Genomic DNA, 72089 nt, shown 5'->3' on the forward strand with positions numbered 1-72089 from the left:
TGGGACATTTGAAGAAAGTCTGCTACAGTCTTTCTTCTTCTATCCGATTATAAGTGAGCCATTTTTTCCATTTATATCTTCTGTAAAATGAAACCATTGCTTGTTTGGGTGTATTGCACAGATGAACAATACTGTGGGTGAGTTGCCATTCACACTGATGAAATCAGCAGCATCTGTTAGCCTTTTGTCTAGGCTCTGCCCCACAGTTACCTGGCAACAGCCAGATGTGCCTGACTCACTATAAAAGGGGCTGCTTGCCCTCTCTTCTCTCTCTTGCCTTCTTGCTCTCACTCAGTCCTCTTCTCCCTCTTCCCTTCTCTCCCCATTCCCCTCTCCCCTCTCTGTCCATGTATTCATGGCCGGCCTCTCCCTCTCCCTCTCCCTCTCCCTCTCCCTCTCCCTCTCCCTCTCCCTCTCCCTCTCCCTCTCCCTCTCCCTCCATCTCTTTATAAAACACAACAGTATCCACAGGCCAGGCTGAGATAAGCTTTGCAGAGGCTGCATCCCCACTCACCTTCTTTCCTCAGCCCAGTCCTGTTTTCTTAGCTTTTCCCTATAGGTGTTGTGCTGCCAGTTTGTGTACATCATCTTGACTGGGCTCAGCGATGCCCGTGACCATGACTGTAGAATATATGAGTGACCAGGTTAAGGAAAGAAGATCTTTCCTCAGCAGTGTGAGTGGGTGTCTTCCAATCCACCCAGGTCTGAGTAGAACAACAGTGCAAGGGGAATTGCTTGTCATTTTGTGTCTTCCTGAGCTAAGACATCATCTTCTCCCTGTCCTAAAATATCTATGCCCTTAGTTTCCCAGGCTTTGGCACCAGACTGAGTTATACCACCATCTGCAGGTCCACAATTTGCAGGAGATAGACCATGGGCTGTAATGGCTTCCAACCTGCATACCTCCTATTGCTCCTGTTTCTTTAGGGATGCCTAAGTAGTACCTAGTTTTGATCCTAACAATATTTTCTCATAACATACCGATCCCCAACTTGAAGTCAGCTTACTGAAGGTCTCATTTGGTTAAAACTGGTTACCACACTCCCCTACCAAGAATAACCCCCCACTTGTTCTCATTGTTGACACTGTCGCCAACACAAGCATTTGGTAAAATGACCCCTCACACCTGCTTGACCACTGTTTCTAGGCTGCCAATTCATGCCACAGCTGGTGTGATGGCCGTCTCCTGGTCCTCCCTTCCTAAAACTGCTCTCCAACATGCCTCCCTGCCAAACACACCCAGGAGAAGTGATAAGTTCCAGCTTGAAGGTGCTTACAACCCTACAAAGACTGGCTAATGAGACAGGTGGATTAGTCTTCCCCTAATCCTCCTCGAAGATATGCAAGTAACACAAAGCCCTGACATTAATGCTGCACCGCACATGAATAAATGATGTCTGTCAGTAGGGGAACTGCTCACGTCATTGTCATACTGTAAACAAACAGGATGGTTTAGGAAAGAAGATGATTAAACTTTAGAAACCGTTGTACAGGCAATCCCCAGTTTGTAGATGGGTGTGTTCCCAGAGTCGATTTATAAATTAACTAACTAAGCACTTGGGCTTTATTAACCCAAGAAGCAATGTTATAAACTTTGGGCATCTTCACCAGTATCCAGGAAGCCTTGTATAATCACAACATAATTAAAACGTCACTGTCTGAAAGGATGGATTTTTGTTTATAAGGAACCACCCTGGACCCAGGGTTGTGTGTCTCCCTCTGAGCTCTTCTCATCTGTCGGCTGCATTTGCTGCTATCACTCATTTTCAAGATGCAAACACTCAAACAACCTGCTCTTCTCTAGTTTCTGCTGCAGAGCCAGGACACGAATATAACGCGAGCTTAGTAAACTCGGACTTCTTATAAATAGAAAGTGGGGACAAAACAGAGGCTACAAGACTGACTGTTCTCTGGTTCCAGAAGCCACAGGGAGTGCCTTCCCCAGCATGGCACTCTATTTTTGTGATCTGAGGATACCCACATTTGAAAGAAAAGGGAAACCCACACAAACAGTGATTGTTGGTGTTCTAAAAGAAGAGTGGTTGAAAATTCTCCCAAACTCTACTTTGTTAAACATATACACAAAATAGTCCTCTGAAATCCTATTTTCCTAAGAACTTCTAATGAAAAATATTTATATACTATACTGATACTTTCAAATTACAATCCCTTTATCAGAAGCATCAGCTCAAATGTAACCTATTAGAGAGGTCACTTTAGAATTCTCCCTGAATCTACAGAATCAGAAACTATGCTTGTAGCCAAGTCATCTATGTTATAACATACCGTCTATGTAAGTCTAGGCACACTAGGGTTTGAAAGACATTGAGCTAATGATTTCAAAATACTAGATTAAAAGTCAGGCTTAATTTCATCTTTTAAGAAAAACGACAGAGGGGTTGGGGATTTAGCTCAGTGGTAGAGTACTTGCCTAGCAAGCGCAAGGCCCTGGGTTTGGTCCCCAGCTCTGAAAAAAAAGAAAGAAAGAAAAATGACTAGAAATACTATCTAATTGCTCTCCTGTATATCACATAAAATATGACTTTTATAAAACATGTAGAAATTCAACTATTAAAAGTTGATTCTGTTGTCTATGTATACAAGCTACTATCAAGTCTACTAAAGAAAATTCAAAATGGGTAATCAGAAAGTAACATGCAAATACAAGATTTACCGTGTCTGGAGCAAGAGAGATGGTTCAGTGGGTACCGGCCTTGTCAGGCAAACCTGAGGGCTTGAGTTCACATCCCCTGCTTTGTTTACAAAGCCAGACTCAGAAGCGCACACATGTGATATCCTAGAGTTCTTATAGGAAAATGGGAGGTAGAGACAGCAACATGAAAGCTCGTGTTCCAGCTAGCCTGGCACACGTAGTGGAAAATAACAAGAGAAATGCTCAAGGCATTAACACCTGAGTTTGTCCTAGGCCTCCACTGAGGCTCCGAGGCAGGTGAGTACCCAAATTCACACACACACACACACACACACACACACACACACACACACACACGCACACACACACACACTTTACCAATTAATAATATAGAAATGAGGGAAAGTAACAAAACCAGAAGTGGCATTAGAGTAGTTATTTATAGCTTTACAAAGAAATATATGAATAAAATGATGTAGGGAAAGCAGAAAGAAGTTGGATAAGGTTTGGAGGCTATAATATCAAAGTCAGCTCTTGCAAAGAGACATGCACTTTAATGATAGAAGCAACATGGTGAGAGGGAGCCATATGAAATGGGTGGAGGGCAAGGTAACTACAAAGAAGACTCCATGAGAAAAACCCAAGTGCAGTCATCACAGGTATTTCCTACATAGGTGATGACTACGTTCTCATCTCTGAGGGCATGAAGATGCCAGGAAGCGTAGGACAATTAACCCTGCCATCGCTGCTATATGCAGTGCCACCAGCGTGACTTACAAAGCTATTCCTATGTGTACTGTGACACCAAAGGGCTTGCCCAAGGGGTCAAGACAAACACATGTGTAGAATTTAGGGTAGACACTGGATAAATAACATAAAGAGGCAAGACAATCCTTGGTACCCTGGTTGCTAGACCAGACTTTATTTAGAATGCAATACTGTGGTTGAGGGAGAGAAATATGATCTTCGATGATTATAAAATCATAATCATACAGTATGTAGGTTGGTTTAGAGTTGGAGTCAGGTAAATAACTTAAGATGTGATAAAATGGGACAGATGGGAGAACTTAGACCCTAAACTACTGTGCAATGGGAAAGAAACGGGAAGTGTTGTCACTTTGGTCTACTAACACCAGATCGCCTGCACAATGCAGGGACTCATTGTCACTCTGTAGGAAATAACCACAGCGAAGACTGCACTTTGGTAAAACAAGTTAAAACATATAATTTTACAGAAGTCTACAAAACTTCCTTAAATTGTGAATGGTACAGTAATTGTTATAAGGGAAGATAAAGTACTATAAAAGTTTGTTTATTTTGTATAGAAGAATCCAGAATTATTTTATAAATGATTGGTTTAGCTTCAAATCCTCAAGGATGAAATGCACCCTGTTAAAAAATTGAAACACCAGGCTGTACCCTGGGAGTTTTTCCAAACCACACTCCAACCAAGGCAAGAATCAAGTAAGCAAAAAACGCAAAGGTAGAAGAATTACCCATTTAGAAGTGGGGGAAGTACTATGTTCATCGCAGCCTTATTTATAATAGCCAGAAGCTGGAAAGAACCCAGATGCCCTTCAACAGAGGAATGGATACAGAAAATGTGGTACATCTACACAATGGAATATTACTCAGCTATCAAAAACAACGACTTTATGAAATTCGTAGGCAAATGGTTGGAACTGGAAAATATCATCCTGAGTGAGGTAACCCAATCACAGAAAGACATACATGGTATGCACTCATTGATAAGTGGCTATTAGCCCAAATGCTTGAATTACCCTAGATGCCTAGAACAAATGAAACTCAAGACGGATGATCAAAATGTGAATGCTTCACTCCTTCTTTAAAAGGGGAACAAGAATACCCTTGGCAGGGAAGAGAGAGGCAAAGATTAAAACAGACACAGAAGGAACACCCATTCAGAGCCTGCCCCACATGTGGCCCATACATATACAGTCACCCAATTAGACAAGATGGATGAAGCAAAGAAGTGCAGACCGACAGGAGCCAGATGTAGATCGCTCCTGAGAGACACAGCCAGAATACAGCAAATACAGAGGCGAATGCCAGCAGCAAACCACTGAACTGAGAATAGAACCCCCGTTGAAGGAATCAGAGAAAGAACTGGAAGAGCTTGAAGGGGCTCGAGACCCCATATGTACAACAATGCCAAGCAACCAGAGCTTCCAGGGACTAAGCCACTACCTAAAGACTATACATGGACTGACCCTGGACTCTGACCTCATAGGTAGCAATGAATATCCTAGTAAGAGCACCAGTGGAAGGGGAAGCCCTGGGTCCTGCTAAGACTGAACCCCCAGTGAACTAGACTGTTGGGGGGAGGGCGGCAATGGGGGGAGGGTGGCAATGGGGGGAGGGTTGGGAGGGGAACACCCATAAGAAAGGGGAGGGGGAGGGGGATGTTTGCCCGGAAACTGGGAAAGGGAATAACACTCGAAATGTATATAAGAAATACTCAAGTTAATAAAAAAAAAATAAGGAAAAAAAAGTTAAAAAAAAAGAAGTGGGGGAAGTATTACACAGACTAAAAAGATATACACACTATGACTAATACTGGAAAGTTTTAAAATCATTAGCAAATGAGGAAATGCAAATTAAAGCTACATTAAAATATCATTACATACTTATTAAAGTGGCTTAAATTAAAAAATCAGTCATGACATGAATGCTGGCAGGGATATGGAAAAATTAATCTATACTTTGCTAGTAGGAAGCTCTGGAAAAGAGATGGTGGTTTCTTCAAAATAAATATATAACCTCCCCATAACTACATAATTGGATCATCAAGTATTTATCTCGGATAAATAATAATGTGTATAGTTCACATAAAAATTTCAAAAACATTAGTCATGTCTTATAACAGACCAAATATAAGGTCAGTCCATGTGTCTTTCAACATGCTAACAGTTATACAGATTCTGTTAGATCCATAGATGTCATTAGCTCCTCACAATAGAAAAAAAATGAACCATTGATACACACAACACTGAACATGTTTAGCTATACAACTCCAACAATAGCAAGTCTTTTGAAATGTGTGTGTGTGTGTGTGTGTGTGTGTGTGTGTGTGTGTGTGGTATGATTCTGTTTATTTACTATCTATAGAATGACAGAATTGTATTATCAGAGAACTAGCAAAAGGCTTCCAGGATTGGTCCCCAACATAGGTTGGGAAGGAAGTAATAGGGAGGAGAAATCTTCTCTAGGTAGGAAAACGGTGACATTAAGAATCCTAGGAGGAATAGAATGCTCCGCAAATGCAACATCGTGGTGGGAACATGAAATATGCTCATGTGATAAAATTCCATACACAAGTCAGGTATGATGTGCATGCTGCGATCCCAGCATTTCAGCTGTTGAAGCAGGAAAATCACAAGTTCAAGGCCAGCCTCATCTACATGGTGAATCTTAAGTCTATATAGTAAGACCTGGTTACAAAGCATAATCAATACTCAAATGCCCGGAAATACAACCAAAACTAGGAACCGACATTTAAGGCTGTGTCTCACGTGTGATGATAATGCACCACAGTTTTATAAGAGGAGTGAAGGGTATCTGAGATAATGTTTCTTATCCCGGAATTTAAAAAGTTAATATTTGAAAAATACATATGATATGCAAATTGCTTAACTCCAAGCCTTGGAAAAATATATATTCTAATGTTTTGATCTGCATCTTCAATTGACTAAGAATACCAGGAATAAAACTTTAATTGGTACAACCCACTTAACCTCTGAAAATCATATTAATACTTGGAGATAGGAGAAATTAGAAATGTCTCCCACAGAATATGGAAATGTCAGTCACTATAAGTGCCAAACTAATAGAAAAACGCATATTCCATTAGTTCCAAGTATCATGTCAGAGTGAAGAAATTGTATCCTGGTATGAAAAGTAGACTTTAATGTGTAGGCTGCCCCTTGACTGAAAAGTTACCTTGAAACTTTCACAACAACCTCTACTCGGGTTTATTAGAAGACATACACCAGAAATTGTACAAAATACATTTCTGACCCTGGCCAGTGTTCACCTTTCAGAGAATCTAGAAGGCTCACATGCTCACAGTCAGAATCCAAAGCCTTTAAGGTCACTTCTTATCCTGACTGTAAGGTTCTGCATAACAGCACTAAGCCCCTAGCTACACCAGAGTTGTACTTAAAGTTTTAATGGGAAGGGTGCATAGGGTGAGAAACAAAACTTTTGACAAAAATAAATTATCTTATAAAGTGGCGGTCGGTGACTTTCTACATTATAATTCAACCCAGACTCAAGTGTGTCTATTATGTATTACTGGTGCCGGCCAGATTGGTTCAAATGGTAACTCTTGAGAAGTGAAGAGATACTGAAAGAACAATAAATAAAGACTGGCTATTTAGACCATAAAGGGCTTGAGGTGATCGATTAGTGAGCGACCATGTAGCTTTGAATATTCTTGTAATGAAAGAAGCTATATAGGTACAAATCGCCATTATGACTGACTTCAAACCCCGCAGAATCACATCGGACTGTCTAATGGGCATATTTATTATATACCCACAGCATCTGATGGGATTCTCAGGGGTTTAAAGTCATAATTCAATGCTCAAGCCTCCAAATTCATATCCTAATAATTCGGCACAATGAACTAAGTGGGGATTCTACCTCTTTAAACCATGGAATATTAGAAGCTTTTAATATTTCATACACGTGTGTGTGTGTGTGTGTGTGTGTGTGTGTGTGTGTGTGTGCATTACCAAATCCTAGAGCTAATAAAGATGGCTCTAATGCTTCCAACTAATATTTTCAATATGCGGTAAAATAATCAATTTGTCCAATTTTAAGCAGCGTAGCTCCATGAATGAGGTATTTGGCATGGAACCTGATTTAAAATGCATCCCTTCCCCGAGTGATTGAACCATTGTAATGAGAATTTATAATTTGTAGTATATTACAGAAGGAAATGAATTGAACTTCTCTATCAAAATTATTCATGGACCAAAATCTTTCTTTGCTCGAACACACAGAAACTGGCAGACAAATGCAATTACATTAGATAGGCTGCCATCCAGAACAGCTGAAGAATGCTATTTATCCGATCTTAGCAATTTAAGCTTACCCTGCTCCCATGGCTGAGTACAAACACCGGCCCATGACCAGCACATTAGTACCACAAGGCTATCCCAGATGCCATTGCTGGAAATCAATAGAGAGAGGTTTATTGGGTCCAGGCTGTTTCATTTGAACACAATTGTCAAAATCAATCCGTGTCTAACAATTTGCAATTTGATTTGTACCTACAATGCTTTCGTAGATTAGACAACTGATTATGAAGCACCAATTTATTCCTGGAGGAAAAAAATGGAGCTTTTGAACAAATATCATTATTACCTTCCACAGACACAAGCACCTAGTACCTCCAAAATACATAAATTATTCATTAAAGTAATAAATGAGAGCACTGTTTTGTGAAAAGTGGCTCCGATAAATATATTGCTTATGACAACTTTGTGACATTTAAAAAAACTCCTCAACTTACGAGAATATTCAGGTTATGAATTTAAACCAAACAGTTTCACCTTGCATGTGGGGCTGAGTTTATGTAGAGAGAGGCTGTTCACAAAATGTCACGATAGTTGAACCTTGAAACTGTCTCTAATGTAAATGAAGTTGAATGCTTTCTCTGTAAAGACAAGTACAGCCCATCTCACCTACAGAGACTACCCGTGCACTGCCATTACAAGCCACATGGTCACCTTGATCTTCGTGTGTTCAACCATAAATTATAAAATGCCTCCTGAATTTTAAAACAGGCACTCTGGAATCTACAGAATTTCTAAAAATGAAAATCTGAAAGATGTTGGAGGAAGGAAGTTCTTGCTGATTCAAATTTGAATGTGTACTGGATAGCTATGTGTGTTGATTTCAACTGCATTTGTCATTCAAAAAAAATCAATAGGCATCATTAAAAAGTGAAGTCCTGGAGCTGGGGATTTGGCTCAGTGGTAGAGCGCTTGCCTAGGAAGCGCAAGGTCCTGGGTTCGGTCCCCAGCCCCGAAAAAAAAAAAAAGTGAAGTCCTAGAAAGAGAGGCTACATTTTCAAAACTACTATTCTCAATTCTTCCAACTTGGTCAAACGACAGTTTCTTTTCCTGAATATCAATGTGTGTGTGTGTGTGTGTGTGTGTGTGTGTGTGTGTGTGTGTGTGTGTGTGTGTGTATAGGTATGTATGTACATATACCAGCAGATTAACGACAGGCTGCCATCCCTATACCCAGGACTAGTCTGCTCCTTCCCCAGACCATGAAGTGCTGGTGATGCTTGGCTCATTCATTGGTGGACAGCACCTACATTCTCAGTTGCTTATTTACCAGAACCAAAGTCTTGAGTTCTGTCAACATACCAACCCTTAGCCACTGCCCTCAGAGCTAATAAAGCCTTGTCACAGGTCAGACAACTCTGCTAGCACAGTAAAAGCAAAGTGTGTGTTGTACATTATCAATAAATCGACAGGAAAGGGAGTGGAATTGTTTTACCCATCCTGATAATAGTGAATGGGAGGTTTGGGTAATTTACACAATTGTTTTTAAGTCACAGAGCTACTAAGTGGCAAGATGGAGATTCACCACGTCTTCAGCCTCTGCAGCCCACGTTATTAAGGACACTGCATTCTGTCTCCTTTTATGATCCAGAGCCTCACATCCCCTTCCGACATAACCAACTCTTTCAGAAGTCCTCAACACATACGTATATCTGGAAGGCCTTGTCTCACCTGTAACCTTCTAGAAACTGATGGCCCAGCCACCATAAAAACTCAACATATTATGGTTTACAGATTGGTTTAGAAGGTAACTCTGCAAACATCACAAGGAGCAGTAGGTCTTCTAATGTTTATAGTCTCCAAAGTTGGTGACACTAGAGGACAGCTCATATTTGGCACAAATAGGAAGAGGATGGATTTTTAAATAAGCCTTGGCAATTTATTGCTTATTAAGTAGTTAATAGTTTGGGGCAACATCTTCATCAGAAGGTAACGAGGTAAGTGTATTGCCTCCAAAATGAACACATTTACATTTGTGCTTCCAAGAGTAGGTGCGAGCTAATCTTGGGAACTGTATACATTACAGTGGGAGAACATTGGCTATAGAGTCAGACCTACCTAAATATGCAACTATTCGTATTGCTTAAGAAATATAAATCCTAGGACATGATAGGACTGTCTGTTTCTTTATGTTTAAAACAGGAGGGAAGCAGGGACCTGAGGAGAGGGCTCAGTCAGTAAAGGACTGGCTGAAGTGTGAAGGCCTATGCTAGCTCTCCAGAAGGCCCTTTGAAAACAGCCAGGCGTCTTAGGGGGAATCCCTGGAGATCTGTACCCTTCTAGTTTAGAGAAGTCAGCCAGCTCCTGGCTCAGTGAGAGACCCTGCCTCAAATAATAGAGTAGGCACAGCTAATTCATCCATCCCTAATGTGAATACTGAAGAAACATGGTCTGAACCTGGAACTCTCCTTCAGATTTGCACAGCACTGTCTGTCTCTGGACTCCATGCAAAATGAACACCCAAAACCAACAGCAGCAAAATGACTAGATTTGGGTTTTTTGCCAGATTAAAGAAGAAAAGAAATATGACAATGTAAACATGGGAACGGGGAGAATGACGCCTTCCAAACCCTCCGTCCATCCTTCCTGTGAGTGCTAAGACTCCATTATGGAATCATTAACGAGAGAGGCTTCATGAGGCCATCCAAAGTATTTGTCGCACTCACCGTTTTTGCTCTGACTAACCAGGAACCAATTTTTAAGGAGAAAGTGGCAGGAAACTGAAAAGCACCTATAAACATGGTACATCCCTTATGAAACACTGTCAGAGGTTAACAGCATAACTGACCTATTCATAATCATCTCTAACACTGCTACATAATGCAGATTCCCCTGCTTAGAAGGAAAATTGAGGTTACCCCCAGTGCCCTTTTAGAAAGAACCAGCACAGGGCAGTAGAAAAACATCAGTGTGCCATCCCCAAAGTGCTTCTCTACACAGATCCCCCATGGCGGCCATCTCATAAGGAGGTAATAAAGCTGCCCTTCATAAATTTACAGTACGTAATTGAGAGCGTGAGCCCCATCGTTGCCTCTGAACGTGGACGTAATCCAAGTGGTTAAAAGAGGAGCATTCCTGGCAGAAGGGATGGAGTCCTCTAGAGCTCAGAAACCTTAAATCGAAGCCAGTTGGGCCTGCAGATGCTGCAAGCCCACACATTTAGATTGCTGGCAAGTCCAGTGGAAAGCAGAGCCAGGAACAGTACCAAGTTCCAGTGAAGCCTCTAAACCTGATGGTCCCTCCACATGTTTTAAACGTATGTTTAGCCCAGCAGGGTTTAATGATGACAGCTGAAGAGCCTCTTCAGAACCTGTCAGGGATGGCATTGTAAAAGCCCTTTAAGACTGTCTCACGCCAGTAAGGATGTGTGCCTCATGTTAGTGTGAAACGTGCCTGTGTGGATGCAATGTGGACCTGGAGAATGATGACGCGTCTCTGATGAGGCTGGACCACTTCCCGTCAGCCAATCCTGCAGCCAGGTACCCTAGAGCTGGAGGTTCTTGCCCTATCATCACAGGATTGCACTGTCTCGTTTCCCTGGGAGTTACCTAGGAAATATTCAGCCATCGTTAGAACGTCTTTGTTTACAGGTCTCTAAAGAAAGTGGCATTTACCCAATGGAGTACTACTCAGCTATTAAAACAATGATTTCATGAAATTCATAGACAAATGGATGGAACTAGAAAATATTATCCTGAGTGAGGTAACCCAATCATAAAAAAACACACACAGTATGCACTCACTGATAAGTGATAACAGCTCAAAAGCTTGGATTATCAAAGATACAATCCACAGACCACATAAAGCTCAAGAAGAAGGATGACCAAAGTGCAGATGCTTCAGTCCTTCTTAAAAGGGGGAACAAAAATATTCATAGGAGGGAATATGGAGACAAAGTTTGGAGCAGAGACTGAAGGAAAGACCATCCAGAGACTGCCCTACCTGGGGATCCAGCTTATATACATACAGCCACCAAACCGAGACAATATTGCTAATGCCAAGAAGTGCATGCTGACAGGAACCTGATATAGCTGTTTCCTGAGAGGTTCTGCCAAAGCCTGACAAATACAAAGGTGGATGCTCACACCCAACGTTTGAACTCAGAACAGGGTTCCCAATGGAGCAGTTAGAGAAAGGATTGAAGGAGCTGAAAGGGTTTGCAACCCCATAAGAACAACAATGCCAATGAACCAGAGTCCCAGGAACTAAACCACCATCCAAAGAGTACACATGGGCAGACCCATGACTCCAGCTACATATGTAGCAGAGGATGGCTTTGTTGGGCACAAAGAGAGGAGAAGTCCTTGGTCCTGCCAAGGCTGGACCCCCAGGGTAAGGGAATGTCGGGGTGGGGAGGCAGGAAGAGGTGGGTGGATGGGTGGGGGAACATCCTCATAGAAGAAAGGGGAGGAGAGATGGGATAGGAGGTTTATGGACTGGAAACTGGGAAAGGGGATTACACTTGAAATGTAAATTAAAAAAATATCCAATAAAAAATAAATAAAAGAAAAATAAAAAAATAAAAGAAAGTAGTATGGCAATTGTCTCAATTGGCTGGTCACCATGAAGACTACTCAGAACAGGTAACTTAGTGTTTCTAAATCATATCGTTGAAGATTCCTGTTATTGCCCAAAGAGAAAAACATGTCCTAGAAATGATTCATTGAGAGTCATTAGTTATTAATAATAAGATGTGTCCCACAGTCCAAGACTAAAAGGAAAATCAGTAATTCACTCTAAAATGGGACTGCGACTTTGAGGAGGTCTCCGGAGCGAGTGTTGTGAATTGACATCAGTTTGGTACGCATGACTCAACTCTGGAGATGCAAAATTGAACAACTTTCTCAAACACATTTTCATGTCTGGGCTAAGCAGTGTTTCTTTTGTTAATAATTTCTCTTTATTCTTGAGAATCTCATACATTTTCTCCCCCCTCTTTTGTTTCTGTTTAATAACCCACTAATTACAGTTAGTGCTGTTCACATTGCATGGGTATAGGGCCATCCTCTGCAGCATGGGGAAACTTCCAGTGTCTCCTTCCCTGGGGAACCGCCACCTGCCAAGAACTCCTCGGTAACAAGGAAGGCCTGGGGAGTCCTTCCTTCCCCATCTCTTCAGACATTCTGGCTGGCTTGACATTGTGCAGATCCTGTACAGCTGCTGTGCTGTCATGAAGTGCCCTACTATGTCCAGATGACAGCGTTTCACAGAGCTCTCATCCATCCTCCGGCTCTTTCTCTCTTTCTGCCTCTTCTTCCAAGACATTCCCTGAGTCCTAGAGGGGAGAGATGATGAAGATGTCCTGTTTGACCCTAAGCACTCAATATTTTACCATCAGCATTGTACCTGGGTTCCTTCCTATTCCATATATTCTAAACTTGGGTAGCTAAATATCCCAGAACCTTGATGGGTTAGTTGACTGCCATTTTAGGATTCTCCTGTGAGTCTATAACCCCTAAAATTGGTCCATCCTTGATGATGCAGTGTAGCTCCATATGCAGTCCTGTTCCTGATGAAATGTATCTGTGAAACAGGAGACTCGGCCTCCAGTCCTCACTGAAAATCCAACATTTTTTTAAAAATGAATCTCTTAAGTTAGCATACGAAGTAATGGAGTACATCATGACATTTCGTGCACATATTTCAATATACTTTGTTCTTTTTCATCCCCCTTTCCCGGTATCCCCCCCCCACCATCATCAGAACCATTTCATATCTCATGTATTCTATTACCTTACCTTTCCCCATTCTCCATCCCATAAGATCTATTCATCCTTTTCTCACGGTCAGTGTTATACCTTCATCACACACACACACACACACACACACACACACACACACACACACCCAGAGAGAGAGAGAGAGAGAGAGAATGATATAAATTTGAATCTAGATCCCATGTATGAGAGAATACACAAGGTATTTACCTTTCTGTGTCTGGCTTACTTCTCTTAACAATGATTTCTAGCTCTATCCATTTCTCTTCCTTGCTGAATAAACTCCATTGTGCATATGTGACACATTAAGCTGTCCATGAACATCTAGACTGCCTCTGCTTCCTAGATTTTGTAAGTCATAATACTATAAACATGGGTGCATAGCTGTCTTTGTGGTGCTGTTGACTTAGAGTCCATTGGTTATATGCCAAAGAGTAGTACAGTTGGGTCATACGGTAGTTCTATTTTTAGTTGTCTGAGGAACTTGTTTCCAATGTGGCTGCTCCAGGTTCCATTTCTACCAGTTTCAAACCCTCTGGCTTTCATAATGGTCAGTGGTAGCAAGAAGCCATACAGTCTAGAGAGGTTAAGCTCCTGAAGACATGTCCACCTAAAGAATGACTTGACAGCCACGCCAAATGGCAGTTGCTGCTACTGGTAGTCTCAATCTTTCCCGTCTGGTCTCAGTGAGCTTGACCATATTTTCTGGTGACTGAATCCTTACCACTCACTCACTTTCAGTAATTATTGCCACAGTTTAGCTTAATTAAATTAAAATTAAGAAAACTTAAATATAACCAATCATTTGGAGACCAAAGGAAATAGAAAGCAGAGATCTGTGAGTAGAACCTTCTGCTTCAACTAGACTGCAGGCAGGCAGAAGGGAGAAGCAGAGGCATTAAAAATGACCAGTCAGTTGGAGAGAAGGGCCATGAAATTCTGAAAATGAATAAAAGCAGGTAGGTGGGCATTGAGGAAGACATCTGCTAACTCAGAACTGAAGAGACAGAGGCAGGACGACTGTGAATACAGGGTTATGCAGCTAAGACAAACTCAACAAACTGATTTTTTAAATGTAGGAAAGATCCCTATTTTCTTGCATTCTTACAAATAAGCAACTAAAGTAGGTCATTTTGGGGTTTCCTTCAGTTTTCCCACTTTCAAAAAGAACACGATTCTCTTAGAAAAATGTCACGTCTCACGGTGTTATGACACTGTTTTACTAAGAACGATGTTTCCTAGTGGCTATCTAGATAATACGCTACCCAAACAGAACAAGCCTCTCCCGAGGGCTACAAAATCTTTCTACCACTGTTATGAGCCCAAAACTTTCGGTTATATTTAGGAGATTTTCGTTTTTCTTTTCTCTTTCCCGTGGTCAATAGTTCATCATTTTCTCTGCATCTTCTTGGGTTAATGCAAAGAGCAACCACTGAAAATCTGGCTCAGAAACACTCATGAACATAATAACCTCCATATGCACCCCGTTCCCAGCTGCTAAAGAACCTCCACTTATCTCATATAATCTTTACAACAGCTCATTAGGTTGGGAGATGTAGTACTTCAATAAAAGCGCTGAACCCAGACACCACATAGGACAAAGCTGCTTCTTCTAGTATAATGTATTCTAGTACAATGGGATACCAGGTCTTACTTCCCAACTACACCCACATACTTCAATGTGCTAATACACCTCACATATGTTCAAACATTTTATTTTCATTGGTGAAATATTTTTCTGGCCTGGTTATCTCACTAAACATTAGCTTGGGGCCACAGTTTCAACATACGATTATCAGAAAATGTTTAGCCTCGAGTTTTCTTCCACTTATTGAGACATATATCTATCCAAGAACATTTACACATTTGAGTATTAATCAACCATTAAAAACAATGACATTTTGCAATTGCAAGCAAATTGATGGAACTAGAAAACATCATCCTGAATGAGGTAAATCAGACCCAGAAAGACAAACATGGCACGTACTCATTTATAAGTGGACATTAGTCATAAGATACAGGATAACCATGCTACAAATCATAGACCCAAAAAGCTCGGTAACAAGGAGGGCCCAAGGGGTGATGCTTGAATCACACAGAGAAAGGGAAATATATTAGACATCAGGGGTGGATGGAGGAAGGTTACTGAGTGAGGGAAGAGGTGGGAATGGAAACAAGAGGGATGACATGGGGGTAGACAGAAGGAGAGAATACTGGGAGGGACAACTAGTTTGGGTGGGGCATCTCTGGAACAAGCTGAAAACCTAGGACAATGGAAACTCCCAGGATTCTATGATGTTGACCCTAGCTAAGATTCTTATCAATGAAGTTTATGAAGACTGAACTATCTCCTATAACCAGACAAGACTTCAAGCGGAAGGATTGGGACACCAACCCAGCCACAAAACCCTAGACTCACAATATGTCCTGCCTACATGAAGGGCCAACTTCCCTCAAATTCTTCCAATGACTGTCTCAGCTTGAGACCCATGCCATGACAGGGAGTCCTCCCCTGAAACCATTAATGATATTCTGCTATACTTGCAGACAGGAGCTTAGCATAACTGTCACAGAGAGGCTTCACCTAGCAATTAATGGAAACAGATGCGGAGACCCACAGCCAAACATTAAGAAGAGCTCGAGAAATCTTGTGGAAGAGAGGGAGGAAGAATTGAAGGAGCCAGAGGTCTCAAAGACTCAACAAGAAAACCTACAGAATCAACTAATCTGGGCCTACAGGGACTCACAGGGACTGAACTGCCAACCAGAGAGCAGGCATAGGATGGATCTAGACCCTCTTCTTCTACAGAAGTAATAGTTGTGCAGCTGGGTCTTCATGTGGGACTGTTTCTGAATGACATTGTCAGCCTTTGGATCCCTTTCCTCTAACCGGGCTGCCTCATCTGGCCTCAATAGAAGAAGGTGCCCCTAGTCTTACTACAACTTAATATGCTAAGGCTGGTTGATAACCACAGGAGCCCACCTCTTCTGAGAAGAAGGGAAAGTGAGATGCATGGGAGGGAGATGTGAGGGGGAGACTTGGAAAAGACAAGGGAGGGGAAGCTGTGATTGGGCTAGAAAAGAAATAAATAATTAAAAAATGAAAGTTATGTCTATGTTGAGAACAGAAGGCACAATAACAATAACAGCAAGAATGATACAGTAGACACACACACACACACACACACACACACACAGACACCTTATTGACAAATATGTGCTGAGACCCATAGTGGGTACCCAAAACCTTAGATAGTAACAAATCTTATATGAGCTTAGATACCACCATAACTAGTATGATAAATGAGAAGATACCAGTAAGTGAATAGTGGGGAGGATAATATACACAGAGTAGATACACTGGCTTAAAGGATGATTTCTGTCTTGGGTAGACAAGATTTCATCATGTTACTCTGACTAGTGCAGAATTTAAAACTTAGAAGTTGTTTCTTCCTGGAATCTTGAACTGATTATTTTTTAACTACGATTGACCCAGTTAACTGAAACTGTGGAAAGTTAAAACACATCAAGATGGGACCTTTATAATGACAATTACTCATCAACATAGAAGACCTTTGTCTTAATTAGGGTTTTACTGCTATGAACAGACACCATGACTAAGGCAAGTCTTATAAGGACAACGTTTAATTAGGGCTGGCTTACAGGTTCAGAGTTTCAGCCCATTATCATCAAGGCAGAAACATGGTATGATCCAGGCAGGCATGGTGCAGAAGGAGCTGAGAGTTCTACATCTTCATCTGAAGGCTGCTAAGAGAAGATTACCTTCTAGGGAGCTAGGATGAAGGTCTTAAAGTCCACTCCTACAGTGACACACTTCCTCCAACAAGGCCACACCTCCTAATAGTGCCAATCCCCAGCTCAAGAGTATTCAAATCATCACAACCTTATAATAGGCAGTATATTGTATCCTTATAACAAATCTGTATGTAGTAAGTTATTAGAATTCTTATTTAGTATTAGAAAAGAAAAATGAGGCTCGGCAAAGCTGAGCAACTTTGTAGGGCCCTAGGTCAGGTGACAATGGCGTGGGTGTTGAAGCCGATCCCAGCTGTACTCAAAGCCCATAAGGCCCTAGATCCCCAGTAGCCAGTGTGACATTTCTCTTGTCATTTTCACTCCTTCAGAGTATGGCATTAATTGTTAAAGAGCCAAAAATAGTTGCCTTACACTGTTCATACAGGAAATCTGTTTTCCTATTCAATCCTCACTCCCCTTCTTCCTCCAAAGGAGGTTTCACTACCCTCATTTCTCTTGGTTTAGTGGCTGGGAAGAGTGGACATCATAAACCCCGCTGCTGGCAAGCTATTGTCCCTCACAACAGCATCCTCTTCTGAGGCAACTTGCTCATTCATGCCCTGCCCTGAGATTTTGCTGGCTTCCTGGACACATTCCAAAAGCCCTTAATAACTTTAACTTCCAAGGAGAAACTCTCCCATTTTGACTTGCTCAGGGTGAAAGGCATACAACTGTCATTCATCCCAGCCACTGTCTCCTGTCAGCTCTGAGAAGTGTCTCACTTTCAAAGTGGAAGTGTTCGCTTTATATTTCTCACCTCTCACTCCCCCAATCCTACTTCCACCTCTCCTCTGTCCCTCAAGCAACCTCATCCTTCTCAATGCACCCTTTCTTCACCAAGCTAAAGGCCTCAGAGACAAGCCTCCTGTCTCTTTTGGACTTCCATTTTGTCCCCTCATCCCTGTCCCTCTATGAAAAATAGATTCAATCTTCATAATCTATAAACCCTTTTTCACCAGCTCATTAAAGTTCAAATCGTTTTCCTCCGTTTACTGATCGTTTGCATACTTGAAACTTAAAATTTGATCACATCCTTACTGTAGAACTTTATAAAGACTCACATAAATGCGCAACGTGGGCCAATAACAAACACATATTTAAAATATTTAATTACAGATGTGAGTGCTACATGATGCTGTGACACTGCTTAAATCATCGGGGATAGAGTGAAGTAGAGCACATCTTCGACATCTCCACTTCAGGAAGCCACTGCCTTTGAATTCAGAATGGCTCTAAATTCACTCCCCTCTGTCCTCCAAAGTATCCTGGCCCGGAACTAAGCCATCTTCCATGCTCACCCAAACGAGACAGTATCTCCGTATTATATGAGAGCCTGGCTTTTTACCGTTTCACACAAATATTTCTCTAAGCCATGTTTTAACCCAAAAGTGCGACTCTGTCTCTGATATAATTCAACTTTTAAAATTGGTATAAATCTGTGGGGCCTGGAGAGATGGCGCAGCGGTTAAGAGCACCGGGTGATGTTCGATTCCCAGCACCTACATAGTGGCTCACAACCATATCTGAATCCAGCGTCAGAAGATCTAACAACATCTTCTCACCTCTGTGGGGACTGGGTACACACATGAAGCAAAATATTCATACACTAAATAAAATGTTTAATATTCCCATAAGTTTAAAGCCACTCTGGGTTTTAGACAAAAGCCCTGTCACAAATAAATAAATAAATAAATAAATAAATAAATAAATAAATAAATAAATAAATAAATAAATCAGGGCCCCAAATAGTAGAATAGCAGAGGACATGGAGGTACTTTTTTCTAAGACCTCATTTCCTGGGACCCACATGGTAAAAGGAAAGATTGATTGTATGCACACATACACACAAATACACATACACACACACACGCACATGCACACACATAAACACACACACACGCACACGCACGCATGCACACACACAAAATATCCACATGCATAGATAGTGTACAACAAAACAAAGATTATACATTTATGCCAATAAAAACATGTAGGGGGTTGGGGATTTAGCTCAGTGGTTAGAGCGCTTGCCTAGGAAGCGCGAGGCCCTGGGTTCGGTCCCCAGCTCCGAAAAAAAGAACCAAAAAAAAATATGTAGATGACTGCTATTTTGCATAAAACTTACTCAGGTTTAAGCAAGATTATTTTTTCAAATCAGAAATTCTAATAACATACCTTTGGTGAGAAAAAAAGAGAAAACTTAAAATCATTAAATACTAGAATAAAGTAGGAAGATCCATTTTTAGTCAAATGGGAAAAAAATAGATATTTTTCTGTGAGACACAAAAACTCTCCTTTGGATATACTTTTGTGGATTTATCCACATTGCTTATATCTATTTACATTAAAAAGCATACACATCACTAAGAAAAGTGTGAGTGAGGAAAGCTTATTGTGGAATATCGGCCCTTTCAGAAAAGTATTAAATCTCAAAGAAGATTTAGCTTTCATGAGTCAACATAAAATTCTCCCTCAGTCCATCAACCACCGAATAAGTACCTCGGGCTGAGTGTCTGAGAAAACAGTAAGAAACAAACTTGCAGTCTTTCCAGAGACTGGGTTCCTTTCCTGCTCTCTCTGATCCTCCTCCAGGGGGCAGTACAGTTCTGAGGATCAGTCTGGCCTCTGTCGCCCTGGCTAGAATCCCCTCCCTCTCTGCTTCCCTGTCGTGAACTAGGACACCATTTTAAGCTGAACCTTAGTTTCTCACGTAAAAAAAAAAAATGAACAGAACCAGCAAGATTGTTGTACAGATGAAATGAGAAAATGGACAAGATGCAACATGTTGATCAATACTATACACCCATTCTCTTTATAAACGCTACACTAATTTTCTCCATGCTAGTTTCACTGAGCATAATTCATTGATCTTATATATTTTAAAATATATAATATATTTATACATATTAGGCATGTAGGTAAAGACACTAGAAACACAACACATCTATCCCTTATCTCCATAAATCCAGTCAGCTGTAAGAAATTAGACCAGTAAGACCTTAAGATCCATACATGAAGAATTACTAAAGTACAAGAGAGAGAGGGAAATATCTCCAGTGGATTTGGAGGAGGGGGTCCATCTTGTTATTGTGATGGTAAATAGAGGGATAAAATTAAGTTGGGATTGAAAATACCACCTCCCAGTGTCTTGCTAATCATTTCCCCCACCATGAATACATCCCTAGAGGTTTAAACAAAGCTATATGGTCAGGATTCAGCCACTTAATGCCCCTTCCTAGTCCCGAGTTCTTAAGAGAGAAGTGAATCCCTGAAGAGTCAGAGCATAGCTGGCTCTAGTGGGTGATGAGCCGATCTCAGAGGAGGAGGGAGGTTTACTGATGCTGAGGCTGCTCCCAGCAGGAGACTGGGGGCATCCCCAGCCGGTTACCATCTCTCTGATTCCCCTATCTCCTTCTGAATCTGATTTCTAAAACCCTGGTCAATATCTAAGACCCCTTAGAGCAGTGATTCTCAAGCTTCCTAACACTGCAACTTTATATAGTCCCTCACGGTTGGTGACCACCCAATCATAAAACTGCTACATATATATATATATATATATATATATATATATATATATATATATATATATATATGTGTGTGTGTGTGTGTGTGTATATATACACATATATATATATATATGATATGCAGAATATATGATAGGGGATACCAAAAGAGGTCACAACCCACAGGTTAAGAACCTCTGCCTTAAATGCCTGTCTAGCTACTTATTTTTCTGTATACCTTAGAAGTTTTCTATTCTTGACAACTTTTTAGCCTCACCTGACCCGCGAGTCACAAAGTGACTGTCCCTCTGATTTTCCAACTGACTGTCGTTTGCACTTATGCTATGATAGCCATTTTCTTGCCTTTTTCAGTATGAAGAGTGTCTTGATTGTGACACTACTTTATTGTTGCAAATCACATGTCAAGAAAAAGCACTGTCTAAATTTTAATTTATCAAAAGAATCAATTGTTCCCCCTTCCTCTGTGACTCATTCCTCCCAGACAGGGCTCCCTCATTCTTCATTCTTTTCACTTTATAATACACAACAAGGAATAGGTAAAGCCTACGCTGGGAAGATCAAGAAATAGAGAAATGAGGCATTGTTTTCTAGGTTCCCGAAGGGGTCCACAATCCACTGCTATCCTTATCCTCCTCTTAATAATAGGTCGATCAGGCAGACCTCCTTGGTCAAATATCAGCAATTAGGTACTCGATGTGGTGGCCTGGGACAAGGGCACAGCCTACTCACTCTCATTGTTGAAGGGGCCTGAGGTGAAGATGCCAATCCTCTAACAACCCTTAAGGTCCTAGGGGGGAAAAACCCACCTTGAAAATCACTTACATGAATACAGTAAGAATAGAAGAAGAGGAGGAAAAAAATAACATAAAAATAACCTTCCTATTTAAGCTGTAAGCCAGCCTACGAAAGCTAGACCTTGGCACTTCCGTATTCCCAAATGTCTCCCTGCCACCCCTTATCACTTTCCAGCTGTCTCCAGATTTTATTTTGTATCCACTTTAGTTATGAGGTCACAGTTAATCCTTGAAGAATGTGTTTCGATATAGGCAGAAACCTGATTCTTTCTGGGGACCAAAAGGAAAAAAAAGAAGAAGAAGAAGAACAGTAGACCTTGGGAAAACTGCAGTTGCTTTGGCATGTGCAGAGTGAGCTCTTGGAGTCACTGGACCTAGAATGTTCCGTCTGTGAGACCGTCAAAAGGTTACTGCTCCCTGGAGGGCCGAGCCTGTTCCTCTAAGCCCCTCCCACTGACTCATGTCAGCCTGACTGCAGCTGCTCAAAAGGATGGGAATTTAAAAGCTGCCGCACAAGTGCCGGAGCTGTGGCCAGAACAGCCTCAAGATGGAAAATCGCCTACTGTGGGGAGGAAGGGCCATCAGTGGCAAAACAGTGGAATGCAGGGTTAATAGAGAAGATGGAAAGAAGCAGGAAGGAAATCACAAGCTCTCAGGGCAAACTATTTTGCCCTTTGACCTTGAAAAAGAAAACCTCAGAACTTCAGTTTCCCTCTTTTGGAGGGATTTTCTTGGACCTAAAACTTTCCCTAGAAATCAGGACCAATAAGTTGTCCATCATACCATTGATCTAATATTTTTTATCAATGCTCAAAAGAAACTTCAAAAGGAAGTTTTACTTTTGTTTCATTGTTATTATTTCCACCCTAAAAACATTGCAGAGTTTCCTAGGGAAAGTGCGTTTTAGCTTTCCGGGCTGGAAGTGCTCAGAACAAACAAGGTGAACAGCTGCAGTGAGTGCCACAAGGCAAGCCCCATTTCTGCAGAGATCTTCTCTCTGCCCCTTTCCCCGCTCCCTCTTGGAGTTCTGTAGTTTTCCCATTTAGCTCATCAAACAGGAACAGGAATTCACAAGCAGCCATCCAGTGTATGAAAGGGAACATGGCTATTTTTGTCAGTTATTCTACCCTCAGAGATACAAAGGACAGACGGGGGATGGAGGAGGTAAAGCTGGAGAGATGCTCTCTGGGTGTGAGCTTTGATGCTCAACACTCCCACAGAGGACAGGGGTTCAATCCCCAGTGCTCACTTGAGCTAACCACCGTCTATAATTCTAGAGCCAAGGGGTCTGATACCTTCTTCCGATCACTGCATGCACACACATGGTGCGCAGACATGTATACAGGAAAAAACGCCCTTACACATAAAATTAAATATACAAAGGAAGCCATCTGCACTGCACTGAAATCTCCATGACATGTTTTATGGGGACTTCCTGTTTATGGGGACATCACAGTTCTTCCATGAAACTCATCAAACCTCACAGTGAGACACTGGAGATGGGAATGTATAAAATACTGGAAATTTCCCCAAAGACGCCTTAGTTTACTAGAAAAGTAACTGCAATGGTACTCACTTCACCTGCTTCGCTACGCTGAAGTCCTTAACCCTAGACAGAAACATCTTCCGTGTTTGTGTGAGAATGCCTGCCTTGCTAGAAATGGTGACTTCCAGAACCTTTCTTCTTCTGTGAGGAAAATATGCTGTCCTTCCTTAGAGTTGATCCAGCCTGAGAGCACTTCAGGATGAGTCTCTTTCTCATGCCTGGAACCCCATCACCACCGGCCCTAGACAGGCATCCCCAGACGGCTTCCTGAGGCTTGGCCCCGGGATCTTCCTTAGGTGGGTCTTGTGGAAAGCCGGACTGATTTATTTTCTGCCAGTTCCCCAGTACATTTCCACAATGATCTGAAACTATTTATAACCTCTTTACTTCCTGGAATGTTTTTGCTGCGCCAAGGAAACTTCTGAAGTTTAAGGACGTCACTTTAGAACTGGCTGCTTTGGCGCTGGTCCTGCTTTCTTTTTAAATTCTGGAATAATAATAATAACAACAACAACAACAACAGTGAAGTTTCCAAAACTGATGTTTAAACTGTCTCTATTAAATTGCCCTTCGTTTGTTTATTTATTTTTGATAAAATTGTGCCTCTTCAGCAAGACTCTTAGCTCTTAGAGGACAAAAAACTATGCCAGCTATTTGCTAGTTGGCTTGTTCGTCCCTTGCTTACCACCTCACTCCTTCCTGAGGCCCGCCCATAGCCCCTACACACAGTGGGATGCACGCACAGCAGCACATAGGTATCGGACTCAACTAGGTATTTCGACATTAATGTTTGTGTTTGGGGTGGCCAATGCTTTTAGCTCTATAGACAAATGTAAACGGAGGTGTTTGAAGTTTGGCCAGTGGAATACAAACTGACCTGTTTCTCAAAGCTAAAAACCTGTGAACTGTGTAGGGGTACATTGTCCCCATACGAGAATGCAGGATAATACCACATGGACTTGTCATTGAACAGTCGTACATATCGATCCAACACCTTCATCCAACCAGCCTCATGTTTACATCCTTCTCGGATGTGTGTAGTGTGTCCAGATATTTGACACTGCACCACAAAATCCTCATGTACAAATGTGACAGAGCAAGCCTCATTCTGGGATATAAGCTGACCATTAGGTGGGGGGCAGGGCTGTTGTGGTTTGTCCTGAAGTTATCTGTATGTTGATGCTAATTCCACTGCCCCAAGGACAGGTGCCTAGTCACACACTCAGGAATCAGGTGACTTCACCAGAATCTTCTCCCCATTTTATTTGTAAAATACAGGTGAGGGGCAGGTACAGGACAGAAGGAGGCCTGTCATTGGATGAGAAGGAAGGATGGGCAGGAGAGAAGTTTGAAGGAAGAGGAGGAGACTAGAACAAAAAGGAAGAGAGGAGAGAGGGAGAAGCCGTGGCAGGTGATGTTAAGATTCTGCTCTGTGTCTGCCCCACATGTGGCCCATACATATACAGCCACATTAGACAAGATGGATGAAGCAAAGAAGTGCAGGCTGACAGGAGCCAGATGTAGATCTCTCCTGAGAGACACAGACAGAATACAGCAAATACAGAGGCGAATGTCAGCAGCAAACCACTGAACTAAGAATGGGACCCCCGTTGAAGGAATCAGAGAAAGAATTGGAAGAGCTTTAAGGGGCTCGAGACCCCATATGAACAACAATGCCAAGCAACCAGAGCTTCCAGGGACTAAGCCACTACCTAAAGACTATACATGGACTGACCCTGGACTCTGACCTCATAGGTAGCAATGAATATCCTAGTAAGAGCACCAGTGGAAGGGGAAGCCCTGGGTCCTGCCAAGACTGAACCCCCAGTGAACGTGATTGTTGGGGGGAGGGCGGCAATGGGGGGAAGATGGGGAGGGGAACACCCATAAAGAGGGGGAGGGGGAGGGATTAGGGGGATGTTTGCCCGGAAACCAGGAAAGGGAATAACATTCGAAATAAGAATAATAAATAAGAATAATAAATAAGAAATAAGAAATAAATAAATAAGAAATAAGAAATACTCAAGTTAATAAAAAAAAAAGCCAAAAAAAAAAAAAAAGATTCTGCTCTGTGTATTTACAGGTTGTTATTAATGTTCCTAAGGGATGGATGGTACCGAGCTTTGTATGTTTAAGTGGGCAATTATATCTTACCAATTGGGTCAAAGGTTATTGTGTTTTGTGTTCTTTTATGTGAGGGTTTGAGTGTAGGAAAGTGTGCAGCTGGGATGTGTTTTCGCCAAGATATCTAGCAGATATCTTGGGGCACTGAGGTGCCGGACCTAGTGGGGTAAAAGGCAACCATACTTTTTTATTTTTTATATTTTTACAACAACATGGGGCAGGCTGAACATGCCCACAGGTGTACTCTGCTCTTTTCGTGATATACGTATACACATTTTATTTTGTGCTCTGCTATTACTTCTTGCAATAATATGTATGCTGCACATTGTTCTAACTATTAAACCAAGCTGTCTTTGTACACGTTTGTGGATTTTGAATTTTTTAAAACTAGGCAGATGGCACTAGAGGGTGAAAGCACTCACTGCCAAGCCTGACAACCCAATTCAGTCTCCAAACCCAACAAGGTAGAAGAGAACCTACTCCAGGAAGCTCTCCCTGACTGCCACATGCCGCACAGGTATTCATACAAACACACACTGAATAGGCATAAAACTTGCTTGTTTTTATATTTAACTTTTTTTATTTAAAATTAACCATGGTGGAGGTGAACGCATGGGGTGCACGCACACACACACACACACACACACACACACACACACACACACTAGCAGTCCATAGATATTTATTTGTTTATGAACTTATGACTTTGCTTTATTAAAATAGGAAGCTATCATTAGATAGTGTAGATTGGACGGTTAGACTCAGTTCCTACCTCATGAGCATTCTTGCACCTAGATTGGATTATAAATTTGAGCTGCAATATGTTGAACTCCCTTGGGAACTGTGCGGGGTAATATTGACTGTTGCTTTGAATCTGGAATCAACTGGGAGACAAGGTCTGTGAGGATCTTTCCTAGAAGCATTCCCTCCGTGCCCTTGCATCGGCTGCTGCCTCCAGGTTCCTGCCCTGTTTGAGTGCCTGCCTTGACTTTCCTTCGTGATGGATCTGAAAGCGCAAACTGGAACAGAGCCTTCTGTCCCCGACTTGCCTTGGTCATGGTGCTTCACCATAGCAATAGAAACCTTGACCAAACCACCAATGCAGGAATATGGACAGAGATTATGCAATTGTCTGTGCACGTGTGCGTGAGTGTGTGTGTGTGTGTGCGTGAGTGTGTGTGTGTGTGCGTGCACGCTCACATATGCACGCTTATAGTCAGACTTTTGGTTACTCTACTGTAAAGTATGTGTTTTTCATCTGCATCCCAACCAGAACCTGGTCTCTCTGACTTAAGAACAGTAGAAAGCTTAGGAAACACCGCTTAGAGAAATAAAATAAACATCTGTTGTGCACTCGTAACTAACAATACGCAGCCTTCAATAGCCCCGCCAGGTGGCTGTGATTACTCGTATTTTATAGATGAAGAGACTATTACTGAGGTGGTATCGTCTCCAGCTCTGAGACTAGGGACTGGAAGAACAGCAGCCTAACTACAAGGCCAGGACTCTCCGTGGCTCCAGGCTGACAGAGGGCACAACCACGGCTCACAGCCAAGGGAACTGCTGCTGAGACGCACAACCAAAGCTCGCACATGACATACTTACATATGATGATTTGTGAGAGAACGTCTTCAAAGAGCAGACATCCAGCCCCCCATGAATATAACACCATGTTTCTGACACCAGCTAACACACTAAGTATGTCATAGAAACCCCAAGGTGTTTTTATAATGCAAACTTTAGTATTTATATTACTATTAGCATATATATTCATTTTATTAAATAATAAAATAAATTCATTTCATTAGAAGCCGAGAACTATCGGTGCTCAGTTTTCCCAGGCATTTGAGGGCTCCCAGAATAGAAACTTGAAAGTTCAAAATCAGGGTTGATTATTGTTGTTGCATTTATATAATATATATATATATATATAATTACATCATTTTATATGTAATAATGTATGTTATTCACAGTCACATACTATTAGATTCTCCTGCCGCTCCTTCTGGTTCTCTCCCTCTTTCTGAATAGCCTTCCATCTTCTTTCAAGTCTTTTCATATTAAATCTAAATTTACATATGAGAAAAAATATATTTGTTTTTCTGAGCCTTGCCAGTTTATTCTAGAATATCTGCAATTCTATCCATCTTCTTGCAAATGATATATCTTCCTAATGGTTAACTAATACTCCATTGTATGTGTACATGTAAAGTGTGCCTACATACAGTACGTACATGTAAAGAAAAATAAACGAAAACACCACTTGTAAACTAGAGAACGCCAGTGATCTTTTTATTGACATTGCTTCTGGGTGTCTTAGTCACATCAAAACCTTCAAGCATTCTTCTCCTGATGTGGACTACCAGGGCTCAGTTTCCCCAGGCATTCGAGGGCTCCCAGAAGGTTCAAAATCAGGGTCAAAACTGAGAAAAGACCAGGCAAACCAAAAGCAGTTGGCCTGTCTCCAGACCTCATCCCTAAGCCATTCATTTCACTGCTGAAGACACCAAAAGTCACAGAAAACACACCAAGACAAGCTGCTATTGACCCAAGCCACCTCTCTGCCGGACTAATAAGCCTTTTCATTATGGGTGACAAATACCTGATAGAAACAAGTTTAAAGGAGAAAAAGATTTATTTGAGTCTCCTCGTGTTTAGAGGTTTCAGTCCTTGGCTTACTGCTCATTACTGGAAGCCTACAAGTCGGTGGTGGGACAACAGAACAGCTTGGCAGTGTGAGGGCAAAGTAGATCAGAGGTGGCATTTGGGGACAACCATGAAGAAGAGAGATTGTGGATTTGAACCTTCAGCTTGTTGGACATTTCTATCCACATTCAGGGTAGGTTCACCCCCAGTTGTGGCCAGTTATCTCTGGAACTGTCCACTAACAGACACTCTTCAATGTGTGCTTTAGAAATCTCCTAGGTGTTTCCCAATCAATCAAGTTGCCAGGAAATCAGAATTATCTTCAATGCTGTTCCTTTTCTAGCATCTCTGGCGAGCATCCAGAACTGGGATATGCTGCGACCTCACAAAGTTAATCTGCAGATTCATTGCTCACCCTACCCATGTACTGACAAATTTTGTCAAGGACCACATTCCTGCAGCTCTGTGTTTTCAGTGCTTAGATCATTCTCTGACCAATAAAATTCTAGTGACATGTGTTTTTGTTTGTTTTGCTTACTTCCTTTGAAGAACTAGATGGTGCTATTTGATGAATTGATTAATGTACTTATTCAAATTGTATCATTTTATAGCAAAGATGGCTGTACAAGATTATAACAAATGATCTCATATATTGATTTTTATTGTATCTTAGTACTATTAGGTTACAAGTAAAATAAAATGCACCCTTAAAAAATATGGATCAGTGACTAATATTCTTTTGATCAACGAGAGGAGGCCTGATAGGAGGAGATATCCTACCACAAAAATCAATCAGAAACATAGCTGTCCTGGATGCTGGTTTCAACCAATAGAACAAGATGAGAGCACATTTTCCCCTCCCTCACTGACCCTCACATTTTGTCTTAAATTAGCCTCTGGGGGCACTAGGTATGTTTGTGGTACACAGGCAATATGATGAAGAGATTTTAATCTTTTATTTTTTATACATTCATTTTGGTTTGGTTTGGTTTTTAGTGAGAAAGCGTATGTCTGTGTATCCCTGTTTGTCCTGGCATTCACTCTGTAGATCAGGGTACCCTTAAATGCAAAGAGCCTGGTGCCTCTGCTTCCCAAGTGTTGGGATTAAAAGCCTCCACCACCACACCTAGCCTGTTTTCCTACTTCTTATGGTTTGTATACAGAATGTCTCAAAAGACTGATGTGTTGAAAACTTGGTCCTTACTCAAATAGGATTCAGGGGTGATTGGATTATGGAAGCTCTAATCTAATCAATGGGTTGATCCATTGATGGATTCATAGCTGAACAGATCATTAGGAGGAGGCAAATCACAGGAAATGTGCTATGGATACAAACAGATGCTTTGAAGACGTCTTGGTATCATGACAATTAAGCTAAACAAGAGTAGTAAGTTCCCCGAGGGGCCTAGGCACTGTTTGGGGGCTCCTGGGGATCTCCATGACCGACTACTCATAAGGAAATATCCTAAACCTGACACTGGCATTCTGGTTTTCCTTAATAACACATGGCTGCCAGGAGCTTCAGTATCCAGCCCTATAAAACAGTAGTTCTCAACCTGGGTGTCGCATATCAAATATCTGGCATGTTTTTATGGCCACTATTATTTCCTGTCTCTACTCCCTTATGTATCAGGCCAATACCCTTCTCTACTTTCCTGGATTCTATGGATACTGCAAGGTAGACACACACACCTAAACACTCAATGAGAGGACGTGCATATGAAAAAGAGTAGGATCCGTCTTTCTCTGCCTGTGCTACTTCACTTGGGGTAATCTTTTCCAATTTCACACATTTTCCTGATTAGCTCATAATTTCAGTTTTTAGTATTGGATAAATTCCATTTCTTTTCCCCAGCGTGGCTTTAGCATCTTCATTACGATTCTGAAGCACCCAAGAGTCTCCCGACACATTGATCTGCTAGGGAAATGCCCTAGCTCACAGTGGATGCTGGTGTGTCATTCCTACATTTGCTTTGTTGAGATAGTCTTGTGGCGAGACGTGTTGGGGGTGTTTAGTGACTCTCCGGTCTACTTGACACAGACAACTAACTTCTTCTGGAAGAGCCACTATTCACTTTAATTATATTAATATTATTACTGTTATTGCCGTTCTGTTAATGAAGTCACGTGTCCAACAATGTGTTTTCATATACACGTGTATGCCCTTCCAGAATGGGATTAAGTGAAGTCACGGCTATTGTACGTGCACTTAAGCACATACTATAGCAAGTATGTGGAAATGTGTTATAAGGTCAGAGCAATATGTAACATTGCATCGTGAGAGAGAGACGATTACAACTGTTGCTTTAGAATAACAAATCCTATTGGTGTGAAAAATTAAAGCTATGTACTCACATGCTCACCACAGGCAACGCATTGTGCCAGGTACTTTTATATCAACTTATATAAACTATTTGAGAAATGTTCTTGAGTTCCCAGACAAAAACCCTGGGGAGATTTATTTTAGGGCTGTCTCCACTAGGTGGTGAACTCAACGATTCTGTTTTGCTTTGCTTTGCTTTAAGGTATAGTTATAAGATCATAAACAATTAAAGCACACAGAATCAGCTTCTACCTTCCATACAAAGTATGAACAACATTCAGTGAACAATATTTTAATAACTGCTCTCTGTGGTGTTGATTTTTAAGTACCAAAGCGTTTGGATAACTCAATGACCAATCACAACGTCATCTTCAAAGCACACTAAAGCATAGAAATTATTAATTGTAAAGAATGCTGCATAAAATCTTGAACTGCATCTGCCTACAAATTGGCTACAAAGAAAATCTATTCAATCTCTTAGAACTTGTCACGCTTGCATATAGATTCCTGCCATTGATTTCTTGCTGGCATGAGCTGCTTTGCTCTACTCCACACTCCTGGCTGTGATGCGCAGTCTCTCCAAAAGCCTAAGCTCAATGGTTTCAGCTAACAATGGACTGAAACATCTAATACCTGCCTTCCTTTGTGCTGATCTTTTCTGAACTGGAATGTTTTGTCATAGCAGCAGAAGATTGACACATACACTGAGCCTATGTGTGAAATACTGTAGAATTTGAAGACTTCAAGCAAGAGTAGGGAGCCAAACACTACACATAAGTGCAGTTCAGTTGGGGCTATCATTCAGAACACTGTCTCGGAACCACACCCAACCATGCATTGACTCTCATGGACAGTTCCCAAGGGAAATACTGAGAAGAGAACTATCACTCTTCATTCGTGGACCTATAATCTAATCAAGACAACAAATAAACACATTCAATGACACTTTTTCATCAGAAGCTTGTCAGAAGTCCATCATCTAGGTAATGCATAACAACAGTACAGCATGTGAGCCTGTTTAAAGAGAAAATGAAACAACACCTGTAACACACTTTAGCTAAAGGGCTCAAAAACTATTAGCTGTTGCAATCATGTGTTTGCATGTTAAGCATGAATAACCCTACAGTAAGTACACAGATATTCAAGAGAGCAAGCAACCATTTGCAAACACATTGTTTAAAAGGAGATTTGGCTGAGATGCAGGTGAAGCAGCATGGAAATGTTTACATAGGATGGAGTAAACAGCCATGAGAAAAGTCAAGAAAACTGTGATTTGTTAAGACGATGACAAAAAGAATCTTTACGGGGCAGAGCTGATGTAAGCAAGAGTAGATGGGTCTACAAGGTAAGCCCATGATGTTACAGAAGACCTCGGATGAGACAAACAAGCCTGGGTTAGCTGCATATGTGACAGGGAGTCACCAGAGTTTCTGTTCAGGGATCAAAGCCACATTTGTAAGAGAAATTGGAAAGGAAGCACTAAATCCAATGAAACAGCCAGAACATGAGTTCCACAGTTCCACTGTTCAGCAATGAGGCATACTTCGGAGTCCTGGCAGAGCAGAAATTAGCTCCAGGAAGCATTTCGAGGATAAACAGGACATATTTACTAAATCCCAGTGCTCATGGACTTAATCTAAAAAATGTTGTCAGGCCACATTTTGCTGATGAGTGCTCAAGCCTGAATGCGGGTTATGATATTCCAGAGATTCCTTGAGTCTTATGAGCACTTTTTTTTTTTGAGACAGGGTCTAACTGTGGAACTTAAACTGGCATCAGAGCCTTGGTCTTTTGTATTCAGCCTTCCAAGTGCTGAATTATCAACATATACCACCAAGATCAGCTTTTCGGGTATTTTATTAAAATTTTTAAAAGCTATGTTTTGAAAAGAGTGAGCTCTCAAATCTGAACACACCCATCCCCTACCCTCCAATCCCTCCCTTGTGCCTGACCACCACTTCCCTCCAAAGTTCACTCTTCTTGGGTACTTTGCTTGTGGCCAATATTAAATGGCTGTTCATTATATCACGGCTCTGTATATAGCAATGTTCAAATTGGTGTCATGCATAAGAGCCAAGGGTGAAAATAACTGATGACCTATAGATGAATAGTTAAATAATCACTTCTATAGGGAGAGGTGGGTTATATATGATCCCTTAAAGGGGAGTAGCTTTCTGGCATTTGCCATCATTTGGATAAATGGGGATCATCATGTCAAGTAAAATAAACTAGACTAGAAAGGAAAACACTGTATAATTAATGCATATCAAGGTCCTACACTAGTCAGTTCTCAGAGACAAAGAATACCTTAAGAGAGGGCTAATAGAAAGTTGTTTAAATTGATACAGGGTTTCAAACTGAGATGATAATGAGACACAGATGGTAATGGATTAGTAAAACGTCATGACTCTACTTAACAAATGAGCTCTCTGATGAAGACTGGCTAAGATAGAAACTTTTATTTTGTGTTATGAATATTTTACCACAGTGAAAGACAGTGGTTCTCAACCTTCCTAAGGCTGCGATCCTTTAATACAGTTCCTCATGTTGTGGTGATCCCCAACCATAAAATTATTTCATTGCTACTTCATAACTGTAGTTTTGCTACTGTTACAAATTGTAATGTAAATATCTTGTGTTATCTGTGTTGTAGACTTCGCCTGTAAAAGAATCATTCGACCCTTAAGGGGATTGCAACCCACAAGTTGGGAACCACTGGTGTAAAAACCAAGAACATGTGAATCTGATTCCCTGAGAAACATGTTCACTCAAAAGGAAGGCAAGGCATGCCAACCCATTTAGCCTCGCTGCTCAGCCAAGTGAGGCCCCAGGGGCCGGGCACCGTCAGATGGCTCGCCCAATTGAAGAAATGAAGAGGAAAATGCCAGCCATCATCTACATCAAAGCCATAATGATAGCACAGTGGGCCTTGTCTCGTCCCTCTGTCTGCTGTAGTCTAACACCAAAGAAAAAAGAAAGGAAACCACTTCTTGCAAAGTAATTCCTTGCCTTGGTTTCCCCATGATGACAAACCTTTTGGGTAAATGGGAACATTGCCTCTGTGCCATAAAAGGCACGCCACAAAAAGCGGCAGGACGGGCTTGCTTAATAGAATTTTCTATGAACCTCTCTGACTATCAGTCAGTGCAGCACTAGCTAAGGAGTGTGAAGGCATGGTCGCTGCTATTTAAGATCACATAATCTACCTGAGGGGACAGAGTCTCATAATGACATAATAATGAACAATATGAAACCAAATATAATTAGGTGCTAAATTGTGTAGTACAGATTACAAGTACCCTGGGAGGTCATAACATTATCTGACATCTTGTAGGAATGAATTATAGGTCAGGAAGTGTTCAGTCACCATGCACGTGTAGAAGCAGACAGATAAGCTATACTGCCAAGCAGACAAGAGAATTTTAAAATCATGCATTACACTTTTATAATATTTCTTTTTGAAACCGTAATATAATGACATCATTTCTCCCTTCCTTCCTTCCTACACTCTGCCCCCAACTTTTTGCTCTCTTTCAAACTCATGGCCTTGTTTTCTTTAGTTGTTGTTGGTGGTGGTGGTGGTGGGTGCGTGTGTGTGTGTGTGTGTGTGTGTGTGTGTGTGTTACATGTTAAACAAGTGTGCATGTGTACTCACGTGGTATGCTCATACTGAGAACTCCAGAGAAAGATGTCAGGGGTCTTCCCCTATCGATCTCTGCCTCTCTGCATACAGTGAGAAATTACTGCTATTTCTTAGCATTTAAGTCTATGTAGTTCAGTCCCAGAGTTAGCCACAGATGGTGAGGTAATTTGTTGTAGAAGCCCTAAGAAGGTAACGCACGTTCACCCTGCTTTCCCACACTCATCTTTCAGGATAAACTCTTTTCTCCATTTCCATCTTCTGCTTAATGACTAGACCTGCTCTTGTCTTTTCCTTCCACCATAAGGAACAAAACATAGCAATGTTGCACACTGAAACTGTGACTGCGGTATAACCGGCATGTCATCGTGCTACACGACTCAGTGCTACTGAGCCCAGGTGCTGGCAGTGAGCAGTACGCGGTTTCCTCCAAGCCAACGACAATAAACGAAAACAAAATAAAACATCAGCAGATATATTAAGAGGGGTTTTTGTAAGTGCTTAGCATTATAAGTAGAATAACTCCCTGCCTTATTCTTAGTTTGTCAAAGGGGACAAAATGTTAAGGGAGATCATTTCTACAGACAGAAACACGACGGATGCAAAACAACGCAACCACTTCTGCAGTCACTTGCTTCTGAGCTATTAGAAATCGTGGACATCGCAGTGGTGCAATTAACTGAATCAAGGGTGGCTTTCAGGTAGAAGTCCAATAACCTGGAATTCTGGCAAAGTTCTAGAGTGAGTCCTCCTTATCGTTCCATTTGAGTGCTATACACAGTATATGGGAGGAATTTGATGGTATTAACCGAATCATCTGTTTTTTTTTTTTATTAACTTGAGTATTTCTTATATACATTTCGAGTGTTATTCCCTTTCCCGGTTTCCGGGCAAACATCCCCCTCCCCCCTCCCCTTCCTTATGGGTGTTCCCCTCCCAACCCTCCCCCCATTGCCGCCCTCCCCCCATAGACTAGTTCACTGGGGGTTCAGTCTTAGCAGGACCCAGGGCTTCCCCTTCCACTGGTGCTCTTACTAGGATATTCATTGCTACCTATGGGGTCAGAGTCCAGGGTCAGTCCATGTATAGTCTTTAGGTAGTGGCTTAGTCCCTGGAGAATCATCTGTTCTTAAAGAGGCACTTCTATATATGGTGTCAAGTGCAAGACTAAAGCTTTTGTAGATAATAATAAGAGCTGTATCTTATGATACATACTGATCAGATGATAATGACCCCATTTATGACCCAAATCTGAAGGATATCATCTGGAAGGCAGGAGGTGACGTGCAGCAATATGACAGCTCTACCCCTAGAGCTCTGAACCCCCTGTGGGAATCATACTCTCGATGTAAGGGTGACCTGGCCAGCATGCTGGAGTCAGCAAGACCATGAAGAGCCCAGAGAAATAGCAGCAACATGGAGTGGAATTTAACTTGAAAAATAAAAGAATCAGAACAACATTCAACACCCTAATGTGTAATGAATACTTGTCTACTAAACTTAACAATAATAATTCTACTTTATGTACCAACAAAGAGAAATCTGGATCAATAGATATCAAAGTACAGTACACAGCGGCACGTGGGAGGCCGAAGCAGGAGGATCCTGAGTTTTAGGCCAGCCTGAGCTATTTCTGTCTCAGAAAATAAAATATCTGGTAGTATAACTTAAACATTAATGTACTTTTTTTAGTTACAGATGTCTTTACTTTGTGACAACAGAAACCCAAAACAAGATTACTCAAAAAGAGTTTATTCAGCTCACAGCTGGGGAGTTTGTAAGTCCAAGATCAAGTGACTTCATTGCTTTTATCGTTCTGAGGGGCACCAGCTCATGACAGAAGCTGCCATATCTCCAATGGGAGGGAGGGAGAGAAGGAGGGAGAGCCTAACACATGCAAGAAGAGACCAAACGCGCGCGGGCGAGCACACACACACACACACACACACACACACACACAGAGAGAGAGAGAGAGAGAGAGAGAGAGAGAGAGAGAGAGAGAGAGAGAGAGAGAGAGAGAGAAACGGGAAGAGCCCTTGGAGCTGAAGATACAGGCTACTACACAATGTTATATTAGAAACTGGAACCTCTGGAAGAGCGAGTACATGCTCTGAACTTCTCTCCAGCCCAACACAACTTTTGCATCATCGAGACAAACTTCTACAAGTAAATGTAGAGATCATGAAGTGTTCAGGCAGAGATGGTGGCTTCTCAGAAAGTGTAGTTTGTTTTTCTTTGCAACCTTAATTCACATCACAGTCCCACAAAAGGACAACTAAGTAAGGATTCTATCAGATGGTCACTTAGAAAAGTGGGACCTTCCGCAGGAAGGGGTCTGTGATTTGGGGTCATCACAAGAAGCCCAATTTTTCCCTTCATCGTGCCACCCTCATTTTCTTTAGGCCAGATGGAGAGTTTAATGAAGGGTCCCAAATACTTGATGAGAAACGTTTTACACGAGTGATTCTCTTAGGGTTTCCATTGCTGTGAAGAGGTACCATGACCAACGCAAGTCTTACAAAGAACATTTAATTAGGCCTGGCTTCCAGATTCAGAGGTTCAGTCTGTCACCATCATTGTGGGTGCATGGCAGAGCTCAGATAGACATGGCACTGGAGAGTTCCAAAGACAAATGAGAAGAGTGGCTTTCAGGCGGCCAGGAGAAAGGTCTCAGAGCCCATGCCCACAGTGACACACTTCCTCCAACAAGATCACATCTACTCCAGCAAGGACACATTTCCAAATAGTGCCACTCTTAGGGGTAAGCATATTCAAACCACCACAGCTACATATGACGCGGTTAAGTGTAACATATGAAGCAGCCATTTACGCACGCATCAGTAAGCCCTCTGGAACTCCCCTTATTCAAGACAAGGGTGAGCTGTGCTTACCACCATGCAAAACTGTTTACTGGATGCTGACTATACCCCAGTCATGAACACTTAAACCATTTAACAAGGTGGGTGTTGATAGTGCCACAGGAATGAAGCCTGATGTGGCTTGGGTACTATCTCTCAAAGCCCCTTGTGCAAAGGCTTGGTTCTCGTGGTGTGGTGCTTGGAAAGGCTACGGACTTTTAAGATGTGGGGCTTATGTCCTAAAGTTATGCTTAAGCACTCTCTGGAAAGGACTCGTGGGATGTTGTAAGATCTGAGACTCTCCCTCTCCCTCTTTCCCTCCCTCTTCCCCTCCCCCTCCCTCACCTTTCCTCTCCCTTTTCCTCTCTCCTTCCCCCTCTCCTTGTCTCCTTCTTCCTCTTCCCTCCTCTCCCCCATACCCTCCCCCTTCTCCTCCTCATCCGTCCCTCTACCCCTACCTCGACCCCCTTCTCTCCTTTCCTCCCTCCTTTCCTCCCTCTCTCTTCTCTCTCTTCCATCCGGTTGAAGATGTGAGGGCTCTTGCCATCACCAGCTGCTCACAGAGGCCAAAACAATGGAGCTACTTGAGCTTGAACTCCCCAACTGTAAGCTGAAAAAACTCTTTCGAAGTGGGATGCATTGGGCTTGATGTAGAGATGCAAAGACTTTCCCAAGTGCAGGCCACTGCTAGCCACAGAGGCCTTTTGTCCAGATTCTAAAGCAAGGAACGTCTCTTTTTCCATCAGATATAAAAACATACATATCTTATCAAAGCAAATGTAATGGTTCGTATATGCTTGGGCTAGGGAGTGGCACTATTAGGAGGTGCGTCACTGTAGGCCTGGCCTTTAATATCTTAGTCCTAGATGCCTAGAAGTCAGTCTTAAGAGGCCTGCAGATGAAACTGAAAACCTCTCAGGCTCTCCTGCACCATGCCTTCCAGGAGGCTGCCGTGCTCCCACCTTGATGATAATAGACTGAACCCCTGAACCTGTAAACCAGCCCCAATTAAATGCTGACCTTATAAGAGTTGCCTTGGTCATGGTGTCTGTTCATAGCAGTAAGACCCTAACTAGGACAGCAAGCAAATTCACCATCCATGAAATTATCCAAGTAAATAGTCAAATTATGATGTCTAAGATATTTAAACACTTTAGATGTGTTTCTGTTTGCAACGCCTAACCTACCTTACTGTGTGATTTAGAGCTAATTTTTTTTTTAAAAAAAAGAGAATCTATATTTGCTTTTAACCAAAAGGAGAATGGTCAGGAATTCCCATGAACTAGAAAACCTTCTGGCTACAAAAGAAAAAAGTGCTGTGCGATTTGAGCTGTGTGACTTGAACACTGGTTTACCCTTAAAGCATTCATAAAGCTCATTTACATGGAGAATATTCCAGAGAAGTTATAGCGATTGACGAGTGTTTCACGGCTGCGAAGGGCTTCCCAGAGGGCCCATCCTCAGCTGCCCATAGCTTCATTCTATTACCAGGTGAACGGAAAGATAATCTTAAGAGTAGTGTAAAATAAGTTTTCTCAAAATTATTCACCACCCATGTGGAATTTGAGGATATAATTATCATAAAAATATTACTTGAATTACATCTCATTCTTGCCTTAAGTTGCTTGGATCAACATTCAGTCAAATTGTGGAAGAAAGATACTATAAAACAATAGGGGACATCTCCTATTTCCTATTTATTTATTTATTTATTTATTTACTTACTTACTTACTTACTTACTGCAGTGCTAGGGGTAAAACCCAGGGCCTTGTGTATATAAAGCACAATGTCAGCTACTGAGCTACCTCCCAGACCTATGGGATTTTAAATTTTTTTCAAGAATTTCACCGACGTATGTAATATAATTTGGTCGTATCCATCTCTCATGCCTCACTCCCTACTCCCCCTGGACTCCTCCCCAGCAAACACCCTCCCCATTTCCTGACTTCTTGGGTTTTTTAAAGTAAACCATTGAGTCAAATTAGTGATACTCATACGCTCCAACACGGGGAACGGACGAACAGTCCCATTCCTGAAGAAAGCTCTCTTCCCTTCACCAAGCTGCTATCCATCGCCAACGCTCCTCAGCTTCTCAGCTACAGAAGGAGAAAGCAGGATGTTTTGGTTTTGGTTTTGGTTTTGAGAGAGCTTCTCACATAGCCCTAGCTGGATCTCGGTATATAGACTATATCAGAATTTCTTATTTTTTATTTTTATGTGCCTTGCTGTCTGGCCTGCATGCATGTCTGTGTGAAGGAGTCAGAGCCACTGGAACTGATAGTTTGGAGCTGTCAAGGGGGAACTGGGAATTGAACCCAGATCCTCTTGAAGAGCAGCCAGTGCTCTTAACCACTGAGCCATCTCTGCAACCCATGTTGTCTCTTACTCTTAGGAAAAGATTTTGCTTTGTCACGAGAGGAGGCAGGCTATGGTGCAATACGTCCCTAACAGGCAAAGAACATCTTGATGTCTGAGAGGAGCAGTGCTTGTGCATTTGAGGCTCTCTTCACCCAGTCCTGCCTCTTGCACTTCTTGTAGCAGGCTGCTGAGGACACAGACAAGCAAGCCTGGACCGTGATCACCTTCATTCTATCTAACATAGAGCAATACAGACCTAGGCAAAGTAAGAAAGGCCCAATGATGGAGACCTGATCTGTTCTGCAAGTGGGATTTCCTGGAATTCGAGCAGATGCAACTTGTGACAGTATTAGTAAGCTTTAAAGTTAGCCTTGAACCTAACCCAGTGCTCATAAGGACTCACGTCAAATACGAAATAGATGGGACATGATGAACAGATGACCCTTCAAGTCACAAATTAGATCTGGATTATAAGCAAACCTCTGTATCCATTATAAAAAGCGGTCTCATGAATACAAATTATTTTTAAACACCTAGAACCCTGGGACAAATTGAATTGAGAGGGGATGCTATTTAAAAATAAGCACCCTAAGGATGATTTAAAGATTATTTTCTGGAGTTGGAGAGATGATTCAGTGGTTAAGAGTGTCTATCGCTCTTGCAGAAGACCAGGGTTCAATTCCCAGTACCTACACAAAGATTCACAACCATCCAGGTGGACCCTGATCTTCGAGGGCTCCTGTACACATATGGTGCACATACACACATTCAAGTGTATACGCACAAAATTAGATGATATTTTACATGTGCATGTGGGCATTGTGCAGACATTTCTATGCATGGGGGTTATTTAATGACAGAGTTTCAGCATCTTTATAACACAGTTTTGTTTGATCCTGTGGAGTTGTCCATTGCAACTATATCCATCTGTGGGCCTTCCAAAGCAGGATCAGCTGTCGATGTGAGCCCCGAACCTCAGAAGGAAAAAAAATAGAACATTCAGCTGTGGAGAAGATCCTGCAGGGTGCTTAGAAGATTTGTGGCTCACCAACTTATGGAAATTTTGGGACCATTTAATGCTTACAGTTTTTCTTTCCCCTTTTTCCTGTTCTTAAAGATATGCAATTTACATATGCAATTTACAAATTAAGTAAGACAGTTAATTGGGAACAACTTGGGTTGGAAATAGCAAAAAAGACAGAAGCAAGTGCCAGAAAGCTGTGAACTTTGCACAGTTTAAAAAAAAATGGCAAACTGGGTATTTTTTTCTCTCTCTAAAAATCCTAAGTGTGAGCTCTCTTTTGAACACGGGCTTCACAGCATTGGGTCTGTGGAAAGGAATGAAACCTGCAGGTTCCCACTGAGCCTTCCTTGGGTGTCCTACACAGATGTAATAAGGATGTGAACAGGCCGAAATACAAATGCTCAATTACTGGCAGCCTAAGAAAACCATTAGAAGGCTGGAGAGTTGGCTCTGACCATGTGACTCACAGAGAAAGACAGTGAGCTCTGCTCAAATGCTGAGTAAGGCTATAGCTTCCGCTGAGCCTTGAGCCACTTGTGGGAGGGGGGGGATCCTGGCACCTGTTGCTTCATCCTACAGGGTTTGCAGGAATCCACACAAATCGGAGGGACTAAGCCTGGAACCCATAATGCATAACTCCTAAGCTCGCTCAGGTCCTCACAGTGCTCATGGCTGACTTCCGGGAGACAGAGCCTGCCTGACCTGCTTGGACGTCTAAGAACCACTCAGGAAATGAGCTCCACGTATTGTGTGCCGGGGACCTGCTGTAGAGGCCCCCAGTCCATATCCTAATAGCTTTAAGAAATATCTGTGACCAAATCCAGAAGTAAGCAGCAAAACTGAAGCTCACAAAGGCCCACCCAGGTTCCTCCACAAAGTGTTTCTGCTCGAGCACCGAGGGGAAGGCGACAGGGTTGTACAGGACTGACTGCCTTGTCCTTGCTGCATGGACATCGCTGTTGCCTAGTCCTTTTGCGCTTATATTGCCTCCACCATATTTTTTTAATCTACTCCTAACTGTCTTTACGCTACTTTACTGAACTTGTGTCTTACTTCCCTCACAAACTTGAAAGGGGAACTGAACTCATAAGAAAAACGAAATAAAACCAAAACCCAAAAGCGCCCAAAACCAGACAGAAACTCTGATCGTTTCTGTCTCCGTAATTGGTCTGTTCAAATCTTCATTAACTTTTCGGAGAGCAAGCTGTAAACACAGCGTGTTCTGAAGCCTTCGTTGCTGGAGTCAATGCTGTCACATGAACAGCAGGGGGCAATAGCACACTAAGAATGCAGGAGCCGTCCTAGGCTGTGCGGAAACACTCTTGAAGGCTTTGCGCTGGTCTGTAAGAGCCATGAGCTCAGCTCAAATGAAGTCTTTTGTGTCCTATTTGACAATGCACGGTTCAGTTTTCCACATGAATTGTGACTTAGGCAGATTTCACTGTGACAGCCGGGCTCAAGAAAATGAAACGTAAAGAGGACAGTGGAAAACAGAAAAGAGGAAGCTCAAGTGTTTCAAATAGACTGCGTAGAGAAGGCAGAAGTAATTCCCCCGCAGAGATACAAAGTTTGTCCCTTCGCTGTTACCATCTTTAATTCTACCCTTCTGTTTACAGATTAAACTCATCCTTGCTTTCTCTCACACATACTCTCATTTCCTGCTACTTTCTCTGCCATACACTTTTCCGTTTTGTTTGCTATAGATTCGTGCTTTTAAAAGATAAAGCTGCTTTAAACCAAATAGCTTCCAGAGTACTCAGAAGGTCCTATCCATTTCTGAGAATGGAGAGTGGATGCTTTATGCCTTTTGAATATTTGTTAGTCAAGGTACTTCTCGTTGATGTGTATATTGCAGTAACAAAAATGTCCCCTGTGGCCATAAAGCTTCAGATAAACACCCAAAACTATCTCTGAGACTGTATCTGAGGACTTGGAGGTAGAATACAAAGTTCACACTGAAACATCAGATACCTGAAGACCATTGTAATGAAGGATCATTGCAATGGAATAGGCTTGGAAGGGTAAACGGTGTTTAGGAATTCAAGCGTGGGTATTCCGCTGCTGCAGGGCCTCGACCCATGCCGTTCCAGGAACATCCTCGCCTCATTTATCCAAGCGGCTAATTCCTTCACCCATCTGACGTGTTTGTGCAAAAAAAAAAAAAAAAAATCACATTCTAGGTGACTTTCCTAACTACTTACATAAAGGGCTGAGTCTTTCTTACCTGAACTTTGTCCACTTTTCTCAACAATAATAATGGCTATCAAACCACGTCAGACATTTAATAATTATACATTAGACAACTGTATAATCAGTCAGTTGATGGCGTCACTCTTTAGAAAAGGGGAAAACCAGGATCAATCCCAATAAACCTAACCCTGCCACACATAAAAGTCAACAAGATAGGTAAGAAAGAGTAAGTCGGGAGTGATGAGAATTTCAGGAAAAAAAAAAAGTTGAATGACAGGCAAAATATAGCAAGAAAATGCTTATAAAAAAGAACTGAGATTTTCTTTTAAAATAAACGAAAATTCAGACACCAAAACCATCTAAACAAAGTACATCTTATTTTTCCACAATTTGTGTTTCGTGGTTAAAAAATTATGAAAAATATATAGCCAATACCTGGCAACTATATTCATGACAGAAAGAATTACAATTAAGAGAAAATTTGAAATACATGAATAATAGTGTGTAGCACAATCTCTAAATACAGCTGAAATTTAACAATTATTTATTAAGATTGCCTAGAATTTACATTCATAGGCAAAAATGGTATACCTTGATTAAAGTACATGAAGAAATATAACACAAAAAATATTCTGATTAACAATATTATAAAATCAGAAATCACAGCCATTAAAATGTAATTAAAAAATTCTGGCCTTGAAATTTTTAATTTTTCTATGACATGAAGCTTAGACAAAGGAAAATGTCAGTTGATGTTGAGAATTTCTAGAAAAAAATCCAATAGTCTTTTAGATCCAGCTGAAGGATGTTCAGAATAAAAATGAAGTACGTTTCAGTGGGAGAGGATGAACCTGCAGTGAGTGACTGGAGGTGCCAGGGTAGGTTGACATGAAAGGGGGAATCTCACCCCTCTCAGAGGGGGAGAGGCATGGGGAGGGGGTAGTCATGAGAGGGGGGACTGGAAAGAGGAGGATGAAATCTGGATGCAAAGTGAATAAAAAGTTAATGGAAAAAGTAATAAATATGTTAGATAGTCCACTCAAAAGAATATATTTGAAGATAATAATGGGATTTTACCCACAGCTTGCCTTTAATGTTATTTTTAACTAAGCAAATTTGCTTGTGAAACAAATCCTAATAGATTAACTACATTTGCATTTTACTAGCCAAAGACAAATCATCAATACAATTCAGGAGTTTATCCTTTTCAGCATGAAAGAGAAGAGGTGAAATAAAATAGCAAGGAAGCAAATATCCTATACTCTTTCACTTAGAAGTTCATTATTGCCACAAATCTGGTTTTATTTTTTCTCTCTAAAAAACACATATTTTCTAAATGTTTTGTGGGAGAGTAAGAAGCCATGCTAAACAGTGAACATTCTGAAGCTCACAGATTGGATTCTGCAAACGTAATCTCCTCAGAAGCCGTAAGGACACCCTGGGAAACAGTTGGTTTTTGGTCTGGAGCAGCACGGTAGGGAACCACACCGGAAGGAGCCCGTACCTGACATGGTAGAAAGGAAGGGCACTATCAAGGCCCCTGGAGCTGTGTCAGATGAGCAAACGTGCCAAGGAAGGGCAATTTGAGCTTCAATGAATCATGACTACAATTTCATAAAAGAAAGATGCTTTCGATGAAAAGCTCCTGAGTCAGTAACAAATTAAACAGAGCAGCAAGATATAAAATTATATAAATGACGGTCATTGTTTGGGACACCAAGCAATCATTGGAAAGAAGAGGCGAGATGAGCCTATTTTACAGTGCAGACATAAAAGGAACTGTCCTAGGAATAAATTGAACAAGACATGTAAGCATCCGATGGGGAAAACACTAGAAAGTCTTGCTGAATGTCACAAAACTGGGTTTTTTTTTTTTATGTAAAAGGAAAAATAAACTCTGCTCTTCAATAGGAAAACACATCAAATTATTGTCCATTTCTCTGAAAGTATTTTAATGGAGCTATATTCTATAGTTTATGTGGGAAAAAAATATAGAAGACAGCCATTATGAGGCAGGCCTAACCCTTTCAGACATTGCAATAGACTGTACAGACTATAATTAAAATGGAGAAAATTTAAATATGACAATATTTAACCTGTGCGGAAAAGAAAAAACATAGATCAGGATCCATATACAGTATAGAAATTAACATAGGTGGTGTTTCACATCCCCGGAGGTAAAGAGGACAGGGAATTTTATAAAATTAACTTGTTAGAATAGGTAGACAGCCATTTGAAAACGGCAAAATCATCTAGTTAGAATTTCCACCGGTCTTATCAATATGCAGAAACAGTCAAATAGAGAGAGTGAAGGGCTTTCTGGAAGGACACCCGCCCTAGTCAATGTCACGGAAACAGCAAGAGAGAGTGGAGAACTGAACTAAACAGAAAGAAGCCAGATAATTGACATCTAAATGTGTTAGGTGATCAACTTAATCCTAGATATAAATTGTACCAACAAACAATAAAGTAAAGAAGAATAATTTTGGAACAACTGAAGAAATTAAATCATATTAACTCTATCAGATAGAGGTTAATAAACTTGTTACATTTCCTGACTTCTGCTGTATTTTAAGCCTGTGGGATAGCGGCACATGCTTAGCAGCATTTGAGTACATTTTTGTTTTTCAGAATCAGGGAGATAATCAGGGAGATTGAAGCTGGCACCCAGAGACTAGAAATCAGGGATACTGCAAAATACTAAGTCACTACAGTTTATGGACACAGAGTCTGATCACCTAGTCCAACCACCACCAAGGATGGTCGAGAAACCCCGATGGAGAAAAATCGCGTATTCTGAGACATTAGGTTGAAGCACAGGATCTTGCCGTTTACATGGGTCTAGCATGGATGTTATTTCTGGTGGAAGGTAGACACTGTTTACAGCTAATTCAGAATCCTGTGTGTGTTCTTCCGCCCTCAAGCACCAGCAGCAACCGGTTCTTAGCCACAACTCAGCGAGCCAGCCGCCCAAGCTAAGCGGTGGGTGTGGTCTGCACTGTGGGCGTGGCCTGTGCGATGGGCTGGACATGGCTGGGTACCGCGCGTGCGTAGAGCTGTCAGCCGCACCCACGCCGCGCTTCTACCAAAGTTGCAAAGCCACCAGCAGACCTGTCAGAACCGAGAAGATCCCGGCGACCGAAGAAAGGCAAAACCGTTCCGTGTGGGCTGCCCGGAGTGGCATCGAGTCTTGTTCGAGTCCGAAGAGCTTCCTGCTACTCTAAGCCGGTTTAAGTGATGCGAGTATCCTCCTCTTGTCCCACCCGGTCTGCGTCCTGATACCTAGTGGACTCCGCCCCAGGAGTGCGAGCATCCTGAACGTTCAAGGTGTCCTGCGCGGCGGAAGGCATCCGGCCACACCCGGAACCTCGCTGGTCCCTCGCCGGCCAACGCCAGTCCAGGTAAAAAAAAGAAAAAAAAGAAAAAAAGAAAAAAACTTTGCGTCCCTTAAGATTAGCCTGGAGAGTCGTGGATTAGAGTTACCAGTTCTGTGAACACCCCCACTCCCTGTTGAAGCGCGAAATCTGTCACGTACTCTTCTTTCACAACCTTGTATAGGAGGAGGAAACACCCACTCACGGCCAGGGGGCCTTACACGCTTGCAGATTGCAATGGCCAAGTAAATTCTTCACTTTCTGGGAGCCGGCACTACTTTCCTGGTGCTTGCAGAAATGATCCAGATCCTGTAAGGATGCCCAGGCTTGGTTTGCACAGGTTCTGAACACTCCCCAGGGAATCCCAAACGCCTGTTTGCTCCTCCTCCCAGGACTGGTTACTAGTCAAGACCACCAGGAACCCCTCTGAACAGTGGCCAAACCGACTAGCCTTTTATTCTGAAATAGTCACTTTCCGTGGGTAGTAAACTCCACCGTTTTGGATAAATTAGAGTAAAAAGGTAAACTATTGTATTTTGATAATTTCTCGTTTGTTGTGATATGTCCAGTGTGATCAGTTCAAACATACTGAAAAGAGTATAGTAAACTGTTGAAATTCTACATAATCCGATTAAATTTAGAACAACTTGAAAATCTTTACGTTGCTTTTAGCCCTTTGTTTTTGCTTACTTGGTAAGACTACTTACTGAAAAACAAGGTTGTCGAAGCTGTTTGACATTTGTTGAAAAAAACAGCACAGAAAATAGTACACCAATTACAAATACAGTTTAGCACTTAAACAAACCTACTCTGGCAATAATCTAGATGATATAATCTAGTATAAATCTCCATCATTCCAGTCCGGAAAAAATTAGCACATTCACCCTAAATATAGACATTGCCTTAGCCTTAAGTATTCTAGACTTTGTTCCTTCTGTCATAATAGTTATTCATCAAATAGTCTATAATGCCCTGCTCCTTCGTTCCACACTGTATTTGAGTGTATGCATGTTGTTTAGTGCAATGGGTCTTTGAAAAATACTCTTTTGCGCTTACGTTGTGTGACCTCCGGTGCTTTGGATATACACAAAATATTTTTTTTAAGAATGGTAGTAATGAGATATAGTTCAAGCCATACAATTCATCCATCCAAAGTATGTGATTATTTTTATAATATTCACTTTGTGGGACCATTCCTGCAGTCAAATTTTACATCATTTTCACCACTTGAAAAGAATTACCCTCCAAAGATATCCCCTGTCCCTTCAGCCCCAAACAACCAACAACCTTGCTTACAGACTTCCTTGCCTATGGGATCATTTTCTAAAAGTTCAATCATGTAGTAAGAAAGTAATTTGTGGCTAACCTCCCATAGTGATACTGTACATTTATTTCCAGGTTTAGTGTTCTTACAGATAATGCTCACATGAATAAATGTTAGCCTTATCTGTCGTCCCACGCATAAACCTCTTTTAATATATGTGCCTGAATGTTGAATAGCTCAGACATGCCAATTGCTTACACTTAGAGTTACAATACAAGCTTTTGAAATGTACTCATACTAGCCTTGACTGATAAGAAATTTCAGTATTTCACCCTCATCAACATTCGCTGGTTATATGGTGTTGGTTTACAAAAACCTCTGCTGACTGGTGACAGAAAATGTCTTTCATGCCATTAGTAGCCACTTACATATCCTCTTTGGTAAAGGGCTGTTTGGTTATGTCTGTTTATTATTAGTTACGCTTGACTTCAAACTTATAAATTCTAGCTGGTGTTCCACAACCAAATGTACTTTTCTCCTCTACGGCTTGTATTTTTAACTCTCTCATTGTTAGATTATTATAAATGTGTAGTTTTTTTTCTCCCAGGTAAGCAAGTACCTTGGCCAATCTATAAATAATCATCTCTTACCAACAAGGTCACAAGGATGTTTCCCTGTATCACCATCTTATGTGTGGGTGTTTGATGTACTACCTAAAATTAATTTGGGGGTCTGGTGTAAATTTTTTTTATTCAATTTGATTACCTAACTGACCTAAATATTAATTTAAAAATGCAGACTTCTCTTACAATTCTACACCATCACCTTGATCACAAATCAAAAGAAACAGCTTTTCAGAGGCTGGGATTAGTAGAAAAGGAACGTAGACTAGCATGACAGGTATATCAGACGGTTTTACCAAGGGTTGATTTCACAGGTGCAGACAGAGACTGTCAAAAGAAATGCAAATGGTATAAAAAGAGTAGAATGGAAATCCTAGAACTCAGAAAATAACCGGAACCATTGGAGATTATCATGAAACATGCTTGACTAAACTTGGATTTTTTTTCTGAAGCTAATGTATATTGAGAAAAAGAATGTTGTTGTTGTTGTTATTGTTTGTTTGTTTGTTTGTTTGTTGATAACCAGGTTTTGGTTAACTTACAACATAATATGAGGCAACCTAACACACATGACATTCCCTGAAAGGAAGGAGACCTCGTTAGGAGCTATTTAAGAGGGTAATAGCCAATTTCTGAATTTTACTAAATGCATTTTATCCAGAATGATTACGTGCGTACAACCGAGAACTGATGCAGATACCAACTTTGCCATTAGTGGAGTTGACTGTTGAAATAGATAAGTTAAAGGCTTTATGTCTATTTAAACAAGTAAGAGGTCATTTTAAAGGAACATGGTAGGTGGATAATTGCTTTGCTGAGTTGACTCATACTGTGTGTGTGGCTGTCCTTTAGTGTCAGTACTGCCTACCCACCAGGCCCACACTGTCACACCAATCTGGACAATGTCAAAACGTCTTCCCAGGTCTTCACAGCATCTCCTCTGTGCACACTGTGGGCCTGCATTGACTGCTCTCACACAGTCTGCCTCTGACTCCTATTCACGAACGTTCCTCGTTCAATGCTTAAGCCTCAAACCATGCTGGCATCCTTCCACCTCAGGGCACCCCAGATTGTGTCTCCCTTTCCTGAGTGCTCCTCCCCTAGATATCCTCTGGCTGCCTCTTTTCTTCTTCAGGTTTTTGTTAAACTACTGTTTTCTCTGTGAGGCCAGAGATTGAAAGAAACAAAAACAAATATTGTCTCTGTGTGTGCATTCGTTTGCTGGGCCTGCCACAGCTGATGGACAGACTAAATGGCCTATGTAAGAGAAATGTCTTGGTTGTGGAGGTTAAAAGCTCATGGTCAGGGTGTTTGTAAGTTTAGATTCTCTTTTCGCTGAGTGCTTGAGCAACCCCAGTATCTGAGTTCTGTATCCTTCTTCTTGGCAAGGATATGAAATTAGATTAGGGCCCACCCTACGGTCCTCCTTTTAATCTTTTCTTTAAGTCTCGCCTTCAGGGTCTGGACAGATGGCCCTGGAGTTAAGAGCACCTGTAGCTCCTACAGAGGACCAAGGTCTTATTCCTAGAAGCCTTAGCAGACAACTCACAACTTCTATAACTCTAGCTGTAGGGTGCCTGACACTCTTTTGGCCTCTGTGGGTACCCCAGATACCTACCCACAGACACATGGACATAATTAAAACTTCAAGTAAGTCTCCAGATACACTTAAGTTATGGATCTCCGGTTGTAAGGACTTCTATATGAGACTTCTGTAGAGGGAACATAATTTTGTCCATACTACCCATCCATAGTTAATTTTTGTCCATAGTTCTTATTTCAGATACAGTATGTTTGAGTTACTAATTTATTTGTTTTCTCATTTTCTGTCCCATTGGAAATTTTATGAGGAACAGGTTGGAAGCAGTGTTATCCTCCTTAGTGTCTTTTGAACCTCAGATGAGTTTTAAGAAGCAGCAACAGCAAAAAGAAGTGTTAACACCTTCGCCCATGGTTAGCACACAGGCAGTCTTAAGTTATTCCTAGTAGCTCACTATTATCTCTCTGGGTCTTCTGTAATTTTTTTTCATGAACAAAGAAAACGCTGTAAGAATTCCAGTAAAGGAGACATTTTTTTAACGTTATGTTCGATTTTTCTTAACAGAAAGAATTCTAGCAGTAAAAGATGAAGCTTTTCACCAAGAGTCTTAAGAATGCTGTGTGCTTGTTTCCAGAGCAACCGAGAGCTTTTCACGTTTCATTAGAATGAAGGCTCCTCCGTGCGACACTGGCGTATCCGTCCAAATTGCCAGGGAACCCCTTACTCATGAAGATGCTCAGAGCCAACATCCCAGCGAAAATTGCCCATTCAATCCCAAGTAACCTGTACCACCTTTTTGTTTTTCCTTAGGTGGTCAGGCTCAGGATGGATTGTGAGCTTTCAAAGAGCAAGGAGATGGAAGCCAGCAAGTACGCCACCAGCCGAATGAATTGTTGCTCTATGGCTTGCACAAAGTCAAGCAAATTATCTTCTCATGTTATGTAATATCTCAACAGCCTGCTTACCTTACTCCTTTAATCTAGGTTATTCTTGAAAGTAGCACTTGAAACAAAAAGTCGATACGTTCTACTGGGAATGTGAAAGAAAAGCCAAGGTAATTGGGGAAGCATTGCCAAGAGCTCACTAGCTATGTTAGACAAAAGCATCCCATGAGTCTTAATAAATTTTTTCTGACATATGTCTTTTCAATGGACCAGAGAGGGAGGACGGGCACGCATACACACACACACACACACACACACACACACACACACACACACACACACACACACAGAGAGAGAGAGAGAGAGAGACAGAGACAGAGACAGAGACAGAGACAGAGAGTCAAACAGAGAGAAGCATTTTTCTTCTCTATCAACAGCCATCTCTGTATGAGGATTTCTCCCTTCACATGGCAATTGTGCCATCCCTGTAGGCTGCCAGGGAACCTGCTTGGTACCGCCATATCAGAGACACCTCACGTAAGGAGGCTGGATGCTTGCAATAGTGCTTGAAGCATTGTTAACAAAGAGCAGAGTCCAGTCTTCCAGAGTCATGACCTGCCTGAATCCAAAGTTGAAAAGACCTGAGTGGTGTAAAAGCAGCCTGTCATACTCTGCATAATACCTTGTTAGGCCTGAATAAATCTATTTGCACTTCTTTCTGTAATCATACTTATGTAGATAAGGTTGGCAGGAGGAAGATTAAATATATTAAAAGGTGTGTGTTTATAACAGTTTTAACCTCAAGTCATGTTTATTTATAAGAGAAAAAGACAGTGGAATTTGGGAAATTAAGAAATGATTCTTGCCTGGTGGTGGTGCCACATACCTTTAATCCAGCACTTGGGAGAAAAAGACAGGCAGATCTCTGATTTTGAGGGCAGCCCAGTCTAGAGAGTGAGTACCAAGACAACCACAGGACTACATAGAGAAATTTTGTCTCAAAAGATTGAAAAAAACAAAGTCTCAAATGTTAGAGTAGGGAGAGTGTCAGTTATCTCTTTTTGAGCAGTCTCATGAACAATCATGAATCAGGAGAAGGGCTGAAAGAAGAAAACTATTTCAAATGTGAGCTTTATAAATTATTGCCACAGACTTCCCCTAAGAGACTGTCTCCTGTTCTTATGATGTACCAGTGACAGAAAACGTATGACTAATGGAGAGAAACTAGTAGATATACAAGAAAAAAAGCATTGGGATAATTGTCATCTTATAAAGAGCTGTCATGAACATTTGTCAGAATATGGCGTGGTGAGTCATTCAACTCAGTATATGTTGAGTCCTACAGAGTGCATGATACTATCCTATGCCTGTGAACAAGTCATATGTAAATCAATACATCCAAACCCTTAGGGGGTGTGTCCTTATAAGATGTCCTCCAGAATATTTACACACTTATATCAAAGTTGTCAAAGGATTTCAAATGCTTGCAGTTTAAGAATCAAAATCCCCAATGACTAAGGAGTTGGTAAATTGAATTAGAAATTAGAATATGTTTTGAAATGAATTCCGATTTTAAAATACTACAGGATAGGGGGTTGGGGATTTGGCTCAGTGGTAGAGCGCTTGCCTAGGAAGCGCAAGGCCCTGGGTTCAGTTCCCAGCTCCGAAAAAAAGAACCAAAAAAATACTACAAGATGGGGTGAAATTAAATGTTTATGGGACCCAGATATGGTGGTGCATGTTTGTAATCACAGTGTGTGAAAAGTAGATGCAGGAGCTCATGGTCATCTATGGGCACAAATAGAATTCCAGAGAGGCCGGTCTGGGCTAAAAAAGAGAGAGGGGAAGAGAGAGAGGGAGGAGGGAGGGAGGAATGGAGGAAGAGAGGGAGGGAGGGAGGGAGGAAGGGAGAGAGAGACAGAGAGAGAGAGAGAGAGAGAGAGAGAGAGAGAGAGAGAGAGAGAGAGAGAGAGAGAATATCAATCCTCAATGGAAATGCATAGCTGTAAACATCTAAGCATTTATGTTGAAATTCTGTTGAGAGGTTGTTCATATCTGTAAAAGCCAGGGATGAGCTTGGGGTACAGTGTCCACAGAGGCCAAAAGACAGTGCTGGATTCCCCTATAATTGGAATTAAGGTTATGAAGTACCTTCGTACTTGGTACTACCATAGTATCTTGGTACTATGAGCCAAACCCCTGTCCTCTGCAAGAGCAGCAAGGGCTCTTCAGCCTGTGACATTTCTGTAGGCTAGTTTTCTTGCTGTTCGAGCAGAAGGATTTGCTGAGTGGAGAGAAAGACTGAAGTTAAAATGAGTGGCTGAATTCTCGTGATAAAGTACTAGTGGGGAGGGAAGTTACACAGGCAGAAACGTTCAGAACTCTACAAAGAGATCACTGCTTACCTTTTGTTCAACACTGAACTTCCCGATTCTCAAAGCTGACATGAGATTGGGACCATTTCGCCTCCAGTCAGCCCCAGCTTCAGTCTGCACTGACAACAGGATCCCTGAAAGGTTACGCATCATGCCAGGGGCTCAACTGGCCAAATTAAAACTACCCCACCCAACAAGGAACTCTAGAACAAGCTTGAATAGAGTCCTACTGATTCAATATAAATTCCTCCCAGAACAAAGTGCGAGTTTGTTAGTCCATCCCTCCCAATAAGCTCTTACAAAGACTTGATTATAAAAGTCTCATCTGGGGAAATGCCTGTGAGAGTTGAAAATGAGAGGAATCCAGAGGAGGTAGAGTGCTTAGATCATCGTGTAGCCTACTCAGCCAATGCACTCCTGACTTGGTATTCCTGCCAACTGGACTAGACCTGGTTAAGCATAGTTTCTGGAAATGTCTATAGAGTATTTCTGAAAGGGATTAACATTTGAGCTGACAACTAAGTCAAACAAACTGTGGTCCCCAGTATGGCTAATCTATAGAGGACTTGAATAAAACCAAAACATGAGAGGTTGAGTTCTTTAACTCCCTATTGAAATCAGGCATCCATCTACAGATCTTGGACTACATCTGACATCATCAGTGCTCCTGAGACTCAGGATTTCAGAGAGCAGATTATGGGACTTTGGCTTTATAGTGGTGTAAGGCAATTCTTTCTAATGAATATCTAGGTGGATAGATTGGTTCTATGTCTATGGGAAATCCTACTAGAGAAAGCCAGAATATTAAGATGACTGTACTTCAGCACAATTCCAATCAAGTTTAAAGTTGGCTTATAATTCAAAGTGTTCCAGCAGAGACATACCCTACTTCACAAGAATATGTCTACGTTAATACACCTGCTTTGCTGTTACTGTTCTCACGGAATGAGCCTGTAGGAAATGTCACCATGGCAGGAAAGTAACAGTGGCTTCAGAGCAACGGCAAGGACCACATAAACTCTCCCCAAGCAAAAGGTCCAAGTGGTGCAGTTTCACCTCCAGCTCAGTCCACCCCTTCTGCCCATCCGCTACTTGGTAATGACTTGGTGTGAGTGCCAGAAAGATGGTTAAGTGTCAAAATCAACTCAGATAGGCTAACCAATTCTAGAAGTAGATGGATGTTGTCCTTTCTCAGTGAATAGTCATCCTAAAAATTGACCAGAATTCCATTTGGGGAAAACCTAGAGAATCATCACAATATGCACATGTCATTATATAACAGTCTTTATTTGTTAAGGGTGAGCCACTTTTCCCATCTCTGCAGTCTTTACAATTTTCTTCATGTCTGGTAACCGGAGCAAGAAACTGTAAAGATTCATCGGGGACAGTACCACTAACATCTTGCTTTTCCATTCTTGCCTTAATTAGTTAGAGAAGTTAAGCAACATCCTTGCCACGTGCTCATCTGCTCTGCCTATAGGGGTGTTACTTTCAATTAATCATCTCCCTAACACCCTGTGAGTCAAGCCCACTTAACTGCCCCTCCAATTTCGCCGGTTGTTACAGTAATTACGGCCCCTTGGCTTTTGGTAGCTAAGCACCAGTCCTGCCGGGCCCTTTATTACTTCAGGGTCCATTACCCTGAGTGATATTAACAAGCCCAGCTCCATGACCGCCTCATCTTCAGACCCATCTAAATGCAAGCACCACCACTTATGATTATACTCCTCCCCTCTCATAGTTCTTGGTGGCCTCGGCGAGTCGGGTGTCCTCTGGTTCTTGCCTTGTAACAAGCCTCATGGGTTTTCTACCCTCAGAACATACCAGCTCCAGTATGACCAGTTCCCTCAGGTGGTTTCTATCTTCCCTGTTTACCAGAGCAATGGATACATCACTACTTTGCTCAGGAAGGATCCTTCCTCTTTTCAGGCTTTTAAAAACTGCTCTATCAGGAAAATTGTTTCATTCCCTGGTATTTCTACTGTGGTAATATCTTAGTCCATTCATGCATCTGTAACAAAATACCTGAGGCTGACTAATTCACAGAGAAAATTAATTTATTTCTCACAGATCTTGAGGATGGAAATACAAAATTAAAGTGTCAATAAGTTTGGAGTGTAGTGAGGGCCCAGTATGTGTCTCTTTCTGAATTACATCCTTCAGAGGGAACATAGATTATTTCCACATGGTAGAATGGAGGGCTGAGAGAGAGAGAGAGAGAGAGAGAGAGAGAGAGAGAGAGAGAGAGAGAGAGAGAGCGCCTCCCTGTAAACCTTAGAGGTCATGAATCCCATTCACCTTCCTCAGTTAATCTGTAAAAGGTCCCTATGTTAATATGTTCACACTGGCAATTTAGTTTTATCACACCAGTTTGAGGAGACAGCAGACCACACCAGATGATAAACACTTCACACCAATTAAATACTCCTGAGTAAATAAATTTTTGTATTTCTACCCTCATAATTTAGTCTCCTTTAAAAAAAAAAAAGCACTTAAAAGATTTACTGCCAGGACTATGTCCGGGCTCTTGCAGACATTTCATACTTCTTCTTCAGAATATAGGATTGCCAGTACCAGCGAATCTCAACTGACTTTGTGCGGAATTATTTAACTAGTCACCATCCTAGCAGTCGGGAAAGAAGACAATCTACGGATGCACACTTACAATTTATTTCTCAAGATCTGCCCTTTGGTTCTCGATATACACAGCTTTCCACAAAGTGAATTTGGGGCAAATGCAATCTCATTGTTAAACTCTTCTAAACCCTTAAAGGGAAATTTGTACCAAGCTTGCACAATTTATCAGTTGATTAGGAAAATATCAATGCTTTCAGCCTGATAAAAGAAATAAATACTTGCTCCTTGCTGTAGATATACAGAACTTTGGAACCATGACAAAACGTCATGGAAAAGGGAAATTATAGACCGGACCTCAAAGATTTCCTGAATCAACCTGAAAATTTCATAGAAATAAGGTACTTTGTTCATTATAAATCTGTTAATCTGTTCATTTTAAATATCTAATCAGTTATGGACAAGGACAGCACACAGAAGTCTTGAACAGTTTCTGGATTTCAAGGTCCTTCATTCTTGCCTCAGGTGAACCATTTTACTACACTGTAAAGATGTGAATCTCATCCTCACTCATGATGTAGAGCCTGCTAGGTTACATCTCTCCATATACTTGGATAGTTGTAACATCCATGCAACATTCTCATGGGAAATATCCTCCATCCTTTGATAGTTTCAGACTATTTCATAATCCTAAAATAGATAGCCAGTGGAAGCACATCATAAACTTCACCTCTCCAGATGTCCCATTATTTGCATGAAGTCTGTTGCCACTATGGAAACAAGGAGCTTCACCCCTGTTCTTCGTGCTTCTTTCTGGAAACAATCCCCAAGATGTCTCCAGAGAGAAAGTAATGGAAGCTAGCTGGCCAGTTTTCTGCTTGGGAGCCAGTGAGACTAAACAAAGTATTATCAAATGAAAGTTGCAGTGTAACAAAGAGAACAATGCATCAGGAAACATTTGAGCATTAACATTCGAAAATTAATTGATGCAATTCATCATATAACAGAATAAGACAAACCATATGCCAGTAGCTGCAGAGAAAGCAAACAAATCAACACGCATTAACAATATAAACAAAACTAGGAACAGAAGGGAAATTGATAGTTATCTATTAAGAAAACATACAGTTGGATGCTGCTTAGTAGTAAAACATGGGTTGTCCCCACAATTGTGGTTCGTCCTTGTCATTCAAATCAGGCACACCACGTATGACAGTGCACGTAGAAAACCCCAAATTGTTCTACAGGCTATGAAACTTAATGTCAAAATATCACAAACTATATCCTTACACTGGATCAACTGAACGCATTAAAATATTTAAAATGTGTTAAGAATAGCAAGTTTCAGATATGTAAGGACAAACCAGTTGTAAGATTTACTATTTTCTACACTGGAAACTGGAAAGCGTTACTAAGAAACTAAGCACTTAAATAAGTTAGGGGCATAAACTGTTGAGGCATGAAAGAGCTGATGTTTTAAAGATCGATATTTTGAATGTACTCAATATTTATTGTCTGTGTAATCTCCATCAAGCACCCTGGAGATCCATTTATTTTGATGAAATTGATAAACTGAGTGAAATGTATTTAGATATTGAATGGATTCGTGAAGACTTGTGAAGAATATCTTTTGGGCCATCAATAATCAAGCAAGCTACATAAATTGGGGTCCTTCTGTGTTTGTACAGCAATGACTACTCAACCAGTGGATTAAATACAGAAGTGAAACAATGGGTAATTTTTCCTCTGAAGACAAATGCTTCATTTCTCACCACAGTACACATCCAAACTTATTTCTGCCCTTAAACCATGTTGTAAGTTTAGTGTTCAGGAAGCCATGAAAGGCCCACCTAAATAAAACTTAGTGGCACTTGCTTTTCCCAAGGACTGGTACCATGGTTTCAAATTTAACACACTGGAGCAATACCTAGCCCTCCGTGTCACCCCTACATCTCAAAACTCACTCAGAGAAGGGGATTGAAAAGGGATTATGAGTGAATAATACTTCTCAAGGAGAAAGCAGTAGAGTTTATTGTTACTGAAGGTTTCTGAATAAATCCATGCTACAAATCATAACCTGAATGAGCACCTGATCTAAAAAATGGAGAAACTGGTGTCCTATCTTGTTACCCTGTCTTGTTACCCCGAGACATGATGGGAGGTAGACTTGGTGGAGGTACAATAGTATTGAATTTGCAGGTGCCAAAGTATAGGGGTCTCATACTGGCCTATACAGCCAATATGGTGTCGGGAGATTTAAAAAAATCTCTTTTCAGTTCAGCTGAGAACATTAGAAAAATAATCGTAATAGCCTGCAGACCTAAGGGACTCTCTGGAGAAATACACTGTGAAGTCTGAAAACCCTTTGGATTCCATCAAATATCAACATGGAGATACATGTCAGTGATTACCAAAAAGGCCAGCATTCATCGTTCTTGAAGCTAGTCACAGATAGACATCAATCTAGAGTCAAATGCTATATTATCACCTAACCATCTAGAGCTCGGATGATGCAACCCTGAGTGGAAAGGAAGTACTGTGGACCCAGTATGCCCCCGCCCAGCGAAAGTCATATGATAAAAGCTCACTCCCTCCCAAAGGTGACGATATTAGAAGGCTGGGACGTTAGGGAGTGAACGGAACATATTCCCTTATAACAAAGGCCCAAGGGAGCTCGCTCACCCTTCTGCCAAGTGACAACAGACAGCTGCTGTGAGCAAATAAGTGTGTTCTAGCCACAGACCCTGCCAGCGCCTTGATCTTGAATTTTCTAGCCTGCAGAAGTATGAGACATTTCTGTTATTTATAATCTATCCAATACGTAGTGGGTGTTCTGTTAACTTACTTTTAAAATGCAATGCCTGTATTTATCTTGAAAATAAAGAATTTGAGGGATGTGCGTGTGTTTACATGCATACCATAAACAGAATCTAAGAACTGTGTTCTATTTTGGAAAAAATAAAGCCAGGTTTCCATAAACCTGAGTATGTGACTTAATTAATTAAGGATTCCAGAGTTTCAGGCAGGACTAATAAACCTGGTGTTGAAGGACAAGTGAACCACGAATAGTTGGGTTGTTTTGGTTGATTTGGTTTGGTCTGGTTTGGTTTTTATAGTTGTTGTTTTTATTTTGTTTTGTTTTGGTGGATTTGTTGTTGCTGTTTTTTGTTTTGGTTTGGTTTTTTTGTAGGGCGGGTAGGGTTTTTGTTTTGTTTTGTTTTTTTCACATCCTGCAAGATCCTGTACATTTAAGGAGATATTTATTGAACTATGTTCTATATACCCCTAATTCATATTAAACAATGGATGCTAGGAGAGAAATAAGTTGAAAGGTTTCTTCAGTGCCAGACTCTCAAGGTCATTCTTGTGCAGGTATGTGGGGCATCTTTCCAAAGGGGATAATGTAGTGCACACAGAAGCATTACCAAGTGATACCCTGGTCTCCCTTCAGAGAAGGACTCACTCCCCTTTGCTGTGAGGACAGTTAATAAGCAACCTACAACTGTCAGGACCCTTCTGTCATCAGGTGTCCTTGCCTCCACAGCACAGAAGCACACTAATGTCACACATCTAATGTGTCACACTCCTTCACAGGGTGACACACATCCATAACTGATCCTTGTAGGAATGAGAAGTTGCCCCATGTTTCATCTCCAGTGTTCTCTGTTGTGCTGGCAGAAGCTATTGGTGAGCCCGTGTAGCAACCCAGCCTTCTCTGTCTTTCATGTCTCTGCAAATGTTCATGCGATGCATACTTCTTAATAAACAGCCATGACTTCAATGGTGCTTGAGCTCATCCTGCCGAACACAGAGGCTGAGACCTGCCCTCCCACTCACAGACTATTGGACCAGGAAAGAAAGCCCTGAGGGGTGAACAGCACCGAGTTTAAGAAACACATCTGCCTGCTGCTAAGTACAGATGTGAGAACCGAGAAAGTACACTCATTTTGTCAGACAAATCCAAATATCTTATAGTCCCAGATCCCTTTGGGCATATTTAGTAGGGAAAGTGAGAGAAGTATTATGAAAGTCTGTTTGCAAGAAATAAAAGCCACATAACAGAAACCCCATAAAACTAAAAGAAAACAACAAAATTATAAGAAAGAGAGAGAGAGAGAGAGAAGGAGAGAGAGAGAGAGAGAGAGAGAGAGAGAGAGAGAGAGAGAGAGGATCACAATAGACTTGTTGAAATGTTTGTGGTCAGCAATATAGTGGTTGGTATCATTTCAAGATGTTGACTGTGTTACCACCACCACACCAAAAGAAATTCATACTATAAATATTTTGCATAATTACATTGGTATTTCAGTGCTACCTTGAGGAAAAGGCTTGAAGAACTAACACCTAGATAATCAGTGTCAATGAGCCATCAGACTGCACGGTCAGCATAAGCTGCGGGATCAGCATAGAGCAGTTTCCAAGGAGGGAGAGATGCACGCGGCCTCTACAAAATTTGGCTTGGGGAGGCGTTTGCTTCAGCTCACTTGAATAAGCTACTGTCTATGGCTCACAAGGGTCCCGTTCGTAATGAGGTGGTGCATGGCAGCAGCACACTGTGAGTCCAAATAGCAGATGGCAGCGCTGTTGAGTAGGCTGGCAGGCTGATGTCTAGCCACCAAGTGGCAGCAATCATTATTAAACTGATTCATGTGCCCAGGGAAAATCTTCATAAGAGTCTTAGCAAATGTGAGCAGCAAGAGGCAAATGATCTGCTCCCCATAGCCACAATGGATGCTACCTATGTCTTTAAAATTGCTATCCTCCAGGGCCGTCTACATGACGAATGGCAGGATGTGTGAACTGGAGGCGCCGTTCCTTTCTGTGGGCTCGCGTGCCTTTAAACGTGACGGCTGCAATTTCTGTTTGGTGAATAGCTTTGACTTGAAGGAAATAGCTTCATAGTTCTCGCCCCGTGGACACGTGGCAAACAGATTCGGAGACAGGGGAGCTCTGTGAGGCTCTCCAAACAAAGGTTTTGTATACTGAACATTATCTGTCCCAAATTGTGACGTAATGACCCAGGCCACTCCCGGTCCATCCACATGAGACAGGTAACTTATCCTGAATGCAACTGAGCACATTGCAAAACTATTCTCTTTTAAGGACCCTTCCATGAGGAAATCTTGGAAGCACTCATTCTGAAAGCTGAATCTTTATAAATCAAAATAATGAATGTATTTGTGTTTATAAACAGTAAAGCCTATATTATTTATTTGTATACAAACATTTTATTGAAAAACGAAGTCCTGCTTAACTTAACTTATTTACAAAACACTTTCATTTTAATATTCAAAAGTCCTAGATTTTTTGAATCTCCATTAAATTATCTTCCTAAAATTAAGATAACAACCAATCATGCTTAAAGTTGCAAGAAGAAAAACACTACAGAAAAAATTCATGAACTTCAGTGTGTTTTTATAAGTCATTTTTTGTTCAAAGTAATTTTTTAAATCTTTTAAAAGTGCTAAAGAGCTAACAAGATGACTCAGTGGATATTGGAATCTTGTCAAACCTAGTAACCTGAGTTCAGTTCATGGGAGGAGAGAAGCAATTCACACAAATTGTCCTCCTGTGTCTATGTACACTGCGGCATGTAACTCCCTCACACAAAATAAAAACAAAAATAAGAAATGTTTTTTAGACTCTTAAGTGTTTAAAATCACTTAGATCGTTTTCTCTGTGACTTGTCAGTCTGATAATCTTCCCAGGCTGAGAGAATTTACAAATTCTACAGAGCATGCTCTCCCTCTGTCCTTGTGTCAAACATGAGAATGATTCTCTTTCAAAGACAACCTAGCCTTCCTGACAATGAACTTCAAAAATGAAACTCACACAACCATCACATTTCACCTCTCACCCTACTCCCCAAACAAGGAAATTTCAGAACTGATCACACATGTTTGTATTTGGAAACAAAAAGATCACATCAACAAATTATCTGTACTTCCCTTGGGTCCCAGGTACTGTCAAGAAATAAAACAGTGTCAAAAGGTACGATGTCCATGTCTTGTTCTGCATGAGAAAACAAACGTGTCCTGTTAAAGGGAGTCTGAAAATGGTTAACAGTTCCTCAAAAGGCCAGGGACTGCTTAAAATACTGTACAACCTACCATAACATTAAAGAATGCTTTTCAGCCATCGAAAAATGCTAGTTATTATGTCAGTAAGCAGCAGTGGTGACCATTGGGCCATAAGTACTGAAGACAGCCAGCCATAGCCAGGCTTCTTACATGTTTCTGTGTATTCTAATACAGACATCTGAAGATGGACAGGTCTGCTGCTGTTATGTGGGTGCCAATCGGCCCGTTACCAAGCAATGGTGGTTCTTTTATAGATCAGGTGCATTGCAGGGGAAATTCTTCCTCAGACTGCCTGTTCTACACAGCTGCTTTTTGTCCTCTCGGCTTTCATAAGAAATGCTCTTCTCAAGGCATCAGTGACATCCATCTGGTCAAGATCAAAACTGTATTTGCAGGCTCTCCTTTTCTCTTGCTCTCAGGCATCTGATCAGCTGGGCACCACCGCCACCTTGAAATACTTTCTTGTTTGGTTTCTAGGAGAGCGTGTCTTCTCCATCCTTTCTTCTCATAGTCTCATGACATCCTCACCAGTCTGGACTGACTGGCTGGCTGGCTGGCTGACTGACTGACTGACTGACATTGGAATTCCCTTAGGTATTCTGTACTCTTAGGCATTTGACTGAATGTAGATAATTATGAATATACTATGGGCATGTCTGGCTTACTGAAATGTCCAGAACATAGTCAACCCTCAATTATATTTTTGAATGAATAAAAATGAGAACAATTATGATTGTAGTAATGACCACTTGGAGATTAAATAGTCCTAACATCCCATTGAGGAAGGTGTAAATACCACCATTCTTAACTCTTTAAAATAAGAAACTGAGATTTAGACAAGTCACTTGCTCAATAACACACAGCTACTCAGAGTCATAGCTGGGACTTGTACTGCTTATGCTCTACCTGTAGGCTGACTCTTGACTTAATGTGGAACTTTCATGATCATAATGTAGAGATATGGCATACTGTTTTTCTCACATTTAAGAAGAAAAAGACATGACTTCTCATCTGAAAAACAGAAGTGAAAGTATCATCAGCCTCCTTTCCACAGTCATTCGTTTAGACTAAAATAATAACAAATGTAAAAAATATAAATTACTACCAAACTGTGAGCAATTTCCATTCATTTGTTATTACTACCATGAAATACTAAAAGAAAAAAAACTGAAATGAAAGGACATGAAATCTTTCAGACTGAGTTTGGGAAGAAAAGGACACAGTCAAGACAGATCTAAAGCATGCATCGCTAGCTTGCCTGTTAATTCGGAAAACAGAAGGAACGAGTAGTCATCTAAACAGTAGTGAACACTAACTCCATAATTATAAAATTAAATGCTCATTAATTTTACCATATTTCGTTTTTAAAAGAAAAGCAGCATGACGAAGTCTGGGGATGTTATAATTGGTGGTTTTTCAGTTAATTTGTTCTGTACCTGTGTGGTTTACCTCTCATTGATCCCACAGCCATTACAATTAGCACATGCAAGGGATGACTGGAGACAGAGTAGGCAGGAGAAACTGGGTTAATGGGGAAGCATGAAACAGGCAATGCCAGCGCCTCTTGTTCCTCTGAATGCTTGCCTTTTTACAACTTTATTAGTTAATTAATCCAAGGACGGTTAGTTACTAAGCATATGGTCTGAGTCTAGAATACAGGTACTACAGTTTGGATATGGAATGCCCGTGTATTAGGGGCTAAGTCACCAACCCAAAGTACTATTTGAAGGTAAAACCTCTGGGATGTAGGATCCAGTGGAAACTAATTAGGACTCAGGGGTTTCACCCTTGAAGGTGTCCTAGTCAGTGTGGCTGTTGCTGTGATGAAGCACCATGACCAGAAGCAACTTGGGGAGAGTTTATTTAGCTTGTATATCCTGACTCCATTGACAAAAGTCAAAGCAGGAACTCAAGCTGAGTGTGAACCTGGAGGCAGGAACTGAAGAGCAGGCCATGGAGGAATGCTGCTTACTGGCTTGCTCCTCCTGGCTTGTTCAGCTTACTTTCTTACAGAACCAGAACCACAGGGTTCTGGGACCTCCCCCCCCCCCCATCAATCACTAACTGAGAAAATGCTCCGTAGACCTGCCTATAGCCCAGTTTTATGGATCCACTTTCTTATGCCTCTTAATATAGCTGTGTCAATTTGACATAAGACTAGCCAGCACAGAAGGAGCCCCTTCCTGTGTCTGCCTTGACTTCCTGGCGAAGCAAACAGCCTTCATCTACCATATGCCTTTCCACGGGTCCAAAGCAATAGGGCCCACTGATCATGGTCTGCAGCCTCTGATACCATGAGCCAAGGTAAGTTTTTCTTCCACATCAGTTTCTTTTCAGTCATGGTGTTCATAAACTAATTCATTGAAATCGTTTAAAAAAACAAGTATGATTTAAAGTCCATCCAGAACTGCTTAATACCAAGAATACATTTAAGAAGAAAATAAGCTTTGCAAAAGAGGCATAAATGGGATATTACAGTAATTCAGACCAAATGTTTCAAAGGAGAAGGGGTCGTGTGGTGGAAGGGGTGGAGTTTGGTTTGAGCCCTCAAGTACACACAGAATCTGGACATTAGCGATCCAGGAGGACGAAGTCAAACAAATGGATGGTGCAAGAAAGACTCACACATTCATTCACCTTAGAATCTTGTCACTGCTTTAAAGCCTGTAAATCAGATTCCACGGTGCTGTGAACGAGAAACAGGATGGCTATGGAGAAAGGTATCTGATAAATTTACAGCCAGACCTTGGAGATCTTTAAATGATAGTACAAAATATTTGGACCTTAGGGCCTTTATTCAGGGCTTTTTGGAGAAAAACAAAAACAAAACCACCCATAATTGACATAAAACAAAGCTAGGTGACTTGTTAATACAAGTGACTTGGAGAGAATGCCTAATGTTAAGAATGAGTGAACAGACTCTAAAACTCTTCCCAGGAGTGTTTGAAATTACAGAAAGAAAAAAATTCTGGAATTATGGAAATACAGATAGACCATTATTTTTGTGGTCTGGAGTAAGGCCATTAAATCTACACTGGCACTGAACGACACAACAAGAGATTGTACGACGATGCCCCAGGTCTCTTTGTAACTGTTCCACCTCCCATAAAGAAACTTAATAAAATGTAAAAACAAAGTCCCTCACCTTATCAACTACGCAGCTTAGGTTTTTGTCAAATTGATATGAACTAGGGTTGTCTGGGAAAAGGAAACCTCATCCCAGGTGCTTCCACCCAACTACCCCACAGGAAAGTCTGCGTGGGCGCTTTCTTGGTTCATAATTGATATGGTAGCACCCGGCTCACTGTGGCAGTGGGACCTCTGGGCATTGGCCCTTGGAGGTTTACAAACGTACGAATCTGAACCTGGAGAGTGAGGCAGTTGCAACATCCCTCATTCCTCTCTGGTTTTACTTCAGTTACTTTCTCCAGGCTCCTGCCTTGAGTTCCTGTCCTGACTTCTCTTCCTGACAGACTGTGACATAAAGTGTAAGCCATATGAACCTTGTCCTCCTCAAGCTGCTCCGGGTATGGTCTTTATTACACAAATAGAAAGCAAAGTAAGATAACAACATTTGCACTCACAGAGCTGTAAACATTTTGATTTTAAAACTATGCGAAATAACTGTCAAGATGATTGAAAGCAGCGAATCTGACAGACTCTTGTGCCAATCAAAAATACATGTTAGTAGTCTCCTGTGTTGTTGGCTCTTTTCCAACACTGTCCTGCATGTTTGCTCCAAGGTTGCCTATGTCTTCCTCAAGGATATGCTTCCCTTACACTTTAAATCAGTCACCAAGAACTGAAGTCCCATTCAGAGCTGCAACTGACAAAACATACTCTTCGGATTTTCAGTCAGGCTCAGTTCTGTGTGAGGATGCTCTCTAGACGAGACTGGGATTATCTCTATGACAAACAGCCCTGTGTGCGTGTTTTCATTATAAAAATATCCACCAAGACCATGACATTATTCAAGGAGACACGAAAGCCCACAGAACGAACGACAATGAAAGGGCAGCAAGACAAGACAGATGTTTCCTAATAAAAACATGGGGATGCATTTCACTGTCTGTGAGCAGCAGGGAGGTTAACCGACAAGATACCAAAGGTTAAAACAAATACTTGCTGATGCATTCACACAGACCTCTGGTTAAACAGAGAGAGATAAACACTGTATTTCTCATAGTCACCATCCCCCAAAGCTTTTTGCCATACCCCAGCTCCACCCTGCTATCCATTCACTTATTCACTTATTAAAGTTAGAAACATGTTCAGCTCTTTGTCCTTTCCCTAATACTAAAGATTTTCTGGTTCTATGGCACTAGCTGAATTTCTATGTCTTCTACAGTATCACAAGCCGGTCTCCCTGGTTCTGGTACAAAGCAAAGGGCAGACTCTTTACCATGCAGTTAATTGTTTCCTATTGTCCTTGCCCTTTCTCTCCCTACACCCTTGCATTACGCATTCCCTCTGCTTGGAATGATTCCACTGTGGTGAACTCTGAGACTGAGGGAGGCACACAGAAAATCAGGGTGGCTCACTAGAGGGATGTAATGCTCTCTGGAACCCACCCATCCATTCAGAAAGAAGTTCTTGCTCTTCCCAAACAGTTCCTATAGCTTACTTGTCTCTACCACTAAACGTGGTAACATTATTGGACGTTAGAGACATTATCATATAGCACAGTAGACTCAAAAACCAGCTACCACACAGGCACAGTTACTACCAATAGAAACACTGCTATGCTCTGCAGACCACCTCAAAACGTTATCGTACTAGTAAGTCTTGTCTAGAAAGAGTACATTACAAATCATAATATTGTTTATCCCTGGAATTCTTTTAAAATTCCCAACTCTCTCATAGAGAAGACTACTAACCAATAGCTTATTCTCTAAGCTTCTGATCAATGTATATTAAATGATTCTATTTAAACACAATGTGAATCTAAAATAATAAATAGAATTTCTCTAAAAATCTACTCAACAGCTTATTCTCTAGAGTTCTTATGAATGTTATATAGTAAGTATATTTAAACATATGACTAAAATAGCAAGTAGAAATTTATAATATACAGAATATTCCATATATTGTTTCTCTATATTATCCCACTATTCAAAATAAGGGAAATACATCACCTGTTCAGTGCAGCAGGGATAGTGGAGTGGTTTCTCTTCTAATCTCTATAAAGAAGTATTTTCCAGGCAAACTTGGCTCAAATTGAATGTATGCTCAATAAATATGCCTTAAAATTCTTCACTTGCGTCTAAGCAGTTGCTAGTGACATAGGAATTGTTTCATGGTGATTTCTTTATATGTTGAAATGTTTAAAAGGACAAAAAGTACATATATATTGTTCTGATTAAGACACGACAAGCTACTGTCCCAGCACACAATTATAGTCAAACATGACGGCACCTGGTCTGGCATTGCTCAGGATGCCAGCACTTGGCAGACACAAGTGAGAGGGTTGTAAGCCTGGTCTGTGAAAAGATGCCCTGGCTCAGAGCAAACAACTAAAACAAAACAATACAAAAAAGTGACAAGATTGGTTTTCATTGCAAAGGGGTTAGGGGGGAGGATTGCGACTGAAGAAATGGCTCAGCAGTTCAGACAGCTACGATTACTCCTGTAGAGGACCTGAGCTTGGTTCAAAGCAATAAAGGCAGCTCACAGGCAACCCCAGCTCCAGGGGTCTCCAGTAACCTCTTCTGTTCTCCATGGGCAACCGCACTTATGTGCACACAATACTCATGCATGAGCGTGTGTGTGTGTGTGTGTGTGTGTGTGTGTGTGTGTGTGTGTGTGTGTGTGTGTATGTATGCATCCATGTGAAAGTCTCATTTTCTTAAAAACTAAAAGTAAATCTTAAAAAGAAAACAAATAGTGACAAATGCTAGAAAAAATACAAGGATAAAGGAACTCTTATTCCTGGGCTAGAAGCTTAAGTAGAAAAGAAAATATTATAGAAGCCTACACTGAAAAACATAATTTAAGTGCCTATAAAACAGAATCTTTTCATGATTAATGAAATATGGGTTATGTATGGACTTCTCTCCAGGAATAGGAAAATGTTCACATTCTCAGACATTTCTGTAGATTTGTTTTCAAAATGGCCTGACAAGTGTCACATCTAATACATGTGTGACTACATCAAGCGATAGAGCGTATGCGTAAGGACTGATAAAAATTACCACAAAGTTTTACGGTCTTAATTGTCTTCATTTCCCACCTTAGAGTTGGTGAGCATGTCATGTGTGTAAAATAGAAAGAGTGTCTGGCAGGCTAACCAGAAGGGGTTAGTTTTATAGACAGGAAGCATAGAAAATCAGACACTAAAAGCAAAAATGACATTTGTAATTTCAAAGCAGGAGACGGGGACAGAAATAGAGAGAGAAACAACCGAGTGCTTAACAACTTACTCCAGGGCTCATATACATCATGCATGGCTCGAACGTCATTGCACTCATTAAACTGGCCTGTTTGGAAAATGGCTCCTTTGTCACAGCCCCCCTCATGATTTCCTAGAAGGCCAGACATCAACTTAGCTGGAGCTTGGTGAAATGGGACTTTAGAATGAATGACGTCATTTGATCTGGTTTGTTTGCACCCAGTGCAACAGCTTAGCTCAAAACAATGGCTGTTCTCATTCTTACACAGATGAACTCACCAGGCTTTAACTTCTGGCCTCCTTTTCTCCTTTACCTGCATTGATTTTACCCATGCTTGCCTTTTCCATGAACACTTCTTTGACCTGAGGAAACCATGATGTCCCATCTGCCTTTATCCTTACCTCCTCCTCCAGGCCTTTGGCTTTCACTGGAATGTGATGTTACCCTGAAAACAGAACTTACCTTTGATCCTCTTCTCAAGTGCTGCCTGTGGTCTCTCAAATCCATGTTTGATTCGAGGGAAGTGGAGGAGGCCATTCAACAGAAAGGGCTGAGGATACCAAAGAAGCTGAGACTTTGGATAAAAGACTCAGATGGTAACTTTTAAAAGCACTCAGTAGTTAATGACAGGAACAACATTAAAGAAATATCTAAGACTCATTGAAACACAAGTCTACTAAAACCTGTAAGTTCATAATTGTGCTAGAAGTAGTTACCAAGAAAAAATACAGATGATGCAAGAAAATAATTTTTTATTGTAAAAACATGATTTTGAAAATGATCACACATTTAGGTGAGTTACATTATGGTTGTACCAAATAACAGATGACAGGGAATTTCTGTTTCACAAAATGTTCCAAGGTACTTTCCATGCTAGATAGGTATGATTAAGTAGCTGGTATTGAAATAACCCTTCTGCTGGAAAAGAAAGGAGGAGAAAAGAAAAACTATAAATGCTGGATGAAGTTTATAAATCAGCTGGTTGGAAGTCATTGGCAAGAACCCAGCACAGGCAAGGCCATCCCAGCTCCATGAGAGGCGAGCACATATGGTGCACTCTACCTTCCTGCTGTGGATTCGCTGAGGGCGTTTTTTTCAAACTGTGATGAAAGGGGCTCTATCGGCCCTGAAAGTGATGATATTCCTGGTCTGAGGAAAATCTGGTCTGAGTGCAGAACTGCCAAGACAGCTTGGAATTGAGCCTCAAAACTCAGACAAGAAAGGAATTGAAAGAAGGATTCAAAAGCCACATCCAAACACCACTCCACTCAGACACCGTAATGCCTCATGCTGATAAAATCCACAGTGAAACCAGCACAAATAGTGGCAGGTAGATAAACTGTTGGGGACTCATATTAGTAACTAGCATTTCTTACTACGAGTTCAATAAGATATGAGCATGTATCACTGTAATTAAATGAAAATCACTGAAATGTTTTGTTTTACATTTAGTTAGTTAGTTAGAGGCATGGTATGTGGATGTCAGAGGAAAAGTTTCAGGAGTCTGTTCTCTCCTCCCATCACGTTGGTTCCAAGGAGTAAACTCAATGTCACCAGGCTTGGAATCAAGTCCCCTTAACACAGCCATCTCAGTGGCCAAAGGAATAATTTTAAATGTGTGACTATATCATTTACTTTTCTCATCACTGTATCCAAATATCTACCAAGAATCAAATTAAGGGATGTGAATTTTGGATTATTGCTTTGGTTGTAGACCATCATGGTGGGGAAAACACGGAGGAAGGTATGGTCCTTGGTGGTGGTAGCAGTGGTATGAGGCTGCTTCCTCACATCTAGTGAGAAAGCCAAGATCAGGGTGTGTAGACACTTAAAAGGCTTCTTCCTGTTACTCCTTCTATTCACTCCGGACTCTCAACATACGAGGAAGCTCCCTGTGTGTTCATGGTAGTTTTTCCATCTTCAATTACTCCTCCTTCAAATACCCTCCATTCACCACCCCCCAAAATGTGTCCCCTAGGAGACTTTAAATCCAGCTGAAGTGACAGTGGAAATTAATAATAACTTCATCAATAAAAGTAATAATGAATGAATCACAATAACTAAAAAGCTGGTAAAGGGAATGTGGAATAAACAATACCTGATTAAACAGTTAAAAAAAGAAAAAAGAACCAATAAAGGAACAAGAACAGATAGAACGCAGGAAAAACAAATAGCATAGCTTTAAACCCAACAATCTTAGCAGTTACATGAGATGAAAAGAAGCCAAAGACTTCAATCACAAGACTACCATGCTGAAATTTAAAAGGAAAACAAAAAAAGAAATGTACCAGTGCCCAATGCCACTCCTTAAGCAGATAGATGTACACAGAAAATGTAAAGGGAAAAAGGAATAGAGAAGTACATGCCATGCATGTATCAAGAAAGCTCGTATGTTTCCTTCATTAACACCAAAGTAGACTTCTAAGGAAAGACACATGAGGAAAGCATCAGCTGTGAGGGAAGCTAGAACATTCCTTTCTGTCTACCATAGGAAGGCGAGGGAGGCAAAGCCACGGCTGTGCTTAAAAAATGTAACCACGACTGACAACACAACCAAATGATGATAATAAAAATAACCAAAATCATCAGGAGGAATATCAAGTACTTAAAAGATAGTCAGCCACCCTCCCTAACTGACAGACAGATACTACAGCCAACAATCTCACAATACAGTTTTGACAAGTGCACATAGACATTTATGCAATCGGACCAAGCCAAGTTTTTACCAATTCCAAAGAACTTCCAAAGAAGTCACAGGATGTTTTCTGTTAAGACAGAAGCTTAAAGATAATTAGAAAATGTCTCAAAGGTCTGGGGATTAGGCAACGTACTATAGTGTGTGAGTAAGCTTGGAAGCTTTAACCCTAGGCCCTAAGCAACAGAGCATGATCGGTTCTTCAGTGGTCACTTGAGAAACTTTTTATCTGGGAAATTTTGAGGAAGTTTCTGCTAGGTGTCACGTCTTTAATCTGAAGTGGACATTTCCCACAAAGTACACCTCTGCGGTTGGTTGTAAAGAAATCTAAAATGTCCAAGGTCTTTCTTCATTTACTACCATAAAAGCCAGTGAGCCAAAAACTGAAGGATGCTACCAAACTCTATGAGGATTCTCAGTGAAGCCCTGAATCTTTTTCCGCAAAGGTGACACAGAACAGTACAAGAAGACAGGGTTCTCAGGTACAACTATTTCCAATTTTCTGAGGAACCGCCAGACTGATTTCCAGAGAGGTTGTACCAGTTTGCAATCCCACCAATAATGGAGGAGTGTTCCTCTTTCTCCACATCCTCACCAGGATCTGCTGTCATCTGAGTTTTTTATCTTAGCCATTTTGACTGGTGTGAGGTGGAATCTCAGGGTCGTTTTGATTTGCAATTTTCCCTGATGACTAAGAATGTTGAACATTTCTTTAAGTGCTCATGGGCAGATACCTAAATGATGCTCCAATATATAACAAGGACACATGCTCCACTATAGCAGCTTTATTTATAATAGCCAGAAGCTGGAAAGAACTCAAATGTCCTTCAACAGAGTAATGGGTACAGAAAATGTGGTACATTTACACAATGGAGTACTACTCTGCTATTAGAAACAATGACCATATCCAGTGGTTAGCCACAGCCCCTGGTTGAGGGATGGGGCCACCCACCCATCTCAAAAATATTAACCCAGCATTGCTCCTGTCTAAAGGAAATGCAGGGACAAAGAGTGGAGTCATCCAGAGACTGCCACACCTAGGGATCTATCCCATGGGCTGACACCAAACCCAGACACTATTGCTGATGCCAAGAAGTGCTTGCTGACAGGAGCCTGGTATAACTGTCCCCTAAGAGGCTATACAAGATCCTGACTAATATAGATGTGGATGCTCACAGCCAAACATCAGACTGAGCCTGGGGACCCCAATGGAGGAGTTAGAGAAAGGACTGAAGGAGCTGAAGGGGTTTGCAACCCCATAGGAAAAACAACAGTTATCAACCAACAAGATACCCCAGAGCTCCCAGGGACTAAACCACCAACCAAAAAGTGACCACATGGAGGGCCCCAGGGCTCCAGCTGCATATGTAGAGGATTGCCCTATCTGGAATCAATGGGAGGGGAGCCCCGTGGTCCTGTGGAGGCTCGATTCCCCAGTGTAGGGGAATGCTAGGGCAGTGAGGCAGGAGTGGGTGGGTGGGTGGGGGAGCACCCTCATAAAAGCAGGGGGGGAGGAGGGATGGGATAGAGTGTTAACAGAGGGGAAGGGGATAACATTTGAAATGTAAATAAATAAAATAACCAATAAAAAAAAAAGAAGATGATGATGAGGCTCACTGCAGTAGTGCCTTGGCGACTGTGACTGCCTTCGCCATTTCCCCAAGCCTGAGGGCTTTCCTTGTCTTTAGCGCTCTTGGCTAGAATAATAAAATTTTATGAAAACCAGAACATTCTGGTAATCCTTCACACACAGGGCTTGCATCACAGCTGAGTGAGACACCCTGAGCTTAAGAATCACCGCACTTTTAAAGGAAAATGTCTCAAGACAGCCTGTGTTTGGGTCTGGGAAAAAAATCTTATCTTTACTACGATGGACAGCAAACCCAGCTCCCCTTTATCTGGTCTCCAGACCAGGCCTTTATCTTCTGAATCTGCTAGCCATGTAAACACACTTGAAAAGATACTCCAGGAC

The 72089-nt window shown here is 41.4% G+C and overlaps 1 long non-coding RNA gene across 1 annotated transcript; it reads left to right on the forward strand.

Annotated features, from left to right (window-relative positions):
* The first annotated feature begins 45321 nt into the window (after positions 1-45321).
* On the forward strand, positions 45322-51303 carry LOC100909405 (uncharacterized). Its single transcript, XR_595056.4, has 2 exons — positions 45322-45720; positions 49931-51303. It is a non-coding gene; the product is annotated as an uncharacterized LOC100909405 (long non-coding RNA).
* The last annotated feature ends 20786 nt before the right edge of the window (positions 51304-72089 follow it).

This window comes from Rattus norvegicus, chromosome 11, assembly GCF_036323735.1.
Source record: "Rattus norvegicus strain BN/NHsdMcwi chromosome 11, GRCr8, whole genome shotgun sequence".
NCBI classification, from domain to species: domain Eukaryota; kingdom Metazoa; phylum Chordata; class Mammalia; order Rodentia; family Muridae; genus Rattus; species Rattus norvegicus.